At 43.6% G+C, this 72,089-nt stretch overlaps 1 protein-coding gene and 1 long non-coding RNA gene across 2 annotated transcripts; one reads left to right on the forward strand and one right to left on the reverse strand.

Moving 5' to 3' along the window:
* Nucleotides 1-38,279: 38,279 nt before the first annotated feature.
* On the reverse strand, nucleotides 38,280-43,057 carry LOC112922264 (uncharacterized). The gene is made up of 3 exons (XR_003235410.2): nucleotides 42,740-43,057; nucleotides 39,709-39,813; nucleotides 38,280-38,471 (listed from the first exon to the last, which is right to left on the reverse strand). It is a non-coding gene; the product is annotated as an uncharacterized lncRNA (long non-coding RNA).
* A 5,501-nt stretch (nucleotides 43,058-48,558) lies between these two features.
* On the forward strand, nucleotides 48,559-52,878 carry ATXN7L3B (ataxin 7 like 3B). Its single transcript, XM_072742665.1, has one exon. It carries the CDS (start codon nucleotides 48,786-48,788, stop codon nucleotides 49,077-49,079), a length of 294 nt encoding a protein of 97 aa, XP_072598766.1. The 5' UTR covers nucleotides 48,559-48,785; the 3' UTR covers nucleotides 49,080-52,878.
* The last annotated feature ends 19,211 nt before the right edge of the window (nucleotides 52,879-72,089 follow it).

Raw genomic sequence — 72,089 nt, forward strand, 5'->3', positions numbered from 1 at the left:
TGACTCATTTTTTCAACACTTAGTGACTTCAGTTTTAATTTTTGCCAATATAGTGAGAGTAAATTGTACCTTATTGTACTCTTAGCTTTCATTTTCCTGATTACCATGGAATCTCAACACCTTTAAAAGTTTATATGATATTTGATCTTTCTCTTTTGTAAAATGCCCATTCATTCATTTTGCCCCCTTTTTTTAATCAGATTTGTCTTGATCTTTATATTTATTTAATTATATACACACTATATCCTATATTTACATACATTATTAGTTATATATCAATGTTACAAGATAAATATATATTTGTATATACTATCTGAAAGTGTTTTGAATTTTTTTTCAACTACATGTGTGGCAAATACTTTCCCTGAGAAGGTGTTTTCTGGCTTTTATCTCCACTTTCTTGATGGTACCTTTTGATTAATAAAAATTCTAAATTTGAGGTAGTAGAATGTACTAATATTTAAAGTTTATGTTATGTCTAAAAACACATTTATTAATACACTTCGGTGTATTGGTCACTTTTGCACAGTACCAATACTCAAACTCTCGTTGGTCTACAACGATAAACGTTTATTTCTTCCACACATTGTAAGCCAGCATCTGCGAGAAGATGATGTTTCCCTCTTCTATTTGTCTTCCAACTCTGGGTCCTTATGGAAAGAGAAACCCCTTATGGCACAAGTCAGTTTTGTGGCAGAGAGAAAACAGCAGGAAAGCTGGTGAAAACCTGTACTGGGATTTAAGGCTGGGATGAGGTGGTGTGTGTGCCCCATGCCATTGGCCAAAGCAATTTTCATAGACAAACACAATGTCAGTGGGCTGGAGATGTACATTCACTGCACATGAGGTTCACCAAGTCACAGGTCATTGGTGGAGATATATCATCACCAGAAAGCAGAAAAATGCATATTTGGAAAGAATAACACAAACTACATATTTTAGTTTTATCATATTTAAAATCAAAATTACAGACATAAACACACTCAACTATTTTTATAGGAAATGAATGGCATCAAATACACCAAGCAATTAATAGTTTTATATGGAAATTATTGATAATTTTTCTACTTTTAGTGTTCTATATATTACAGTTTCTTATAATGCATATATATTTTTATAAACTGATAAATATAAGTGCTATTTAAACGGTGTCACCATTTAATAGATCTTGAGATTTTTTATCAGAAATAAAGCATTGAATTTTACATTTCATTGACCATCAAGAATTACTTTCACTGAAGGTAAATATTGACTCTCCCTTTGGATCAATAAATCATGATCCATTCCTCAAGAGAAGTCAATATCTACTTTATTGTTTCTCTAAGACTCCAAATGAAAACTTTGATGAATGTCTTTAAATTTTCTCTCAAGTTTCTGATGGAAGGTTCTTTAGCAAAAACCATAGCTACTGAGAAGTTGTACAATTAATCATGAGATAGATCCTCATATCTTGAAAGAAATGAACCAATAAGTGGTAAGGAGATGAACTGCTCTGTTTTCTTCAGTCACATATTAATATATAAAAAAATAAGTTAATACAAAAGAATAAAACTACCTCTTCCAAAAGTTTTTGTTGCACTAGAGTCTTCAATATTCTAATGGTTTCTTGAAATCTAATGGCTAGAACTTACTCCAATTTTACATTTATTTTTCTCTTATTTGATTAACGTAACTACCAGGAGTTTGTCTGTGGTGATAAGGCATTGGATAAAAATAAATGTTTTTCACTATCTCTTTTGATTCCAGAAGTGTTGAATTCGAGTGGGAAAGGAACACTTGCACACACACACACACACACATGCAGAAAATTTGGGGTGGGTAGACCCATTCTTTCTAGAAATGGTGTTATACGGTAATAATTCACAGATATTACTAAAATATTTTCAAACAAATAGAAATTCAAGCCTATGATGATCATTTTGATATTTATGCTTTCAGTACTGGTTATATTTGTTGAACTATCATATTATATTTGTTAAAAATATATATTTGCTAAAGTTGCTTATGAGAGAAATTACTAAAAACATCTTAATTTAAATTCCCTTTAAAGTTATTGACTACTACATTATTAGGTCACTGTGAAAAAATGTTTCTCAAAAATAATTCCTTTAGGGATGCCTGGGTGGCTCAGTGGTTGAGCATCTGCCTTCAGCTCAGGGCATGACCCTGAGGTCCCGGGATCAAGTCCTACGTCAGGCTCCCTGCATGGAGCCTCCTTCTCCCTCTGCCTGTGTCTCTGCCTCTCTCTGTGTGTCTCTCATGAATAAATAAATAAAATCCTTAAAAAAAGCCTCCTTTAAAAAATAATAATTCCTTTAAACACAATAATTATTTCCATTTTGTAGCATTTTAAAATTAACTCTATTGCTTACGTGTTTTAAAGTTGTTCCTTTACACAGGTTTTAAAATGCCTTCTTTAGATCATCTTCACCTCTATTTCTTTCTTTTGCCCAAAAAGAGAAAAATCACTTCTGTTGCAATGACCCATGGTTGACTTTAGCTAGTTGGTTGACTTTAGGTAGTCAGTAGCTCAGAAGGCCACTGAACGGAGGAGTTAAAGGCGGATTCACATGAGGACACACACTACGGAGGGCCAGCAAGAGAGCCAGGCGGTGGGTACCTCTGGTAGCTCAGAGTAACCCTGTAACACAAAACATATGCCCGGTCAGACCTTGACTTTAGACTTTGCTACTTGCAAGGCTTCTCTGAGTCCCCTCCTGCTGATGCTTTTGGATTTAGCTTAAACATAATCTCTGTCGGAATCCCTTGGCTGACAAATTCCCTTCCTCAGTATAATATCAGCTGCCTTTCTTCTTAGGGTGTTTTGTTTTGTTTTGTAAGATTTAATTTTGAAGTCATCTCTATACCCTATGGGGGGCTCAAATTTACAACCCCCACATCAAGAGTTGCATGCTCTACCAACTGGCCCAGCCATGTGCTCCTCTCCTGGGAGCTTCTATTGCTTCACTGAACCCCTGCCACTTTTATTTAACAAATGTTTCCTAGACATAATAATTTACACCTCACTAGTTGTTAACTTTTCTTCTAGTCTATCAAAAATAAAAGTCTCGGGATCCCTGGGTGGCGCAGCGGTTTGGCGCCTGCCTTTGGCCCAGGGCACGATCCTGGAGACCCGGGATTGAGTCCCACGTCGGGCTCCCGGAGCTTGGAGCCTGCTTCTCCCTATGCCTGTGTTGTGTCTCTGCTTCTCTCTCTCTCTCTCTCTCTCTCTATCATAAATAAATAGACATTTATTAAAAAAATAAATAAAAGTCTCCTGAAGAACACAATGTTTATCTTTTTTCTTTTCTTTTTTTTTTAGAAAACAAAACATTTGTATTTGGTCCATTGGAGCCTGAGTGTGGAAACCCCCGTGAAGAACCATCCTACAGGGACGGGGACTGCAAGTGATAAAATAGTCTCTGTCGGAAGAGCTGGCCGTATATACAGGGTTAAAAATATTCACAGCTCAGAATAAAAGGAAGAGCTATAAAGGAGGCCCCAGGGAGGGCCGTGCTGCCCCAAGTGTCTCCCGGTGTAGGAGGGCCCGGGGCTCCCCATCTGAACTATTTAAGACTTTGCCATTGACACAATAAGCTATCGGCGAATGATCGTTGAATGTTGGCTGAATAAGTGAAGTCGCATGTCAAGGTTAAGAAGTAGTATTGCTGAGGTGGTTAGTAACACAAGCAATCTGGGCTACTAGGGTTTGAGTCCCAACTCTGCTAGTTACTAGTCATTTAATCTTGAGCTAGTTGTTTAATCTTCCTGTGCTTTAATTTCATTATCTATACAATAAAATTTACATTACTAAGGTGTTACAAAAATCACGTGAGTTAGCATGTAATCATTTAAGTCACTGCAAGGAACATAATAAGCCTTACATTCTCACATATATGAGTTCACCAACTAGTTATGTTACACTTTTTACAATCCAGGGATCCCTGGGTGGCGCAGCGGTTTGGCGCCTGCCTTTGGCCCAGGGCACGATCCTGGAGACCTGGGATCGAGTCCCACATCGGGCTCCTGGTGCATGAAGCCTGCTTTTCCCTCTGCCTGTGTCTCTGCCTCTCTCTCTCTCTCTCTGTGACTATCATAAGTAAATAAAAATTAAAAAAAAAAACTTTTTACAATCCAAAGGGTAAGGTAACATGCAAATATTCCAACCTAATCCAAATATGGGACACAGAAATACCACATTGGCGTGTAGATTCAACGTCTTTACCGTTTTTCCAGATGGTTTCCTGCTTAGCTCACACTTACCAAATTATGGTAATTACTCAGTTGAAAATATACAAGTCCTTAACCAGGTCATTTGGAAAATATTTATAGAATATAAATATTCTATAAATTATTTAGATAATAGATTATTGTATTCTATAAATTATTTAGATAATAGATTATTTTATTCTATAAATTATTTAGGTAATAGATTATTTAGATAATCTCTAAATGCTCCAATCACCACTGTACACCTTGAGAATGGAAAGATGAATAAGAAAGATAAATTTCATGCTTTGATGGAGCTTATATGCTGGTAGAAAGAGATAGCTAATAGAAATAAAATACGTAAATGGTTATGAAATACCGGATAGTGGAAAGTGCTATGAAAAGAATTCATGTAACGTAATGAGATAGAGATCTTCTGGTGGCTGTGGTAGTTTGAGATGTTAGGGAAGGAAAATCTGATAACTTAAACTGACACTCAACACACCAGAATGGTAAGAAAGAGCCCGTTTTGAGAAAATTAAATAGAAGTATATTTTACCAGAGTGAAGGGGCACCTGGGTGGTTCAGTAGGTGAGCGTCTGCCTTTGGCCCAGGGTGTGACCCCAGGGTCCCAGGATCAAGTCCCACGTCGGGCTCCCTGCATGGAGCCTGCTTCTCCCTCTCCGTGTGTCTCTGCCTCTCTCTCTGTGTCTCTCATAAATAAATAGTCTTTTTAAAAATAAAACAGAGAAAATAATTTTTGCAAATACCTGGAGATAGGAACAAGCTTGCCAGCATCAAGAAACCAACATAATTCCAGTAATTTTGGAACAAAATATATAAAGAAGAAAGTGATTTGAGTAGAGGTTTGAATGCTTAACAGGAGGCAGTACGTGTATAGATTTTGTCTACAAAGATTTTGACAATCATTCTAAGTGAAGCAAACAAGAACTTTTTTTTTTTAATTTTTATTTATTTATGATAGTCACAGAGAGAGAGAGAGAGAGGCAGAGACATAGGCAGAGGGAGAAGCAGGCTCCATGCACCGGGAGCCTGATGTGGGATTCGATCCCGGGTCTCCAGGATCGCGCCCTGGGCCAAAGGCAAGCGCCAAACCACTGCGCCACCCAGGGATCCCCAAACAAGAACTTTTAAGTAGGGACTAGAGCGTTTGAGCTTTCAGATCATTACTGAGATCATACTGTGGACCATGCAAGAAGAAGAAGAAAAACAAGAAAATTAATAAACTATAACCATGATCTTGCCAAGAAGTCATGATGACTTGGATCCAAGTGATAATAGTGGGAATGCTAAGAAGTTCATGGGCATATACTGAAAATGGGTCTACACGACTTGCCTATGGGTTAAATATAAGAGTAAAAGACTAACATTTTAGCAGATTAGCCTAGTGATTTTTGGCATAAGCTATGGGGTGGACTGTGATGTCCCTAGTGAAATGGAGGGCGGAGGCAGAAGCAGGTTCAAGAATGACAGACAGGTCAGAGTTTCCTTGTAGTCTCGCTACATTCGAGATACTTAGTCCACATCCAAGTGAAGATGATGTTAGGCGAGGCGGACGATGAGGCCGGTGCTCTGGTAACTTAGGGCTTAAGATACAAATTTGAGAATCAGGTTCAGACTTGATATTCAGATATGGGGGTCATCAGCATATTAATTCAGAACCTATACTGTCGATCCTTTATTCGGCTATGAATGATGCAATTAACACTTAAGGTACTTCATGTCTTCATTCTAATCTCTCATAAAACACGGGCCCATTGGTGTCAATTAGAGTTGACGTAATACCAAACATCGCTCTTCTTTTATAATTCAGGACTTCATATCAAAGCAAGCACACTTCAATTTCAGATATTTTTTCACCATGACATTTTATCAATAGTCATCTGGCAACTAAGCTTTTCCAGATATGAGAAGGAAGTAGATAATTCTAAGGTTACTTGTGACAGATACTGTATTGAATTGATTAATGAGCTCATTCTGCTTTTCAGCTCACTGTGAGCTTCAATTCATCATCATGAGTTGCCATTAGGATTACTAAAAATTCTACAGAAGAATGTTTACTTGTAAGCTCAACGATCAACTTTAGTCTCGCAGGTGTATAATTTGAAACATGATGTCACTCTACTGGGAAAATATCCAATTCGGTTTTAACGTATTCTCAAAATTAGATAGTAAGATAGCTAACTCTCATTTTCTCATTAGGGTTCCAAATAAATATGCGCCTCCTCCAAATCCAGAAATAAGAAAACAGTCTATGTCAATATAATTCAAGTCGCTAATTTGCAATAAAAATGAGACTGGCATTTTAACTAATCACATTTTACTCCATATAGTATTCATTTAGAGATTATTACCATGATCTGCGGATTCTTGAGGAAGAAATATCGAAGTACTATGTTGGGAGAGGATTGGAAGGGAGGAGGTATTTTCAAGTAGGAATTTTTTTAAATGGTGGGGGGAGAGTTAGGGATTTTGCAGTGGCCCAAAATAAGTAGCGAGGATTTTAGATGAGGATTTATTTCCGAGCGAAGTCTCTGGAGGAACGGTTGAGTACTCCAAGAGGGTGCAGAGGACAGCCAGTGAGAGCCGATTAAGAATTATGGTTCAGGGAGAAAAAAGAGAAAACAGAAAGAGATCAAAGAGATCTCCTCTGGGACTCTCTATGGTTTGCACTACGAATTATTTTTACATAAAAAAAAATAGTTGGGAGATAAAAATGTGTTTGGGAGATTTACATAAAGTTCATGACTTTGCCTCATCTTTTTGACTCACTTGTCCCCACCCACTTAAGGAGCCGTCATGGGATCTGTGTACATCAGGAGGGGCAAAATGATCCGTGTATCAGAAGGCATGTAGCTTAACTGCTGCCTCATATTTGACTTTTATTTATTTTATTTTTATTTTTAAAAATTTCTTTAAAGCGGATACCCTTAAAAAAATATTTTATTTATTTATTCATGAGAGACACACACAGAGAGAGAGAGGCAGAGACACAGGCAGAGGGAGCACTGGGTGTCACATGTAACTGGTGAATCCCTGAGCTCTACCTCTGAAACCAATAATACACTATATGTGAACTAACTGAATGTCAATAAAATTAAAATTTTTTAAAATCCAATGGAGGTATAACTAAGAGAATGACTGCTTCAAAGATTCTTTCTGCACCGTTGGCTCTCTTTTCCCGTTTTCTTGATGAGATATTAAGCAGTTCCCACAGTGGCTTTTTTTTTTTTTTTTTTTTTCGGTTTCCCACCTCTCCTTGACTCCACCTTGACCACATCCGTGTAAAAGAAAAGTCCGCCCTGGGCACTTTCTGTATCAAAAGATCCAATGCAGAGTAAATCAAACTTAATTTCCACATCCGATTTAATTGAAAGCTTCCTTGATCCATCTTTCCACCCCAACTCAGGTCTGTCCCAGGCCTACAGATTTCATATTTAAGAGCATTGAAACTGTCAAGTAAGTAATCCATGGATAAGTGATTAACTATAAAACCATCCAGTTCAGTTAATAGCAGAGGAAAGTTTCTCAATATGCACTGAGTTTTACTAAAAGCCAATATACATCCCTTTTAGTCCATACTCCATTTTGGCAAATGTATATAATTTATGTATACAGAGTATTTTTGACTTTGAACTTTTATTTTTAATAATCAAAATACTCAGACAATGACACAGGGATACAGCAGGATGCCTGTGTCTCCCCACCACCACCACCACCATCTATTTAATCCCGATCCATACACACTTTCACAAAGGTAAAGACTATAAGCAATCCTTTCACATCATTACATTAAGAAGTATGTAGACCAAAAAAAAGTTTTTTTAAAAAAGTATGTAGACCATTATATATATATATATATATATATATATATATATATATATATACAGCTCATATAAATGGCATTTATACAAATACAGTAATATAATAAACACTGTTCTACACCTTTTTTTTTTTCTCTTACATTTTTTTCCCACATCAATGTATTCGGATCACTTTAATTCTTTTTAAAAGCCGTATAGTATTTCTTTACATCATAAGTATTTATTAAATAGGTTTTTTTATTTATTCTCATTTTTCTAGGTAGATTTTTTTTTAGCAGCTTTACGTTTACAGGAAAAAATAAAAAATAAACAGGAGACACAAAGAGCTTCCAGGTACCGCATTCCCTCTCTCGTGTTTCCCCTATTAAGGACATCCTGCACTATCATGCTATACCTGTTCCGAGTGATGGGCCAGGCCGGATACTTGCCATTAACTGAAGGCCGCAGGTTAAATCAGCGTTCAATGCTAGGGGACCGCACACCCACAGGTTCTAAGCAAACATACGAGACACCTATCGACACACCTTACACAATAGTGCAATTGCACTAAGAATCCCTCATCCTCTCCTCATCGTTCCTGCCTCTCCCACCTTGACCCCTTGACCCCCAGCCCACCACTGATCATTTCACGGCTCCAACAGTTCTGACTTCTCCAGAATGTCACGTAATTCGAATCATACGGTGTACAACCTTTGCCTTATCTCGCTTAGGGACGTCCACCCCAAGTTCTTCCATGATTCTGCACAGTTGACAGCCCATTTCTTTTCATCATAGAGTAACCGGCCGTTGTCTGGATGGGCCTCTGCTCATCTACCCTCTCACCTACCGACGGATGCCCCCAAGTTCTAGCAATTACAAAGAAAGCTGCCAGCTACATTTGTGTCCAGGTTCTCGTGTAGATATAAACACTCGACTCATTTGGGCAAGTGCCAAGGAAGGTGACTGCTGGATCCTTTGGGAAGACCACGTCTGGTTGTGAATGAGGCCAGCAGCCTTCCAATGTGTGTGTGCCATTCTGCGTTCCCACTGCAGTGAATGAGCGCTCCGGGTATTCTACATCCTTGCACATGCTGGGTGGTGTCAGAGCCCCGGATTCTGGTCATTCTCTTAGGTGTGCGTTGGCATCTCACTGTCCTTTCAATGTGCATTTCCCTGATGACGTATGATGTCGAGCATCTTTCCATAGGTTTATTTGCCATCTGTGTATCTTCTTTGGCAAAATATCTCGTTCAAATATCACATATTTTTAATGATTAATAATTTGATAATAATATAATAATTATTTAATAATTTAATAATAATTTAATGATTTTAATTATAGCATAATTTTAATCATTTGTTTTCTCATTGAGCTTTGAGAGTTCTTTGTATTTTGGATACTAGTCCCCTATCTGATTTCCACTTTGCAGAGATTTTCTCCACATCTGTGGTTTCTCTTTTTCAATTTCCTAACGGTGTCTTTCACAGCGCAGAAGACTTTTAAACTTTAACAAAGTCCAATCATTGTGGCATGAATATGCCCTCTCTAAAATTCCTAAGTTAAAGTCTTAGTCCTCAGGACCTCAAAATGTGGCCATATTAGGACATAGGGTCATGACAGATGTAATTACATTAAAATAAGCTTGTGAGAGTGAGCCCTAATCCAATATGTCCATTTTCCTTATAGGAAAAGAAAAGTTGTATACACATGTGCAAAGGGAAGAAACTGTGAAGATCCAGGTAGAAGAAGGCTGTCTACAAACCAAGGGAAGAGGCCTGAAACAGACCCTTCCCTCACAGCCCTTAGAGGGAACCAAATCGATCAACATCTTGATCTCAGATGTCTAACCTCCAGAACTATGAGTAAATTACATTTCTATTGTTTAAATTACCCAGCCTGTGGCGCCTTCTTATAGCACCCCTAGCAAATGAATACATCAATTCATCCTTTTTTATGTTCCTCTTTCATGGATCATATATTTGATGTTATTGCCAAATGTCAGGTCAGCTAGATTTTTCCTTGGTTTACTTTCTTCCTATCAGAAAATGCTATAATCTCTCTCTCTCTCTCTCTCTCTCTTTTTTTTTTTTTTTTTTTTTTTTGCTTATTTTTTCTTTTTTCAGTTGGGAATATATACTTTTACAAGAATATCTTTATGTACTTAAATTCTCAGCATTTCCCTGATGATGAATGCTGTCAAGTATCTTTCCTTGTGTCTCTTGGTCATCTGGATGTCTTCTTTGGAGAAATGTCTGTTCACATCTTCTGTCCATTTTTTTGTTGTTGTTGGATTTTTGTCTCCTGGATGTTGAGCTGTATCCATATCTGTAACAGATACAGTTTTCCAGAGTGGCTGTACAGGTTTCATTCCCAACAACAGTGCAGAAGGGTTCCTTTGTCTGCACATCCTCTCCGACACATTTTGTTTCTTGTGTTGTTGATTTTAGCCATTCTGATATGTTCACTGTATCTCATAGTAGTTTTGATTTGTATTTCCCTGATGGTGACTGATGTTGAGCATTTTTTCCCGTTAGCCATGTATATGTTGGCCATCTATATGTCCTCTTTGGAGAAATGTCTGTTCATGAGTTCTGCTCATTTTTTAATTGGATTATTTGTTTGGGGGGTATTAAGTTGTATTTTTTTTTTTATTTATCTTGGATACTAACCCTTTATTGGTTGTGTCATTTGCCAATATCTTCTCCCATTCCATAAGCTGCCTTTTACTTTTGTTGATTCTTTCCTTTGCTGTGCAGAAGCTTTTTATTTTGACGTAGTCACAAGAGTTGATTTTTGCTTTTATTTCCCTTGCCTCAGAAGACAGGCGTAGAAAATGTTGCTATGGCTATTGCCAGGCTCTCTTCAAGGGTTTTTATGGTGTCAGATCTCACATTTAGGTCTCAAATCCATTTTGAATTTGTTTTTGTGCATAGTGAAAGAAAATGGTCCAGTTGCCTTCCTTTTGCATGTGGCTGTCCAGTTTTCCCAACACCATTTGTTGAACAGACTATTTTTTTTCCCATTGCATATTCATTCCTCCTTTGTCACATTAATTGACCTATGATTATGGGTTGATTTCTAGGTTTTCTGTTCTATTCCATTACTCTATGTGACAATTTTTATGCCAGTATCATACTGTTTTAATTACTACCACTTTGTAATATAATTTAAAATATGGAATTTTGATATTTCCAGTTTTATTTGTTTATTATTCAGCCATAAAAAAAGAATGAAATCTTGCCATTTACAACAACATGAATAGAGCCAGAGTGGAATAATGCTGAGTGAAATCAATCAGTAAGAGAAAGACAAATACCATATGATCTCACTCATATGTGGAATTTAAGAAACAAATCAAATAAGTAAAGGAAAAAAGAGTGAGAGAGAAACCAAGAAACAGACTCTTAAGTACAGAGACTAAACTGAATGTTACCAGAGGGAAGGTGGGAGAGGGTCTGGAGGAAGCAGGGGATGGGATTAAAGAGTACACTTATCATAATGAAAAAGAAAGATAAAATGAAAACGAAATAAAATGAAAAATGAAATAAAAAAGAATCATCCCATAAAAAGGAAAAAAAGAATAAAAATCTTAGCAATGAAATTGCCATGTCAAAGGATATATAATTTTTGCCAAATATTTGCCAAATATTCTATCAAAAGATTGTAGTAATTTCACATCCTAGCAATAGTTGAACTGCTGTTTTTATCTCACTCAAGTTAGCACTAAGTATTTTTCAAATTTAATAGTCATTGTCAATCTCAGATAAAATTATGTCTCCTTGGGGTTCTTTTTTTATTTCTTATGTATGAATGAATTTAAGAATTAAAAAAAATACTTACGGGTAATTAAAATTTCTTTTTATGAAGTGTCTGTTTAATTCTTCTATTTTTATTGCACTTTTGGAATTGTTTTATTTTCTTCCCTCATTCACACTTTACTAAGACTTGAAAGAAAAATTTAATTATGACTAACTATAATTATCTTTTGAAAATAGCCTACATGCTTTTAAAAGAAAATGCATTCTCTAAATTTTGATTAAAGTGCTCCATATATGTAAATCAGACCAAGAATAAAATTTCTATTGTTCTAATACTATTTAGCTTTACTTATGAATTTGACATTTTGGAGAAATTTACTAAAATCTCCACCATGGTGGTAGATGTGTAAATGTACTTTTTTTCTTTCTTTAGGGAGGGTAGCTGTAATTTGGCAGTGTTTGCTAGAAGTTGTCTTTATTTGGTCCTTTAGTTTCTTCAAGTTTATACTTCCATTGACAGTTATTTTCTTTCAGAAATTTGAAGACTTCACTTTGCATAGCAAATGCTTTGTCATGGCTTTTGAATTTGCCAGACACGCCGTTTTGTGAATTCTCACCACAGACTCATGTGCAGGTGCTTTTGAACTTACACACTCTCAGGTTTGGTTTTTGGATTTTTTATGGGTTTTGCTTTTATCTGTGTGGCAAAGGCTGTTAGTTTTACCTCCCAAATTCCCAACAGTTGCATTGTTGTTTCTTTGTAAAAGGCTGCCATATATGAAATTGCAGCTGTTTGATTATTTTTGATCTACAGAAAAGGGCAATTTGATATGGTTCAACCTGTTCTCTATCATTTCTCTTTGCCAATTCATAAATAAAATCCTTTACATGAATCATATTCATTGCCAGTCTAAGAGGTATTTTTTATTTCTCTTTCTAGAAATAGAGTTTCCTTTTCCTGATAATTTGTCTATTTTCAGTTATAAAAATTGTATCTTTAAATGATGCCTCTCCACATTCTATTGTTGCCTCTAGGTCTCCAGTTAGATGAGAGCTAGAACATTTTCCTCTGTTTTCTCTGTATTTTAACCCTCCGTTTATATTTTTAACACTTCATTTTATTGTGTTGCAGCCCCATGCACACTGGCTTATTTTCTGTCTAAATCCTCATTTTCTAGATAATACTTTTTCACCTGCCAGACTGTTCTTGAGATTTGTCCATGTTGTAACATGAGTCATTATTTTGCTCTTTGTTATTGCTGAGTAATACTCCATTGTGTGGGCATACATTTTTTTTGGTATCCACCTCCCCTGTTGATGGACATGTGGACTATCTACAAACTAGAGTCATGTTTTATGGACATTCACATTCAAATTTGTGTCAGTAAACATTTTTGTTTCTTGTGAGTAGACTTCCAGGAATTAAATTGTTGAGCTGGATGAGATTTACATTTAGCATTTTAAATTAAAGTGAAAACATAGTTTAAAAAATAACTGCATAATTTCACATTTCCACCAGTAATGTCAGAAATCTCCAGTTTTTCATATTGTCAGAGATCTTTGGGAGAAACATCCAGTGTGCTACCATACATGTAATGTCAATCTTGGGAAGAGAGGAAGGGAGAAGGGGCTATAAAATTTATTATAAGAACAATGGCTAAAAACTCCCAAATTCAGTGAAACATCAATCTACAAATCCAAGAAGCTCAGAATGCCCTAATTATCATAAAAGCAAAGAGGTTATAATCAAATTGTTTAAAGTCAAAGGCATAGAAAAATGTAAAATGGCAAGAAAAAAATTACTCATCATATACACGGGAACAATGATAAGTAACTTCTCAGAAACAATGGAACTCAGAAAGTAGCAGGATGAAATATGTAAAGTACTGAAAAAAAGACAACTGTGAACCAAAATTTCTACTTGTAACAAAACCATTCTTTAAAAGTAAAGAATGTTTGTTTTAAAATCATCATGATATGAAAGTATTTGTACATATATATTTAATCTAACCATGTATTTTACTAATTCTCAGATGCCCATTTAATGTCCCTACGTCTCAGAAATCAATAAATATATTTTAATCAATGGCTTATTAATATTAATGGTAGTCAGAGCCATTGTGACATATCATTTTAGCCACTTGACAAAGAGCAAAGTCATTTGCTACTCCTAATGGCATGATCGGATAACCACAATTCCATAATGATTTATTATGGACAATATGGAGAGAAATAGTCATAATAATGATAATACAGACAATATGCTTATATTAAAAAAATCTGAGAAAATATTTAAAAATATTGGTTAAGTATTAATCATCTTAAGAAAAAATACAGTAAATATATTAATTTTCCATAAAAAATATCATCTGTTAATAGAAATAGAAATGAAAAAGTAGCCATTGAAAAGTTTTAAAAATAAAATTCTTATTTATAAATTTATTAAGACCTGCATAGCTAGAGCTTATATGGGGTGAAAACTGTAAAATTTCTCTGAAAGATATAAAAATTGATTTTTAATAGAGAGATATGGCTTTTTCCCGAGAAGAAAACTCAATCTTGTAGAAATAAATGTTCCTCCAAAACTAAACAATAAAACCAAACCAATGTATCTAATGTACTGACAGTAGTTTTTTGTTTCCTTGGAAGAATGTATTTTCAAATTCTGTGGGAATTATTAATTAAGCAAAGATACAAAAATCCTCAAAATGAGGGCCACACTACTCTAATTAAATCGTGTGGGTCTAGACAGAAATATGCAGCAAGAATATACTAGCAAGATCTTTAAAAGTTCCTTATGGTATCATCCCGCCTGAATAAAAAACAATGGCCAAATATGTACAAGGAGAAGAAATTATGACTATTGCCTGACCCAAAGGATACAAGTCTTAGGTTCTGTTCTATTTCGATGTAATGAGAGAGACTTCGAAAATAAGAAACTGTTCCATGTGCAATAGCCTTGGGGAACAGACAACTCAGGGAAACAGAGCCCCGCGCCTTGAGATCGCCTTGAGCTCAAGTAATGGACTCGGGTCAAGGCTGCAGTTCCAGGGCTGCGGGGAGATGCATGTGTAGACGGTGGAACCCTGACTGCTGCGGAGCCCGACCGTAGAGACACGTCGACCAGGTCTCTGCTGTCAGGCTCCTGCAGGAAGAAGTGATCTCATTACAGGACGAACATGGGATTCTGATGGTCAGGGTCTTCCCTTGCACCCGTTATTACCCTCCTGCGGTACGTCAGACTTCACGGTCTACTTAAGTATATGCTCTAGAGTATATTTTAATTGTTCTCAGAGCCAGAGGACCACTTCGACTACTAGCGAAAAATTCCTTGGACCATCCGTCATGCATGTTAAATGAACAAAGTGGAGATCTCAGAAATTAACAGAAGTTTTCATGGATATGCTGTATACACAGAGGCATATTTAAAATCTTTAGGGTGAAAAATATAAATAAATAAAATAAAATCTTTAGGGTGGTGATTATTCGATGACTGATGTTAAGATAATGCATTAAAGCTGGATTCCAAATAAATAAATAAATAAATAAAATTTAAAAATAGAATAAAATAAAGCTGGATTCCCAGTCCACTGCTCATTTCAAATTAATTTCACATTCATAAAAATGACGATGATAATATGAGAACACCACAAAAATATGTCAGACATATTTATATCAATGGATAGTAAACGCTCCAAAAACAAAACCAGAAACAATGTAGCTGAATGCCAATATATTTGAGAATCTGAATGGAAAAAGACTGATTAGCACAGTAAATAAAAGAAGTAAAACTAAAAGAAATAAAAGTAAAATGCTAATAACTAAGTAGTAAAAGAGTCGCAACACACATATAAATATCAAAGAAAATATTAAAATCCTCATATAGAGAGTTTTCACAAATGTATTAGAAATTTAACTTAGAACTGACAAAAATAGGCAAAGGATAAGATAGGAAACTTCTAAATTAAATCAATTAGATAACAGATATGAAAAGAAATTATTTTTGCTAACAGTCGAAAAGCAAGTAAAATGCGTTCGTAGAATGCAATGATTTCAATTAGTATCATCTTAACGGTAGGTATTCTGCTAGCTTGTCTAAAAATATAAACTGCACAGACTTTCTGAATCGGGGACCCCACCTAGGAGAATACTTCTAGGAGAATCATACTAATGTAAAAAGACGTGTGTCATACAGCACAGTCTCTTATCATAAAAACCTAGAAAATATCTAATGCCCATGAACAAAGAATTCATTAAAGAAATGAGACTGTGAAGATGCAATGGAACCATCTAAAATACTGTCCATGCAGGAATTTACGATCCTACTCGGAAAAACAAGATCAAAACATTTTTCTTAAAGGAATTAATGAAAACCTGTCTTTCGGGTTGTTATCTGATAACATTGAGATAAAGAGACGGCGAAGAGGAAGCTCCCTTTGGAGAAGTTTGCCTTCGCTTCCAACAAGAGCAATGGTAACTTGAAAGTCCAGCATCAAAGATATTCAAGCCAGACACACCCACATGCACACTTGCACACACATTCCCTCTCTGTCTGCCCCGCAGTTCCTATTTGCATGAATTTCTGCAAAGATTCTGAATTCCTAGCTTTTGACTAGCCCAGGTTGTCTGTGGCCTGTATGTCAGTTCGGTTGTCCCTGGCCCAGCCGCTCTGAAAAGGCCCTGATTTGCAGCAGATGCCACCCTCGCCCAGGCCTTCGAGACAGGCCCGGGTGCCTGGACGCCCATGAGGGCCCGCAGGCCTGCGGCCTCTGCCGCCTCCTGTAGCTCCTGCACTGCCGACGCTCTTCCACTGCACCCTCACGTCAGGCCGGAGGCAAAATAGAGACTCTCTGCAGTTTCCACAAGATTAAATTGCAACAAGCATCTTGTGAATGTAGTGAGTGACTTGACTCAAGTCATCAAGATTATGCGAAGGAGCCCCTTTCTCGGGGTTGGTACCGTGAGGTATCTCTGACTCGCCCCTTCCTTAAGGAGTTATAAACCTTCTTCTGGTGCAGGGTAGTTTGGCCTCCTTGCTGACATCCGGAAGCAAATTATTATCCCAGATAGAGTCACCTACGACTAAAAACACTCCCTCCCTGAAATGAGTGTTTGCACAGGAGCCACTCATCTTCTGGATGCGGCGTGCCCGCCACTCTGTTGCTGCAAGAGGCTGCAGCTCGGGAAGCCCTGACCGGTGGCTGCCTGAGCTCGCCACGGCCGCAGGGCCTGTGCATCACTGCTGGGCACCAGGAACACTGCCTTTCTCTCTCTGGTCTCCTTCCTGCAGATGGGAAAGAAAATACCGCCTTCCCCAGACTTCCAAGCACCGACAGGCAAGCACCTGGCCCAGTTTGCGCCCTGAGATGAAAATCTTTTTTTTTTTAATGAATTTATTTTTATTGGTGTTCAATTTGCCAACATACAGAATAACACCCAGTGCTCATCCCGTCAAGTGCCCCCTCAGTGCCCGTCACCCATTCACCCCCACCCCCCACCCACCTCCCCTTCCACCACCCCCAGTTCGTTTCCCAGAGTTCGTAGTCTTCATGTTCTGTCTCCCTTTCTGATATTTCCCACTCATTTTTTCTCCTTTCCCCTTTATACCCTTTCATTATTTTTTATATTCCCCAAATGAATGAGACCATATAATGTTTGTCCTTTTCCGATTGACTTACTTCACTCAGCATAATACCTTCCAGTTCCATCCACGTCGAAGCACATGGTGGGTATTTGTCATTTCTAATGGCTGAGTAATAGTCCATTGTATACATAAACCACATCTTCTTTATCCATTCATCTTTCAATGGACACCGAGGCTCCTTCCACAGTGTGGCTATTGTGGACATTGCTGCTATAAACATCAGGGTGCAGGTGTCCGGCGTTTCATTGCATCTGTGTCTTTGGGGTAAATCCCCAGCAGTGCAATTGCTGGGTCGTAGGGCAGATGTATAAAGAACTTATTAAACTCAACAGCAAAGAAACAAACAATCCAATCATGAAATGGGCAAAAGACATGAAGAGAAATCTCACAGAGGAAGACATGGACATGGCCAACATGCACATGGGAAAATGCTCCGCATCACTGGCCATCAGGGAAATACAAATCAAAACCACAATGAGATACCCCCTCACACCAGTGAGAATGGGGAAAATTAACAAGGCAGGAAACCACAAATGCTGGAGAGGATGCGGAGAAAGGGGAATCCTCCTTCACTGTTAGTGGGAATGTGACCTGGTGCAGCCACTCTGGAGGACTGTGTGGAGATTCCTCAAAGAGTTAAAAATAGATCTGAGATGAAAATCTAAACAGGCAAGTGGAGCCTTTGCCTCGAAGTCTTGTTAATGGGACGGAGGGCACGTTAGCCATGAGCTCTCTCCCTCTTCCTCCTGCCTGAAAGGCACACACAGCACCTGGAGGTCAGCATCACCTGTGATGGTGCCACGACAGCCTCGCAAAGGCTGGCCGGCCAGGACCACAGGCCTCCTGAATCCCCCCGCCAGTGCTGCACCACCCGGATCCCGGAGCGCCCTGGCTCCCCTCTCCAAGTGAAGGCAACAAATACCCGCCGCAGTAAGTCCACAGGAGCCTCACTTGCACCGTAGGCTTCCATAAAGATGCAATTATCAGGATAAATGGGTCAATATTTATAAAGCAATTCTTAGTTGCTTTTACTTCATAGTTAACCTGGATACTCCATTTATGTGTATTATTTTATTCATTTTCCTCATATTCCTAACGAGCACTGGTGGCCTTATTTCTACCAGTTTGCTTAGTTACCTGTGTCATTGGTGATTGTCAGCCTGTAAAAGTATTGATAAACATATTAGTGACGCAAAATCACATGTGACAATTACATAATGGTCCATTCTCATTTTCATTTCAGAATGTGATGAACTGCGCTGACCTACAGGACCTCATAAAACCGTTCCCAGCAGTTACCATATTGTGTGTTAGTTATTCCTTGAAGCAGGATTGTAACAGAAGCAAGAATAAATCAAAGTCTACTTCGTTATAAGATTCTGATGACATTTTACATCTAACTTCTCAAAAATTCTGGGAGTACGAGTTATAACAAGAAGAGGCCAAAATCACAATGGGAAGTCAGGCCTCCTTTTCACCTCTGGTTAAAAAAAAAAAGTCATCATCAAAACACATATATGCACAACACAAACTATGATGAATTAGTTCAGATGTGCAATGTGTCAACGCTAGGATTTGTATCTCCTTTCAGTGGATTATATTATAATGGTTCATTTCTTAAAATTGACATTAGGAAATCATCTTTAGAAAAGAAAGTCAACACAAAGCTCATTTTTCTGAACTGTATTTATCAGAGGAAAAAAGCCAATATATCCTTGGAATTCATCACACAGTAAACACTGAAATTAAGGCGAGGAAGTGCATCATCAGGTCATGAAGCTGCTCTCCTTTAGTGTAACTAGCACCACCCTTAACCGGATAACGCTTTAACCTCCCAAAAATTTAATGTTAGGAACTATTTCTAGTTTTGTCTTTTTGTTTTTGGTTTTTGTTTTTTGTTTTTAGTTTTTAATCTGAAATGCATTCTGGTTGTTCCTAAGTAGCTGAATCCTTAGGTTTCTTCCCTCTTATACTAAAATTTCCCTAAGTATATACGTGGTGAGATACAGAGACGGAAGTTTTCACAACAGATACTAAATTAGTTTTGCTTTCCCAATCTCATTTTTTTTCTCTGTTTAAGGCAGGTAATACCCATAAAAGTCTATTCCTGCAGTGTATTCCAGGCCCCTAAGAAGAATCAACATGACTCTCAGATGGTATAGTGTGTACATAAACTGAGAACAGGAAATAGTGGTCTCTGTCCATGGAATATTGAGTCCCGAGAAGTGATTGGTTTACAGAATAATATTTTGATTTATTTTCCTATGTAGTTTTCTTTCTCAGTAATACCTTTACTGTGTGTTCCTTTTGCATTTAAATGAAACTTTGAGGTTATGCTCCCTTACCCAAGGGAAGGGAATACCCAAAAATGTATTTTCTTGGTGTCAATTTATTGGTCATAAAGTCCAAAATAGTCTTGAAAACAGACTCAGCTTCCCAGACTTTTGTTCATTAAGGGGTGACTATTTCCGCCCCAGCCCAGGATTAGGTACTTGCAAAATATAATTACTATTTGGGATTCCAAAAGTTTGGCTTAGAAAGCAAAAGCAAACTTCAGCATTAAGTTTATATGGTAAATAAGAGCTTCCCAAAACCTTAGCAAACAACACAATTATATTCCAAAAATGGGTCATAAATATGCCAGGAAATATTATTGGCTGTAAAAGTTTTAGAATGATAAACGACTAGTTACACACATTTACTTTTCAACCCATTCAAAAATTTCCAGCATTGAAATAATAGTTTCAAAAGTCTATTTAATGTGGCAATTCAGTTTCCAACTACCAAAAAATAATAATAATAATAATAACTGGTATCTCACTTGCCTTCCAACTGTAAATAACCATAAAATTGGACAAAATATATAAGGCTATTCTTTTAATGCACTGAACAATAGGTAAAGCACTGTGACTCTTAAGAGAGGGGAGCTGTACAGGGAGTATTTTGTTTACTTGTCTCAGGGAAATGGAGCCCAAGTTAAGTAGTAGCATTGTTGAGCTGGGGAAGCAGTGACCGGAGTGCACACTGCTGAAGTGGATGGGATTTTCAGGAAAAATCCTGAAAAAGGATTTTCCAGGCTCCTGAAAAGAAAGAAGTTGCACAGAAGCTCCAAGAGTCTCTATGAGGTCTTTGGGAGGGGAGGGGATGTGCTGTGCATGGTCACAAAAAGACCTACTAAAATTGGCAGAAGGCAGATGGCGCTGGCCTAAGATTGAGTGGAGAACAGAGGCCCCACGATGATGAAAAATATTGCTGTCTTGGTCCATCCAGAGAAGAGAGGTATTCCTGAGGATTTCAGATGTTTAGTTGAGAGCCCAGGAGGACATACCTTTGGAATAAAGACATCACCCTCTAATGAAGGACAGATCAAAACAGCCTTACCTTGACAAAGACTAAAACCAGCACTAACAGGATCAATAAGAATCCACGAGTAATTTAACAGCTCTGCGCAAATAAAACCAGCAGCATATTAATAAAGAAAATATAATCCAGACATGCAAATTAGCAAAAATGTGACCCATAGTTTTATTTTTTTAATTTTTTTTTTGTTTTTTTTAATCAGTCTATAGAAACAGAACCCAAGACTGCCATATTATAATTAGCACACAAGAATACTAAAACAGCTATCTGAAATATGCTAAAGGACTTAAAAATGTGATTATAATGAGTGAAGTGATAACAGAATCAGGGAGGGAGGGGCAAGATGGCGGAAGAGCAGGGTCCCCAAATCACCTGTCCCCACCAAATTACCTAGATAACCTTCAAATCATCCTGAAACTCTACGAATTCGGCCTGAGATTTAAAGAGAGACCATCTGGAACGCTACAGTGAGAAGAGATCGCGCTTCTATCAAGGTAGGAAGACGGGGACAAAGAAATAAAGACACAAAAGGCCTCCGAGGGGGAGGGGCCCCGCGAGGAGCCGGGCTGAGGCCGGGGCGAGTGTCCCCAGGACAGGAGAGCCACGTCCCGGAGGATCAGGAGCTGCACCAACCTTCCCGGGAGGAAAGGGGCCCGCAGGGAGTTAGAGCAGGACCCAGGAGGGCGGGGATGCCCTCGGGCTCCCTGGGACACTAGTGAATAGGCACCTGCGCCCCGGGAGAGTGCGCCGAGCTCCCTAAGGGCTGCAGCGTGCAGGGCGGGACCCGGAGCAGCTCGGAGGGGCTCGGGCGGCGGCTCCGCGGAGGGGGCTGCGGGGCGGGAGCGCGAATCCAACAGCGCAGGCCCCGGAGCACAGGGCGCCGGGACACAGCCCAGGATCCCGCCTCCCCCGGGACAGGCAGAGGCCGGGAGGGCCCAGGACAGCAAGGACGCTCCTGCCCCGAGCTGAGCAGATCAGCGGCCCCGCCCCGGAGCCTCCAGGCCCTGCAGACGGAGAGCCCCGGAGTTACTGCGGGAGCTGACTCCAGGGTCCCAGAGCTGCCCCCACCACTGTGGCTTCCTCCCGGGGCCTCACGGGGTGAACAACCCCCACTGAGCCCTGCACCAGGCAGGGGCAGAGCAGCTCCCCCAGGTGCTAACACCTGAGAATCAGCACAGCAGGCCCCTCCCTCAGAAGACCAGCGACACAGACCAGTTCCAGGGGAAGTCAAGGGACTTAAAGTACACAGAATCGGAAGATACTCCCCCGTGGTTTTTCTTTTCTTTTTTCTTTTTGATTTCTGTTTGCTTCCCCCACCCTTTTTTTTTTTCCTTTCTTTCTTTTTCTTTCTCTTTTTCTTCTCTCTTTTTCTTTTTTTTCTTCCTTTTTCCTTTTTCTCTTTTTCTTTATCTCTCTCTTTTTCTCCTTTTCCCAATACAACTTGTTTTTGGCCACTCTGCACTGAGCAAAATGACTAGAAGGAAAACCTCACTTCAAAAGAAAGAAACAGTCCTCTCTCCCACAGAGTTACAAAATCTGGATTACAATTCAATGTCAGAAAGCCAATTCAGAAGCACTATTATACAGCTACTGGTGGCTCTAGAAAAAAGCATAAAGGACTCAAGAGACTCCATGACTACAGAATTTAGATCCAATCAGGCATAAATTAAAAATCAATTAAATGAGATGCAATCCAAAGGAGAAGTCCTAACGACGAGGGTTAACGAGGTGGAAGAACGAGTGAGTGACATAGAAGACAAGTTGATGGCAAAGAGGGAAACTGAGGAAAAAAGAGACAGACAGTTAAGAGACCATGAAGACAGATTAAGGGAAATAAACGACAGCCTGAGGAAGAAAAACCTACGTTTCATTGGGGTTCCCGAGGGCACCAAAAGGGACAGAGGGCCAGAATATGTATTGGAACAAATCCTAGCTGAAAACTTTCCTAATCTGGGAAGGGAAACAGGCATTCAGATCGAGGAAATAGAGAGATCCCCCCCTAAAATCAATAAAAACCGTTCAACACCTTGACATCTAATAGTGAAGCTTGCAAATTCCAAAGATAAAGAGAATATCCTTAAAGCAGCAAGAGACAAGAAATCCCTGACCTTTACGGGGAAGAGTAATAGGATAACAGCAGACCTCTCCACAGAGACATGGCAGGCCAGAAAGGGCTGGCAGGATATATTCAGGGTCCTAAATGAGAAGAACATGCAACCAAGAATACTTTATCCAGCAAGGCTCTCATTCAAAATGGAAGGAGAGATAAAGAGCTTCCAAGACAGGCAGGAACTGAAAGAATATGTGACCTCCAAACCAGCTCTGCAAGAAATTTTAAGGGGGACTCTTAAAATTCCCCTTTAGGAAGAAGTTCAGTGGAACAATCCACAAAAACAAGGACTGAATAGATATCATGATGACCCTAAACTCATATCTTTCAATAGTAACTCTGAACGTGAGCGGGCTTAATGACCCCATCAAAAGGCGCAGGGTTTCAGACTGGATAAAAAAGCAGGACCCATCTATTTGCTGTCTACAAGAGACTCATTTTAGACAGAAGGACACTTAAGCCTGAAAATAAAAGGTTGGAGAACCATTTACCATTCAAATGGCCCTCAAAAGAAAGCAGGGGTAGCCATCCTTATATCAGATAAACTAAAATTTACCCCGAAGACTATAGTGAGAGATGAAGAGGGACACTATATCATACTCAAAGGATCTATCCAACAAGAGGACTTAACAATCCTCAATATATATGCCCCGAATGTGGGAGCTGCCAAATATTTAAGTCAATTAATAACCAAAGTGAAGAAATACTTTGATAATAATACACTTATACTTGGTGACTTCAATGTAGGTCTTTCTACCCTCGATAGATCTTCTAAGGACAACATCCCCAAAGAAACGAGAGCTTTAAATGATACACTGGACCAGATGGATTTCACAGATATCTACAGAACTTTACATCCAAACTCAACTGAATACACATTCTTCTCAAGTGCACATGGAACTTTCTCCAGAATAGACCACATACTGGGTCACAAATCGGGTCTGAACCAATACCAAAAGATTGGGATCGTCCCCTGCATATTCTCAGACCACAATGCCTTGAAATTAGAACTAAATCACAGCAAGAAGTTTGGAAGGACCTCAAACACGTGGAGGTTAAGGACCATCCTGCTAAAATATGAAAGGGTCAACCAGGAAATTAAGGAAGAATTAAAAAGATTCATGGAAACTAATGAGAATGAAGATACAACCGTTCAAAATCTTTGGGATGCAGCAAAAGCAGTCCTGAGGGGGAAATACATCACAATACAAGCATCCATTCAAAAACTGGAAAGAACTCAAATACAAAAGCTAACCTTACACATAAAGGAGCTAGAGAAAAAACAGCAAATAGATCCTACACCCAGCAGAAGAAGAGAGTTAATTAAGATTCGAGCAGAACTCAGCGAAATTGAGACCAGAAGAGATGTGAAGAGATGGAACAGATCAACAAAACCAGGAGTTGGTTCTTTGAAAGAATTAATAAGATACATAAACCAAGAGCCGGCCTTATTAAAAAGAAGAGAGAGAAGACTCAAATTAATAAAATCATGAATGAGAAAGGAGAGATCACTACCAATACCAAGGAAATACAAACGATTTTAAAAACATATTATGAACAGCTCTACGCCAATAAATTAGGCAATCTAGAAGAAATGGACGCATTCCTGGAAAGCCACAAACTACCACAACTGGAACAGGAAGAAATAGAAAACCTGAACAGGCCAATAACCAGGGAGGAAATTGAAGCAGTCATCCAAAACCTCCCAAGACACAAAAGTCCAGGGCCAGATGGCTTCCCAGGGGAATTCTATCAAATGTTTAAAGAAGAAACCATACCTATTCTACTAAAGCTGTTTGGAAAGATAGTAAGAGATGGAGTACTTCCAAATTCGTTCTATGAGGCCAGCATCACCTAATTCCAAAACCAGACAAAGACCCCACCAAAAAGGAGAATTACAGACCAATATCCCTGATGAACATGGATGCAAAAATTCTCAACAAGATACTAGCCAATAGGATCCAACAGTACATTAAGAAAATTATTCACCATGACCAAGTAGGATTTATCCCCGGGACACAAGGCTGGTTCAACACTCGTAAAATGATCAGTGTGATTCATCATATCAGCAAGAGAAAAACCAAGAACCATATGATCCTCTCATTAGATGCAGAGAAAGCATTTGACAAAATACAGCATCCATTCCTGATCAAAACACTTCAGAGTGTTGGGATAGAGGGAACTTTCCTTGACATCTTAAAAGCCATCTACGAAAAGCCCACAGCAAATTTCATTCTCAATGGGGAAGCACTGGGAGCCTTTCCCCTAAGATCAGGAACAAGACAGGGATGTCCACTCTCACCACTGCTATTCAACATAGTACTGGAAGTCCTAGCCTCAGCAATGAGACAACAAAAAGAAATAAAAGGCATTCAAATTGGCAAAGAAGAAGTCAAACTCTCCCTCTTCACTGATGACATGATACTCTACCTAGAAAACCCAAAAGCCTCCACCCCAAGATTGCTAGAACTCATACAGCTATTTGGTAGCGTGGCAGGATACAAAATCAATGCCCAGAAATCAATGGCATTTCTATACACTAACAATGAGACTGAAGAAAGAGAAATTAAGGAGTCAATCCCATTTACAATTGCACCCAAAAGCATAAGATACCTAGGGATAAACCTAACCAAAGAGGTAAAGGATCTATACCCTAAAAACTATAGAACACTTCTGAAAGAAATGGAGGAAGACACAAAGAGATGGAAAAATAGTCCATGCTCATGGATTGGCAGAATTAATATTGTGAAAATATCAATGTTACCCAGGGCAATTTACACGTTTAATGCAATCCCTATCAAAATACCATGGACTTTCTTCAGAGAGTTAGAACAAATTATTTTAAGATTTGTGTGGAATCAGAAAAGACCCCGAATAGCCAGGGGAATTTTAATAAAGAAAACCATAGCTGGGGGCATCACAATGCCAGATTTCAGGTTGTACTACAAAGCTGTGGTCATCAAGACAGTGTGGTACTGGCACAAAAACAGACACATAGATCAATGGAACAGAATAGAGAACCCAGAAGTGGACCCTGAACTTTATGGTCAACTAATATTCGATAAAGGAGGAAAGACTATCCACTGGAAGAAAGACAGTCTCTTCAATAAATGGTGCTGGGAATATTGGACATCCACATGCAGAAGAATGAAACTAGACCACTCTCTTTCACCATACACAAAGATAAACTCAAAATGGATGAAAGGTCTAAATGTGAGACAAGAGTCCATCAAAATCCTAGAGGAGAACACAGGCAACACCCTTTTTGAACTTGGCCACAGTAACTTCTTGCAAGATTCATCCACGAATGCAAAAGAAACAAAAGCAAAAATGAACTATTGGGACTTCATCAAGATAAGAAGCTTTTGCACAGCAAAGAATACAGTCAACAAAACTAAAAGACAACCTACAGAATGGGAGACGATATTTGCAAATGACATATAATATAAAGGGCTAGTTTCCAAGATCTATAAAGAATTTCTTAAACTCAACACCAAAGAAACAAACAATCCAATCATGAAATGGGCAAAAGACATGAACAGAAATCTCACAGAGGAAGACATAGACATGGCCAACATGCACATGAGAAAATGCTCCGCATCACTTGCCATCAGGGAAATACAAATCAAAACCACAATGAGATACCACCTCACACCAGTGAGAATGGGGAAAATTAACAAGGCAGGAAATAACAAATGTTGGAGAGGATGCGGAGAAAAGGGAACCCTCTTGCACTGTTGGTGGGAATGTGAACTGGTGCAGCCACTCTGGAAAACTGTGTGGAGGTTCCTCAAAGAGTTAAAAATAGACCTGCCCTACAACCCAGCAATTGCACTGTTGGGTATTTACCCCAAAGATTCAGATGCAATGAAACGCCGGGACACCTGCACCCCGATGTTTATAGCAGCAATGTCCACAATAGCCAAACTGTGGAAGGAGCCTCGGTCTCCATCGAAAGATGAATGGGTAAAGAAGATGTGGTTTATGTATACAATGGAATATTCCTCAGCCATTAGAAACGACAAATACCCACCATTTGCTTCAACGTGGATGGAACTGGAGGGTATTATGCTGAGTGAAGTAAGTCAATCGGAAAAGGACAAACATTGTATGTTCTCATTCATTTGGGGAATATAAATAATAGTGAAAGGGAATATAAGGGAAGGGAGAAGAAATGTGTGGGAAATATCAGAAAGGGAGACAGAACATAGAGACTCCTAACTCTGGGAAACTAACTAGGCGTGATGGAAGAGTAGGAGTGCAGGGGGTGGGGGTGAATGGGTGATGGGCACTGAGGGGGGCACTTGATGGGATGAGCACTGGGTGTTATTCTGTATGTTGGTAAACTGAACACCAATAAAAAATAAATTTATTATTTAAAAAATAATAAAAAAATAAAGGGTAAAAAAAGATAACAGAATCACAATAAAGAAAAACAATATAAAAAAGAACCGATAGAAATTCTAGTATTGAGAAATGGAATACAATCTTTGTTCTTAAAAATAATTATATTTGCTATGGTATAAAAAACATCAAATACTAAGAAATACACTTGACAAAAGAGGTACAACATTCCTTTACTATAAACTATAAAGGACAACTAATAAACAGAGACATAATATGTTCATGAATTGGAAGACCTGATATTGTTAAGAAGTCAGATGTAACAAAACTGACTTATCAATTCGATGAAATCCCAATCATAATCCTATCAGGTATTCTCAGAGAAATGGACAAATTGATCTTAAAATTTATGACAGGGCAATGGACACAGAGTGACCAATGCAATGTTGAAAAAAAAAAGAATAAAGTAGAAGGATTTACATTTTCTGATTTATAAAATTGCTGCAAACTTACCATAATTAAGCCCATGTGATATTCTATAAAAAAAATAAAGAAAGAGATCAATAGCACACAGTGGAATCCAGAAAGGGAAGGAACTCAAAACTCCTAATGATTCAGAAGTCCCAAGTCCAGCATGGCACCAAAGACAAAGAAAAGTCATGGATAAGTGAGTTGTTTCAAGTGGAGCATATAGAAGAAACTCAAAATAGAAGGCCACACTTTAAGGAAGGCCGTGTATGCCCCAGAAAGAGTGAAGAAGGGCTTGAGCGTATCCGTGGAATGGAAGAAGCCAAGACATCTTGACAGGGTCTGCATCAGTAACAAAGCGTAGTATTTACGAGCCTGACCCTGCAAATCAAAAGCAGAGGCATGGACCAGTGAAAACTAGCAGGTAGTTGTTGCCAGGGGTATGGGAACAAATGGGGAAGAGTTGAAGAGGTGAAGTACAAAGGATCTTTTGGAACCATGATCCTATTCTGTATGGTTCTCTAGTGGGATATAAGCAACTGTCCACTTGTCAAAACCCATAGAACTTTACAGTGCAACGGGTGAGTTGTATTGCATAAAAACTGAAAAGAAAAAGATGAAGTAGAGGGTGAGGGATGGAGAATGAACTGCACACTGGGACAAAAGGATAACTATATGAAGGGACACCTGGGTGGCTCGGCACCATAAGTGTCTGCCTTCAGCTCAGGTCATGATCTCCGGGTCCTGGGATCAAGTTCTGCGTCGGGCTCCCTGCTCAGTGCGGAGTCTTCTTCTTCCTCTCCCTCTGCCCCTCCCTCCCACTCATACTCTCTCTCTTTCTTTCTCAAATAAATAAATAAAATCCTTTAAGAAAAGCATAACCGGATTAAAAATGTATGACATAACCTGACTATAGGGGATGGATAAAAAGAGATGCTGACCTGAATACCTTTGCAAATAACTAGACCGTGAGACTAAAGATAGCAGAAAATGTACGTGACCTTTAGTCTAGTTGGTGCAGTTTTTTTCCCAGGATGGCAGAGGCTAACAATTCTCTAACCACTAGACAGGCAGATTGAAAATGAATAAATAGGGATCCCTGGGTGGCTCAGTGTGATCCTGGAGTCCCGGGATTGAGTCCCACGTCTGGCTCCTTGCATGGAGCCTGCTTCTCCCTCTGCCTGTGTCTCTGCCTCTCTCTCTCTCTCTGGGTCTCTCATGAATAAATAAATAAAATATTTTTTAAAAAATGAATGAACAAGCAATATGATAGTGGATAGTGGGATCCAGGTTTCTCGTTGTTGGAGTGGGAACTTATAGATAAGCAAGGGGAGAGGTTAGAGCGAACCAAGTAGTCCTGGACTAGAGTTAGAAATATCAGTTTAAATTCATATTTAGCTTAATCTAGGTACTGATGGGTTATACGTGGGTTACTATAAGGCACATATTAGCAGTGAGCACACCTAGAACCCCGATCTCAATTTTTAATACCATTGCCCAATAAAAGGAACCAAAGCTCCTTGAAGAAATAGCCGAGTCTAATAGAACTGTAGCGAGGAATATGCAAAATGAGCCAGGAGCATTGTATCGTGCCAGAAATGAAATGCTTAAAAATCCAAAATAATGGGTTAATTCACAGGGACCCTGAAAGCTCTCTTAACAGCCAAAGATGGAACAATGTGAGCAACTAATGAAATGCTTAAAAATCCAAAATAATGGGTTAATTCACAGGGACCCTGAAAGCTCCCTTAACAGCCAAAGATGGAACAATGTGAGCAACTAAATAAATACAGTATTATATTATAACCTAAAGCATAAAATAAATATCCGTGAGTCAATCACTGAAATAAGTGATTGAATAAATACACAAGTAGAAGAGGAGAGACACATCTATCAGGAATCCAAATAATTTATGTGGATTATCCCTTCTCAAAGAGAATGGCTTACTTACAAAGAGTAATGATGCAGAAGTGTTTGCATGCACGGGTCTGAGCGTGTTTACAGTGGAGACACTTGGCAAACACTGCCTTAGGTGAGCAACGTGAACATGACCGGGGGTAAAGCACGTTCATAGGATGTACCCTTCACATGATGTGCTGTAGCTCCTCTGCAGAACTCAGAAACCTTGTTTACCCATAAAAAAAACCCCATGAGACAAATCCTGATTGAGGGACATTCTACAAAACAACTGACCCCCACTCCTCAGAGACACTGAAAGCAAGGAGTCTGAAAAACTGTCAAAACACAGAAAGGCCTAAGGAGAGATGATGATTGGATGCAAAGTGGTATCCTAGATAAGATCCTGTATCAGAAAAAGGATATTAGGGCAAAACTAATGACATCTGAAAAAAGCATAGAGAGTAGCTGCTAATAGCGGATCAATATTGGTTCCTTAGGCATGACAAAGGTCATATACTAATGGAAGATGTTAATAATATAGGGAGACTGGGTTTGGGATACGTGGCAGCTCTCAGCACTATCACTGCAACCTTTCTGTAAATCTAAAACTATGCAAAAGTGGAAAAAATGAAAACATTAAACAAAAATGAGTACGCAGCAGGAGCAGTGGCTGCCCATGCCGTAGACAGATAGGTCACACCACGGCTGAAATCAATGAAAACAGAGAATGGAACAAAAAGCAAATGTCCCTTCCCTTAGGGTCACCTCCACAAACCCATCCTGGAATTAGATGGCCTTTAGAGAAGAAAGAAAGAAGAATAAGAGAAAATCATATCGATTATAAAAGTCACTACTTTAAATCAGGAGAATATAATTTACTTTGCTTGGCAAGATTATGATTTCCACGACTGAAGCAATGGGGAATCCAAAGCTGTTTCATCCGCTCATGAGAGATAAAATAAGGTTCGTTTTGGATTTTGTGGACAGCCATCAATTTGCAAGTATATGCTTTCTACCCAGATACCGAAGGAAAAATTGATAAAGCGTGCAAAATGGAAAATGGAAGGTGACACAGAATCAGAATGCGGAGCGTTAACCCAGTTTAGCGATTCAGTAAGACTCTCTCCTACTCACTGGGAGGAAGAATGTGGGTTAGCGACAGACGCACTGTAGAGACAGTAACAGGGATATATGAGAGGAGGGTATTTTGGTAGAAGGAACGGACAAAGGAGAGACACTAACTCAAAAGTGAGTCTGGTTTGTTCAGATAACTGCAACCAGGACAGTGTGACGTGAAGGGAGCAAGCAAGAGGAAGGAGGACGAGACTACCTTAGAGCAATGATGGGGGCTAGGGACCGCAGGGTTCGGAGGGACAGAGTAGGGATGTTAGCTTTTACCCCTCGACGAAAAGCTACTGGAAAGCTTCCTCCGGAGGAGTGATGTGATCTACATTCCAACAGAATCATTTATCCCAGAAATAATTTATCTCGGAGCCATTAAGGAGATGGATGAAGAAAATCTCAAGAAATGACCATGGCGGGTTTCTGGAAAGAAGAGCGCATGGGATATAGGCAGTGGATATATTAAACTATATGCATCCTAAAAAAAAATAATAAAAAAATAATAAAAAATAAAAAAAAAACTACATGCATCCTGAGATGTATAATATGTAATTTCCATTCAAGGAGGCACATTTCTAGGAAATACGGGGAACAACTACTTCTATGGATATCACATTGCCCCCCCCCATCAGTTTTCCACCCTTCTTTGACTCTACTAACCCTTTTCACTATGCAAACATTTGCGTATCATCATGGCAAATCATGCTATTAAAAATTAGATTCTTCTCTGGAGGCTGTTAGTTGCACCACCATATATAGGGATTAAACTAAAGGAAGTTGGCAAAAATATTAAGCATATATTAGGGATTGAGATTGTACCCACATGTGATAATCACTGAAAATAAATAAAATCCTCTAATACAGCCAGGGGACAGAAATGCATAGTAAATGGGTATTTGGGCAGCTCAGGAATATAGGATTACACATTCTGAGCTATAAGGTTGACATCGGGTTCTAGTTCCTCTTTATCTTAAAAAATCCATTCCCAACTGAACTGATAAAGTCTTCAGGCAAGACGGTCCAGGACAGAGCATCTCTGCAGGCTGCTGAAGGAGCCTCTGAAATTCAAATTCGAGACATAGCTATGAGTGAACAGATCTATTAAAAAAAAATACAATGAAATGATGAAATGTATTTTAATAAAAACGTTTATGTAGCAAGTTAAGACCTATAAAATTTTGTTTTATATGCTGCATTTAATATCTATCACAATACCATGAGTACAATATAGCTGTATCAGATTTTAGATGATGTTATTGCCGCTCCGTGAAGAGCGTTGCCTAAAATTGTCCCCTTACAAGATGAGGCTCCAAGTATCATTTATGCCCTAAAATTAAATGTATTTCCATCAGCCTATGTGGCCTTGCCAGCTATATTCAGAGATAATAAATTTAATAAGTTTAGTTCAGTATTTTAAGTTGTCACCATAAAAACAAGTCCCAACCTCAATATTTTACTAAAGTATTTCCCTGAAGTTCCTGAGATAGCCAAGAATTATTTCTTCAGTATTTTCTCCAAAAAAAAAGAAAAAAAGAAAAAGAAAAAGAAAGAAAGAAAGAAAGAAAGAAAGAAAGAAAGAAAGAAAGAAAGAAAGAAAGAAAGAGAAACCAATACTTTTCAGTGTATGTTGTTCCTTGCTTCAGTCTTAAGGCTGAACAAGGGTAATTGATATAGGAAGCAATGATCAGGATATAGAGAGCTAGATGAACCTTCACCTGAAATTTTATACAGTTAAACCATCAAGGGTTTCAAAGGGTTGATATGTATGTTTCCAGGTGGATCAATTTTTAACTCACAGAGAAAATGATTTTTTTTTTTTTTAAATAGTGAGTCAAGTCATGACAGGCTAAGGTAATGATGCCTAAGACCAGAGTCCCCTTTTCACAAATTATTTTCATTTAAAAAAATTCTCGGAGAGTGCTTGCTTTGGCAGCCCATATACTGAAATATTCTCAAGGAGAGCAGTTTGCAAAATGTGTAAAACACTAAAATTTGCAGCGGGAATTGAAATTCATAAGTGCTTGGAGATTCAGGCGGGCCCCCTGGTGGCTCCATCGGTTAGGCGTCTGCCTTCAGCTCAGGCTGTGATGCAGGGTCCTGGGATCGAGCCTGCGTCAGGCTCCCTGCTCAGTGAGGGGTCTGCTTCACCCTCTGCCTTTTCCCTCTGCCTGTGCTCTCTCTCTCAAATAAATAAATAAAAATCTTAAAAAAAAAAAAAACCCTGAAAATCCATAATTGTAACAAATCTTCCTTCTGAGAGAAGAAATGTGAGCTTACAGAGCTGTTAGCATTTTCAAGAAGTAGCCAACGCACTATACAGTCTGACATGTGCTTTTGTGACAGAGTGCTTTATTCCTAAAAAATATTTTAACATCTCATTTTCTTCATTTCTCATAAACACAAAATTGAATGGTAATAATTTTTTGGATCTAGACCTGCTTTAAAAAAAAAAAAAGATGTGCATTTTAATACACCTTAACATCAGTATTAGTTCGGTGTTCCCCATATATATTCAACTTTTTTTAAATAATAAATTTATTTTTTATTGGTGTTCAATTTACCAACATACAGAATAACACCCAGTGCTCATCCCATCAAGTGCTCCCCTCAGTGCCCGTCACCCATTCACCCCCACCCCCCGCCCTCTTCCCCTTCCACCACCCCTAGTTCGTTTCCCAAAGTTAGGAGTCTCTATGTTCTGTCTCCCTTTCTTATATTTCTTACCCATTTCTTCTCCCTTCCCTTCGATTCCCTTTCACTATTATTTATATTCCCCAAATGAATAAGAACATACACTGTTTGTCCTTCTCTGATTGACTTATTTCACTCAGCATAATACCCTCCAGTTCCATTCACGTTGAAGCAAATGGTGGGTATTTGTCGTTTCTAATGGCTGAGGAATATTCCATTGTATACATAAACCACATCTTCTTTACCCATTCATCTTTCAATGGACACCGAGGCTCCTTCCACAGTTTGGCTATCGTGGACATTGCTGCTATAAACATCGGGGTGCAGGTGTCCCGGTGTTTCACTGCATCTGCATCTTTGGGGTAAATCCCCAACAGTGCAATTGCTGGGTCATAGGGCAGGTCTATTTTTAACTCTTTGAGGAACCTCCACACAGTTTTCCAGAGTGGCTGCACCAGTTCACATTCCCACCAACAGTGTAAGAGGGTTCCCTTTTCTCTGCATCCTCTCCAACTTTTTCAGATATATTCTTTTGAAGCAATTTTGAAACAGAGGTTAATGTCTAATCTCTTAACTAAATCTACACTATTCAAAAATGAAGAAAATAAGGCAAATAGATATAATTGATACACCTAAAAGATCAAAGCAATATAGAGGCAATAATGTCAATGACACTTATTCATACTCCACACATCCTGCCTGCCCGATTCATATGTTAGAGTATAAAAATAAGAGAAGGAAGTTGAAAAAATGAATTCCAGGTAGTTTGAATTATGCATTTTATTCATGCGTTCAGCGCTTATATTTTAAGTACGAGGTATGTTCCAGGTATTGCTCTAGGTGCTGAAGATATAGCAGCTACTAAGACAAAATGTCTGACTTAGGTACTAATTCTAATGACGGAGATAAGAGATAATTATATAAACAGGTAGATAGTATAGTTGCAGGGGCACTTGGGTGTCTCGGTTGGTTGTGCATCTGCCTTTGGCTCAGGTTATGATCTCAGGGCCTGGGGATTGAGCCCTGAGTTGGGTTCCCTGCTCAGCGGGTAGGCTGCTTCTCCCTCCCCGTCTGCCCCTCACCCCCTCATGCTCTCTCTCTCTCTCTTAAATAAATAAAATCTTTTAAAAAAATTAAAAAGTAGTATAGCTGCTGATAGAAATGGGATATATAAGGAAAATAAGTAAGATAAGGTGAGAGCAAGTGAGGGTACAAAAACTGGTGAGAAGGCTATTCTAAATTATCTCATTGGATCTCTCTGATGAGATAGTTGAGAATACACTTGAAATATTGAGAAAGAGAGAACCATGTAAAGTTGTGGGTGAAAAGTATTTCACACTAAATAAGTAGTTTAAACAATCTGAAATGCATGAATAAATAAATAAGATCTTTAAAAAAAAACAAAAACAAAAAAACAATCTGAGATGATGAAGAGCTTGTCAAGGAAGAGCAAAAAGACCTCTATGGATGGGGCATATTGGGTAAAGTCAGAGGAGATGGGATTGGAAGGGGAACCAATGATCAGATTATATGGGACATCGTAGGCATAAAGAACTGGAATTTTTCACTAAATATTAAGGAAAAATATCAGAGTTTTAAGTGTAAGTGTGTGTCCACATTGGGTCTAATGACTATAGAGAGGAAAGGATGTAAGCAGAGATACCAGTTAGGGGGTTGATGACGGGGGACAGGACGGTGGCATGGTCATGATGGTGGCATGGGCGTGACGGCGGTAGTGGTTCAGGAAGCGAGGAGTGATATGATTCGGGATGTATTTGTATGTTCACGTCTCAGGGATGCCAACAGATGGATACGGAAGTAACGAATAAAAAGAAATCAAGATCGAGTTCTAGATTTTTAGATTGGCTGTCTGGCTGAACAGTAGTGAATAAGCGAGGATAAGAAAAATGGAAAAGCTGTTTTATGAAGAGAGTGGGGGAGAGATGAAAATTGTTTTTTTTTTTTTTAAGACATGTAAGAATGTTTGAGGTGTCCGATAGATAACCAAAAGGGGGTGTCACGCAGGCCAGCAGATGCTCAAGTCTGGAACTCAGTGTAGGGGAGAAATCAGATCCTGAGTCTTTTAAACACCTGCATAAGAGTTGAATATATTTTAAAATGCATAAGTATGAGGTATTTAGAGAGGAAAAAAATACAATCACTATTTGGGACGCTCCTGAGTTAAAAAGAAAAAAGTTTTATTAAATTCCAGAACGGCGTGTTGACCTGTTCACTAAATATGGGAGAACTGTTTCATTCAAATATCTCTGGGACACATTCTATTTCTTCCAATGATGATGGATGTTTTTCGATTAATAATAATATATTTACATTATTCTACTGTTGTGCTTCCCTATATTTCCTCAAGTAGCATTTTATCACAAATTTTAAAAGATGCTTTGTGTTATTATTTTAAGACAGAAGTTCATTTCTCCACTCAGAGTCAACACAAAAAATAATCTGATTTCTCTGATACATATATTTTTAATGAAATGATGTTAATATGAATTCAGGAAACATGTCTGTAGAGGAAAAGCTAGTAGGTTTTTTCCCAAACATGCCACCTTCTTCCAGTAGATAGAAAAGGTGTTAGAAAGATTACTAAGGGAAAGAAATTTAAGTAAGTGGGATTTTTGACCTGTGGACATAAGTGTCCCATCTAGACATTCTTCTCAATAGGATAGAATCAAACTCCATCGGTAAAAAATCATGGTTCCGATACCCGTATCGAGGAACCATCACACAGAATGATTTAGACAATTTGAACAAAACATTTGTTGAAACATTTTTTTCTCAAAAAAAATTCCCACTAGCTTTAATTTGCCATGTCACCTTACCATGTATGTGAGGATATTGCTTTGTGTAAACTCCAAGAATTTAGGATATGTGCCATTCTATTCCTTAAGCCAATGTATATAGTATTTTTTTTTTGGTCTCATATGAAGACTATTGTTTATTGGGTAACTGTTGGCAGACACTCAATCTTTATTTAGAAAGCTGTTTTTATTCACATCACATCTTAAAGGCTGTGGAATAAAAGGCATAAAAATACCAATGACAGATAAAACAGAGAAAACGACTCTGAGCAAACTCTTCTAGAATAGTGTGGTGCATATAAATTATGAAAACACTAAAACTTGATCAAAAAAGAAGGTCTTTAACTTTCATTTAAATGCATGAACAGATGTGGCAGGCCTAATGTCAATGGATAAATGGCCCCAAAATGTGGAATATAAGAGCACAATCTCTGAATGTTTTTGAGCTCATGCCAGGCATGGCTGGATTTCCCCAACAGTAGAGGAGTCCAAGACCCAGGGAGCACGGGGGATGGTCTTCTGTCAAGGTCCATAGCACCTCGACCACCAAAGGCCATCGCTGGCTCTACGAAAAGCATGGTTATGACTTGAAAACGGGGTTGACCCCTCTCAGTCACCTGTGCCTGCGAGGACAAGTTGAGCCTCGGCTCAAAAACAAACACCTTGAGAGGCGATTTGGAACCACAGCTCTAATTCTTACACACTTTATTCTTATTGATAAAACTCCATAAAAATCTATGACTCTGTTGCCTTAACAGCTACTGTGGTTTGATCCAGTTGTGCGTGTGTGTGCATGCAGGCATGTTGACACCGAATTTCTGGTAAAATGTTGAAGTCGGGTCCATCTGCCGGATATTGTAGGTACATAACAAGCTTGAACTTTATGGAGACCCCGTGTCACAGTGGCTTGTGATCTCACAAGTGTGCGAGGGCGCTCGGGACGGTCTCCAAACAACTGGAAGGTTGTATGTAAAAGGCAGTTTGAAGCCTTACAAACTTCAAGAACAGACAATAGTTAGACTTTGTAGGTCTACATATTGATTGTGTGTTTAAAGTCATTGATTATACAATCTTGAACACGGATAACAGCTGAAAATCATATAGAGCTTTACAGCTTACAAGGTACTTTTATTTAAGTAATATCATCGGGGCGGCCCCAGGTGGCCCAGTGGTCTAGCTCCACCTGGGCCTGGGGCGTGACCCCGGGGTCCCGGGATCAAGGTCCACGTGGGCTCCCTGCATGGAGCCTGCTTCTCCCTCGGCCTCTCTGTGTGTCTCTCATGAGTAAATAAATAAAATCAAAATAAGTAAATAAATAAATAAATAAATAAATAAATAAATAATCTCATTTCATTTTATCTGTCATTCTTGGAGGTTTTTACTGTGACCCAAACAAAGCCTACCAGTTTGACTTCTGTGTATTTACTGTACTTGTTTGCTCTCCTTCCTCTGTATTTCTTGTTGCATTCTTTATGAATTTACAATCTCTCACCTGGACTACAAATAATCTGTGAGTTACCTTCTTGCCCGTCACATTCCATTTCATCCTCCACACTGAGACCAGAAGGACTTTCTAATATAAAATCTCTGAAAAAAAAACCCTTTGCTGGAAAAAAAAAAAATTTAAAAATTAAAAAAAAAAAAACCCTTTGCTGGGGCACCTGGGGGGCTCAGTGGTTGAGCATCTGCCTTTAGCCCGGGGTCCCGGGATCAAGTCCCACGTCAGGCTCCCTGCATGGAGCCTGCTTCTCCCTCTGCCTGTGTCTCTGCCTCTCTCTCTCTGTGTCTCTCATGAATAAATAAATAAATAAAATCTTAAAACAAAGAGAGCCCTCTGGTGATGACACATTTTTTTCCAGCCTCTCCTCCATCCCACCCCCGGCTTCTACACACCGTTTCCCCCACTCAGGCTATAAGGAATCACTTACCAGATCATGATGCAACATGTTATTCCGTACCTCTGTCTTCTTCATCATGCTTTTCCCTCCCCCAAAACGCTCCTCACTGCACCTGTACGTACTGACAAGCAATGCCCCTCTTCCAAGTCCTAAGTAAAGGGTCAAATTCCCACAAAAGTTGCCCCTCTCTGCACGCCGACCCCGTGACCACTCTATCTGGGGTATGCCCACTGTGCTCACAGCTCTCGTGTTCAGTTTGTCTCTCCCCCTCCTCTAAGCAGGTCCTTGAAAGACGGACTGGCCTCCTTTATCACTGTGCCTCAAGTTCTAAACAGAAAAGAAAAAAAAAAAAACTTCAATATGTACTGAATATAAAAATAAGAAAATCAGGATCATTTGAGTTCCAAGACTAGTATTTCTTCTACATCATATATATATAAATATGTTTACTGATTACGTATGCAATGCCTAAAGTTTTTTTAAAGCAATTGACGTTTTATTTTACTTCCGTAATTTCTTACAAGGATAGAACTACTTTAATGTCCATTCTACGGACCATATAACTGACTCTGAGGTGTTAATTGTCTGGGGTCATACAAATAAGTGGCCCATGGTCTTACTTACTCCAGAGACTCTGGATTTAACTGCCGTGTATGTTTTTATAATAAAAGTAAATGTGGGGAAAGTTATACTTGAGTCACAGCAGAACGGAGATGTAAGGATTTACCTTTTTGAGACCTTAATTCAAGGAGTTATTGGTGTCAAATCGGAAACCAACAGGATCTCTCCCTCCTTTCCCCATTGCTTTTCTTCTATATAATTGCTCCCCACTCCCCAAAATCTACGATATACAAGGAGATTTGTGTAGAATTATAATGGACTCTGTGCAAGGAAAAGTACATCTAAAAAAAAAAAAATGAGTAAATCTTTGTCAGCTTGAACACTGCCTAATTTAAGCCTGAAATTCTTAAGCCGACTTGTCTCCCCTGCAACCCCAATGGTAAAAAGTCCTGTGCCAAAGATAGACTTTATTTCAAGTGTCAGAAGAGAAGTTTTTTTTTTTAAAAAAGTTGATCTTTCTCTGAGCTCATCTTGATATTGAAGGGTGATTTTTTTTTTAATTCCATGTGGTAACCTGTTTTTGCATATAAGATTCATGCGAGCAAATATTTTGGGGCTAAAAAAAGCAAAGCTGCCTTGCTATTTTCTTTAAACTCCCAAGGAAAAATTAATAGGAACCAGACGTAGGCATACGGAAGTATATCTGCAGAAACACTTTTCTGAATCAAAACTAAGGGGAAAAGGCAGGCAAACAAAGTAAAAACTACAAATCAAATTAACTCCAGGAGCCTGACGCCTGGTCTACAGGGTGCCAGGAGCATTTATGTTTGACCAGAAAGGATTTCACGGCCTCGAACTATTTCAAGGGCACACGCCACTTGCATGTTTTGGGAGACAGCTTTTTAAATAAAGGCCAACAAATTCATTTATATATGAATACTTGAGATTTTGTGTGGGATTCAGACACACAAAAAGAGTTAACATAAAATAACACTGAATTTACCTTGTCAAAGTTTACTGCTTTTTTTATTATTCCTTGTCATTTAAATCTAACTCTCAATGTATCAAGAAAATTGTCACCATTATTTGCCATCTGGGTCCAGTGGATCTGTTAAAAAAAAAAAAAACAACAATTTTGTCACTTAATAATTCACTGAAGTAAGAATAAAGAGTAGAAAACAACTGCCAGAAATTTTGAAATACATTTAAATGTTACAAACGTTACTTTTTGTGACAAGTAAATTTGGGCACATGCGCATCATAAAAGGTGAAAAATATGTCACACCTCCTTTTAGCAAAATAGAAATAGTCCAGGTTTTGCGTCAAAGCCTTGCCCAATGCGGTTTTCCCTGTTTTATGACTGGCTAGATGAACTTCCCATAGTCCCCTTTGTTCTTGGAAATACAGTGCTCACTACAGATTCTAGAAAATCCATCCAGGTCCTGCATCTGAAGACTCTTCATCTCACTGTCCAAGATTCCACTGACACGATCCACTTCCTATCCGCGATCCAGTTCACTATCATCAGGGTACTGCTATCCGTCCCTTTGAATTTATCACCTGATTCATCTGATAATCGTAAAACATCTCTCTCTGCCAATTTTCTCCTCTATGCCATTAAGAGCAGAAAATGAAAAATTCTGGGTTCTTAAACGTCTCCAATAAAAGCTAAACGCAAAGGACAGTGATGGTATCTCCAGGCTTCCCTTACATCTTCTTAAAGATGAGGCAATATTTTGGGAAGCAGATTAGTAGACGTGAACCATAATAGTTCTTTCACTATTGTCCTAGTCTTTTTGTTTTTTGTCTTTGTTTGTTTGTCCTAGTCTTTTAAGAGAACCATAAACATTAGGTAGACGTTTTCTCAAAGGGCTATTATAAATATTTTAGGCTTCGGAGTTACATGGTCTCCACTGCAACTACTCACTTCTGCCGTGGAAGCAAAAGCAGCCGAGCACAATACATAAGTGAAATGCACCTGTGTTCCAAAACAAGGGTTTTTGCAAAAAGACAATGACCTTGAGTTTGCCTCTAGTTTACATGCCTCTTTGTGCCTAGATAATTTCATCATTCTTGTTTCTTCATATTTATGCCTTTAAAAATAATCGAAATTATCGATAAAACAGTCCTTCTAATGATGAAATAGAAAAATGTTTCAAGATAAAGAAAAAATAAGGTCACTAAGATCCTATGATGTAGCTTAGATTTAGGCATATATCCAGTGAATCCATAAGATACAATGAACTTTATTCTATTTTAAAATAATTAAATTTTCACTTTGTTCTTTGAGGAGTCCTCAGAAAAAATACCTAAGTTAAGAAATACCAATTTTACTAGTAGTTGGTATTACTCGAAAATAAAATTTGATCCTAAAATTTGGTGCAGTAAATCCTGATGATATATTAAGGATCTTTTATGTATGTGTCATTGTGCTAAATGCCAGTGATGGTACATTTACTCATGTTTGTATTTTTCTACAGAATGCAACATCTAGGTACCAGGCACAAGTAAGAACGATGCAAGTCAGGAAGTGTGAAAAATGTTTAAGGGCTATGTTAAGGATGTATTCACAGTTGACTAAAATTTAATAGCAGTGGGGGCTGGCTTTAAAAATATAAATAAATAAATAAATAAATAAATAAATAAATAAATAAATAAATAAAATTATAATGTGTGGCAAAAATAGATGTCGATGTTCATAAAGACTGAAAATTGGTAAAGTTAGGGTGAGATCATGTAAAAATGATGTTTTAGGAAATATTTAAAAAGTGAGGCTAGCAGGCAACGTATAATACTCTCTGAGAATGGGGACAAATCAAGGTTCAAAATTTCTTTGATAAATAAAAATTTAAGAGCAGTTCCAGATAAATGAAGGAAAAGGAGAGGTAAGAGAAGACGAGGTTAAGTGCAAAAAGGAAAACTAGAGTTACTTTAATAAAAAAAAATTATAATTAATCTGCAAAAGATTCTGAGACTCCCTCACATTACTGCCTAAATTTGCTCTCACTTTTACATTTACTGAGATTTTCACAAGAAAATTAATCTCTCACTTGGTGGCAATTGCCAGATGCCCATCTGTGGAACACAAGGAGTAAAAGCATCCCACCCACCAATTTAACAGCTTGACTTAAGAAAATATGAGACAGCTCTTGATGGGAGAAGACAAACAAAAACAAACCTAATGGACATTAGTCAAATTAGGAAAAAAAAAAAAAAGTATGTTCAATTGAACTTCTTTATAACTTGAACGCAAAGAACTATGGGAAAAAGAAAGCAAGAAAGATGGAAAGAAACTCCATCTGCTAATCTGAAAAAATTTTTTTTTAATTAATTTTTTTTAATTTTTGCTTTTAAAGCTAGAACTTCAAAAAAATTCTTAAAAACTAACATTTAAAGATTTAAAAAATTAAGGAGTACATCGTGTGAAAATACAGAGCTTCATTTCATTAGTAATATTATCACATTTCAGCACCTTTTCGGGCAAGCAGAGTGCTTACACCCTATTACATGCCTTCGCCATTGGTTAAAGCTACACTGGCAGTAAGATTTTGATGTGACACATAAAAATGCCAACTCTAAAAGTGTTTTTACAAAGTGCATTATGGGAGGTAGCCATTATTGACGGTTTTGCAAAACAAAAGTACATTTTGGAGACAGTGTGTAACAGAAAATCAGGAGTCAGAAGCTTTGATGCCCTAACTCTGTCACCGATGAGTTGGACAATTCACTTAACATCTCTGGCCTTTGTGTTTTTATCAGACCTGAAGATATTATTTTTGATTCCTCCTTTAAGACTGGTTAAGTGTAAAAAAAAAAAAAAAAAAAGCCCTGGGTTTTTCGAGTCCTATGTTCAGCTGCCCAGGTTTATTCGGATGTGTACCCGCAACCCAAAGGCCTGTTTTCCTCGTCAGGACAGGTCCAAGCCAAGGAACCAATACTACTGCCATTAAATATATTTAAAGACTAACATAATAGAAGTTCCAGAAGGCATCTGTGTCCAAAGGAAACTCGAGTTGTCAGCACCGTAAACTTACTTTAGTAGATGAGCTTTCTTCGGAATCATCTGCATTTTCAAGCAGCACTGCTACAGCATCCGGCCTGATCTACTAAGATAAATTTTTACCGTAATTAAGGCTTTAATTAGAGAAATTGCATGTCTTTAAAAAGATTTTTATCACGTTGAAATTGAATGTCCTCGAATTTACGCACGTCATTATTTTCAAATCTTTCTGCGAGGTAATTGTTCTGGATTAAAAGAGACTAGATAAGGAGACATGACAAGGAAATGCAACATGTAATCCTTGATTGGCTCCAGAAAAAAAAAAAAATGCTAGAAAGGACATTATTAGGACATTTGGCAATATTTTAATATGGATTGTATATTAGACAATAGTATTAGCCAATTCCTAAACTACTGAAAACCCTAAATTTGATTATTGTATCAAGCGATGTAAGAGAATATCTGCTCTTATGGCTACATACATGGAAATATTTATAGGTTACAGGGTATGATGTTTGCAATCCATTACCCAATAAATGAGGAAAAACAATAGTTCAGATTACTTTGTGATACGGAAATTCCAGCGGGGGAAGTAGAGAGAGGGAGGGATGGAGGAAGGGAGAGGGAGGGTAAACGTGGTAAAATGTTAACTAAACTTGAGGAAGAGATCTATAGAAGTTATTTGTTATATTCTTGCAATCCTCCCATAAATTTGAAATTTCTTTAAAATAAGGGTTTTTAAAAGTCTGTTAATTCTTGCACATCCTAATCAGGAATTATTTTCTGTGTTCAAGTTTACATTTTTCTGGGCCCTTCCTTATGTCCATATATAAGGCAAACATGCCCTTCTCTGCACCACCCTGCACATCCTCCCAGACAGGGAGGGTCCAGCAACATTATTATATATAAAATATATATATATACATATATATGTGTATATATATATATATATATATATATATATATATATATATATATATAAAGAAATAGCTTATAACCCACAGGGCAGTGTAATCTTAAAAGTATTAAGATGTTTTCTAAAACATATTTCTGTATTATAAATATATAGAAATAACTTCAGAAAGCCTCTGGAGCCCTTCTGTAGATCAAACTGGCTCAGAACAATTGATATATAGAAAGATCCACTGTTTTAAAAAGGCTGTATTATGTTAAGCACCAAAATCTGCATTAGTATCCTACACTACTTACTAACTGTAGTTAGCTCGGGATTACAGTGTCTGTCCCTCTAGAAGATCATAAGCCAGAGTTGTCATAAATGCCAAAATTCACTGAGTCACCTTGATTCCACAGTTTAGCAGGGAAGATTAAAATTGTAAATTTATTTTAGACATTGCAATTTGAGCATGACATCCTTATCTAATATCAAACTGTGGCATCTCCGAATCTCATGCAAGGCATGATAATTAGTTTTTAAATGCAAATCCTGAAATACGGATTTTGGTAGAGAATGAATTTGAAACTTCAAGCAAACATTTCTCCTAGCAAACTGCTGGCAAGAAGGCATAGTACTACATAGCTTATTGCTGACATAAATCATGGTCCAGGGGAAGTAAGAAGACCCTACCGCCATATGTTGCCTCCTTCTCTGATTTACTATTCACTTATTTTTTAAATACCTGGGTAAGTAAAGAAAAACAAGTAAAATGCTAATTTTTATAAATAAAAGTGGATTTCGTAGGCATCAAAATCATTAGAGAAATTAAAATTTTCAACTAAAATGAACATCTACAAGTAACATCTCAGATATTAGGCAAGATAATTACAATATCCAGCTGGCATTCAGTAGATGAATAATATTCCTAACCCTCAAGGTGCTTCAACAAGATGCCCTAGGCAGTGGAGCAGATTCGTTTATAATAACAAAACCCTCGGTCACCCAGTTGAGGATCTAACATTTGAACTTTGCAGGCCAATATATATGAACTTACTTGACCCTTAACTTGAAGAAACCTATTTTCTCAGATTCTTCAATTCATGGAAATTTAGTTTTAAAAGAAACATTCAGAAAACATGAATCTAGCTGTTTTTGCAAATGTGAATTCACCTTCTCGCCCAAAGTCACCTGATAAATTAGTGGCAGAAATGGGACAGCAGCTGAACTCTTTTGGCTCCCAGGCCTACCCCTGATGCACTCTGCTATCTCGCTTTCCTACTTTATGGGAACACAAAAAAAATGTGTGACTGTTAAAAAAAAAAAAACCTTGTTTTGTGGATTTTCAGTCCTTGGTAAAAACCATGAGATAATATGTAAAATGTGTTCCTCTTTGAAAGAACCGGTCTCTCAGTACGTATGTTACAAGTAAATAGGAAGAAAATTATCAACTAATCAAAGACAAAATGTGTACCTTAATTAGTACAACATATATATTCTAAACCTAAATGATGTATGTATTCTTTGAAGATCACTTATTTTTGAAGAATTAATTCCTGTTATTTTCTTTGCATTGAAAAAATAGAAAGTATCTATTTTATTTTATTTCATTTTTATAGCAAAGCCTTAAGAATCTTCGATGCTGTGAATTGCAACAGGACTTCTAACTTCTGGTTCCTTCTAACTTCTTTTTGTGGCATGGCCCTGATTGAACAAGGCTTTGAGTACATTTCAGTAAGTAAGGCAATCTAGTTAAATGGGACAAGTAGACGAAAGGTAACAAGGGGATGACGAACATCAAAGTTAACTTTCGACAGTGTGATAGTGTCTCCATTCTAAGAGTAAATATAATAAAATACGGGCAGGAAAACCCAGCTACGGTCCTGATAATTTGAATTTCAATTAATGTGATGATCTGCTTGTATATATTTTGCAGTATATTTTATTGATGACCCTTCCCCATTAAGTAGAGGATTTCGGTTCTAACTCGCACAACATAAGGAGGATTTATGGGGCAGAGAAACAATCTCTTACTCTCTTCTGATAAAAATCAAATACGCAAAGGTTCTCATGATAATTTCCCCAGCGCAAATTACACGGGAGCCAATCACCATGAAGAACACTGTCCACCATCAGGCCCTTTTCATTCCTTGCTACTCAAAGTGGTCTGTGAACCAGCAGCTTCCAAGTGCCTTAGAAATGCAGAAACCCGGACCCTGCTTGAGACCTACGGAACCACAGTCTGCAGTTTTAAAAGGATCTCTGAATGTTTTATATGCACATCAAGGTTTGAGAAGCATTGTCTTAAACTAGATTTTCAGACACTGTGATTAAGGATGAGTGGAAGCAATTCTATTTACATCTTTATTTCCCCCCCTAACTAAATGTATCACAATAGTAGGTATGCGATACAGTATTATACACTGTTGGATATTTTGTGAAGACTTTTCTATTTACTGTCATGTTTAAATCTCACAAGGAATCTCTGTGATGAGAAATGTCACTGCAATAAGAAAACAGATTTACAAAAGCTAAGTACGTAGGGCAAGTTCCCACAGATAGTAACTGATAAGAGGCAGTCTGATATCATTACATTTTATGGCTTAGCATATGGCTATAGGCAGATTCTTTTTTTTTTAAGATTTTATTTATTTTTTAATGTGAGACACAGAGAGAGAGAGAGGCAGAAACACAGGCAGAGGGAGAAGCAGGCTCCATTCAAGGAGCCCAAAGAGGGACTCGATCCTGGGATTTCAGGATCACAGGCGCCCAACCACTGAGCCACCCAGGGATCCCCATAGGCAGATTCTAATTTATGTCAGAATATGATATCAATTTTTGAATGGAGAACATATAATTGATACAAAGGCCGCAGGGAAAAAAATTCTGCCTATAGACAAAAAAAATTTATCATGCATGTATCCTCAATAATGTAGGCTTTCAGAATCCTTTAGATCTGCCGATTTGTGATTTTTAGGATGATAAAAAACACAATCAGAAAATCTGGATGGGCACAACTACTGGCTAACTACTCAGAAACCAAGTAAGTTAAAAAAAGAAAAAAAAAAAAGAAAAAAAAGAAACCAAGTAAGTCTAACTGGTACTTACCCCTCTCCTCATAAAACTACGAAGGGAGCTAATGAGAATGAATCATAGTTTACAAGTGATTGATAATCATAAACATTAGAAAATACTTAATTTGTATCTGCCAGAAAGATATAGGCCCATTTTTCCCCCTGTATCCTGGAAAAGAAATCATAGAATCAGATATATATATATATATTTTTACATTTTCCTTTTAGTCACAGCTATTTTTTTTTTTTTGGTAAATTATGAAACACAAGATGCTACCATATTTCAGCGGTTCTTGGCAGGAACCAAAAAACTAGCAACAAGTGAAGGAAATGCTATAGTGTCTTGATCATAATGTAGTGTAGCCCGGAACTAACGTGATCAGAAGGGCTGGCATTCACTGAATGCTCGCCCCATAAGGTTCGGCCTGGCAAGGATGGTTTGTGCATCATCACTTCATCCTCAGCGTGCAAGGGAGACTCGCTGTACTTGGAGGCAGACGGACAGAGCTGCGGCGGGGCGGATGCAGGGCAGACAGGACCCTGGCAGGTCTCACGTTCACGCCACAGGATTTCAGGAGGAGATCTGACATTTCCTCCCTCTTTTACAGACGCTGCAGGTATACATTTTCTCTTCGCAGGAGTTTTGAGGTGTATCCGGTGATGCACTTGTGATCCCATGGACGTGATGCTCCTTATCTTGAGGTTCACGGATCAGTGTATGTGGATCATGTCTTCAACAAGAGTGCCCAGTTCTTCCTTAAAAACAAAAACTAGGGGCGCGGGGGGACTCAATAGGGTGCCTAGGTTACCGAAGATTCATGCATGATAAATGTTTTTTTTTATATATATAGGCAGAATTTTTTTCCTTGCAGCCTTTTGTATCCTTTATATGTTCTCCATTCAAAAACTGATAATCATATTTTGACATAAATTAAAATCTGCCTATAGCCATATATATGCTAAGCCATAAAATATGATGATACCAGACTGCCTCTCATCAGTTACTACCTGTGCGAACTTGCCCTATGTACTTAGCTTTTGTAAATCTTGAGCACCTGCCTGTGGCCCAGGGCGTGACCCCGGGGTCCTGGGATAGAGTCCCACATTGGGCTCCCTGCACGGGCTCCCTGTGCCTCTGCCTCTCTGCCTGTCTCTCATGAATAAATACATAAAAATCTAAAAAAAAAAAAAGAGGGGTGTCCAGGGGCTCAGCGGAGGAGCACCTGCCTGCGGCCCAGGGCGTGACCCCGGGTCCCGGGTTAGAGTCCCACTTCCGATCCCCGCGAGGGGTCTGCTCCTCCCTCCGCCTGTGCTTCTGCCTGTCTCTCATGAATAAATACATAAAATCTTTTTAAAAAGAGGGGCGTCCGGGGCTCAGCAGTGGAGCACCTGCCTGCAGCCCAGGGCGTGACCCCGGGTCCCAGGTTAGAGTCACGCTTCCGGTCTCTGCGTGGGGGGTCTGCTCCTCCCTTCACCTGTGCCTCTGCCTCTCTCTCATGAATAAATACATAAAATCTTAAAAAAAAAAATAGGGGCGCCCGGGGGTGCTCAACGGAGGAGCACCTGCCTGCGGCCCAGGGCGCGACCCCGGGTCCCGGGTTAGAGTCCCGCTTCCGGTCCCCGCCGGGAGCCCGCTCCCCCCTCCGCCTGCGCCCCTGCGTCTCCCTGCGTCTCGGGAATCGCTGCGGAAGACCTCGGCGACCCAGCAGCCGACCGAGGGCAGTGGAAGGCGCCGGGGGTCCGGCTCCCCAGCAGCAGCAGCCGCGCGCTCGGCCGGGGGTCCCTCACGTCCCCGGAAGCCCGCGGCCCGCCCCGGCCGCTCCGCGCCTTCCCAGCAGCCCGCGCGAGCCTGCGCTGGGCCAGTGCGCAGGAGCGGAAGTCGGGGGGCGGGGCTGCGGCGCTGGCGGCGGAAGAGGCCGGAGGCGCTGGCGTCGGCGGCGGCGGCGGCGGCGAGTCCGGGCGGCGGGTCTGAGCGGCGCGAGCTCACGGTCCCAGCCCCCGGGAGGCGCCGCGACGCAGCGAAGGCTCGGGCTGCGCGGCCCCCGCGCCCCGCGGACGCCCCGGCCCCGCCGCCCGAGGAGCCCGGCGGCCGCTGCCGGCGCGGGCGCGGTAAGATGGAGGACGTGTCGCTGGCCGAGCTGGACACCAAGCAGCTGGAGGCGCTAGCCCAGGAGATCTACGTGGACCTCATCGAGGACTCGTGCCTGGGCTTCTGCTTCGAGGTGCACCGGGCCGTCAAGTGCGGCTACTTCTACCTGGAGTTCGCGGACGCGGGCGGCGTGAAGGACTTCGGGCTGCCGCCGGTGGAGGACACGGGCGCCCGCCGCCTGCCGCTTTGCGCCCTCCCCGCCGAGCCGGGCAGCGGCCCCGAGCAGCCGCTGCAGCGCGCGCCCCCGGACTTCCAGTAGCCGCGGCGCGGGGGCCACGGCAGCCGACACGGCCCCGCGGGCGGGACGCAAGGGCCCGAATCGCCGGGCGGGGAGGGGGCCCCCGGGGGACGCGGACAGACGCGGCAGGTGACACGGCCCCGTTCGCGCAGAGCATCTCAGCCTCTCGAGGCCGCACGTGCAGGACGCAAGGGCCCGGATCGCCGGGCGGAGGTGATCCCCGGGGGCCCCGCGGGAGACGGGGACAGACGCACAGACACAACAGGTGACACGGCCCTGTGCGCGCTGAGCATCCCAGCCTCTCGAGGCCGCACGTGCAGGACGCAAGGGCCCGGATCCCCGTGCGGGGGGGACCCCCGGGGGCCCCGCGGGAGACGGGGACATGGACATACGCAGCAGGTGACACGGCCTGGAGGGGAGCGCAGACGCGGCAGGTGACACAGCCCCGCGCTGAGCATCCCAACCTCTGGAGGCCCCGCGTGCAAGACCCAAGGGTCGGGATCGCCGTGCGGGGGTGACCCCCGGAGGCCCCGCAGGAGACGGGGACACGCACAGACGCAGCGGGTGACACGGCCCCGTGCGCTGAGCATCCCAGCCTCTCGAGGCCCCGCGTGCAGGACGCAAGGACCAGGATCACCGGGCGGAGGTGACCCCCAGAGCAGCCCCGCGAGAGACGGGGACACGCACAGACACAGCAGGTGACACGGCCCGGAGGGGAGCGCAGACACGGCAGGTGACAGGGCCCCGCGCGCTGAGAGTCCCAGCCTCTGGAGGCCCCGCGTGCAAGACGCAAGGACCGGGATCGCCCCGCGGGAGACGGTGGGCAGCCCAGTGCAGAGCGCAGACGGGGACAGATGCGCAGACGCAGCAGGTGACACGGCCCGGTGCGTGCTGAGCGTCCCAGCCTCTGGAGGCGCCGCGTGCAGGACGCAAGGACTGGGATCGCTGTGCAGGGTTGACTCCTAGAGCGGCCCCGGAGGCCCTGCGGGAGACGGCAGGCGACCCGGTGGAGAGCGCAGATGGGGACAGACGCACAGAAACGGCAGGTGACAAGGCCCGGCGCGCGCTGAGCGTCCCAGCCTCTGAAGGCCCCGCGTGTAGGACGCAAGGGTTGGGATCACTCTGCAGGGGTGACCCCCGGATTCGCCCCGGAGGCCCGGGCGGGAGGAGCCGCGCTGCACCGGGCTGCCCGCTTGGGGCCCCAGGCTCCCCGGAGGACTACGAAGACGACGCGCGGCTGGGGCGCAGCCAGTGCTCGGGGGGGGGGGGGGGGGGGGGGGGGGGCCCGCACCGCCCGGGGGAGGAGCCCGGCCGGGACTTCCTGCGGCGCTTCCTCCCGGACACCGGATGTCAGCGGGCGCGAGGTCCGGGCGTTGCCAGCCCCAACGCGGGGCAAGCCAAGGAGAAGGACCGCCGCCCGGTCCCGGAGGGGAAGCCCCGGCTGCAGGCGGGAGAGGACGTCCACGCCAGCCGCGCGGCCCGGGAGCCCCGCACCCGCAGCGCCGCGGACGCCGTGGGGATCGGGGCCGAGCGCTTGCTCCCCGTCCGGTGGGCAGCCTGGTGGCCCGGCAGGCCGAGGCTCTGGCCCCGGTGCCTTGGGGAGGTAGCGGGGCCTCTGCAGCGGTGCACGACCCCCGCCCCGCAGGTTCGCGCAGGGATATGCGCTGCTCTGCGAGGCCCCCCTGTGCTCATTGAGCCCCTGGCCGACCCACCCGCCCGTCCGGGTGTCTGGCCCGGGCAGCCCGCCGGGTCTCCACCGGCCTCCTGCGCCCCCGGGGGCGGCCCGCAGTGACCAGCGCCGCAGAGACTGAAGCAGACCGATTGGACAGCGGGGCCCAGGGCGGCCTCTGCCAGCGACCCTCCAGGTTGACGGTGTAGTCCCCGGGGCCGGGGGGCAGGGAGGGGTCACCTGGCCTCCCACTGCAGCATCCCTGGGGCGGGGGGGCAGGGAGGGGTCACCTGGCCTCCCACTGCAGCATCCCCGGGGCCGCCCCATCCGGGCCGGGCAGCCTAAGCAGTGTGACCTCGAGCATCTGTCTAGACTCTCACCGCCACCCCTGCCCCTCGGGAGGGGCGGCCCCTTCCATTCAGTCCCTTTTGGACATTCCTGACAAGAGCTGCCTTCTTGTGGGAAGTCGGGGTCGGGACAGGCCAGGATGGGAAACGTGAGCCACGCCTCAAAGCCACCCTCCACTTTGCTCCCTGCTGAGGACTTAGGAAGTGTAGAGGGGCGAGAACCCCAAAGTGAGCGGGAACGGTGCTGCTTTATTTGAAATGTTTTCTTACCTCATTCTGTGCCCCAGCACGGGGCCCAGCCTCATCCGTCCGGCCCGGCCCCGTGTCCCCACTGTCCCCTGCTCCCCTACCCGACCAGTGCAGCTGGACCCCAGGTGCTGCCGGCTCCCCTGCTTCCACACCGGCCAGCTGCTTCATCTCTCCATGCTCCCGCTCCAACCTGCCCAGGTGCCCTCTCCTCGGCTTCTTTCAAGTTTTTCCTTTTTTTTTTTTTTTTTTTTTTCTCTCCCCTTCCTTGTTCTGGGAGATCCAGAGAAGAACCTTTCAGGTGGTTTTTCCTCTGTGGGGATGAAGATGGGAGAGTGGGTAACGATTTGTGCAGGAAAAGCAGGGCCCCGCCTAGGCATCTGCCTGCAGGACTGCCTTGGATACCTCCCTGCGGGTCTCCCTTCGGGGGACCCTGCACCTCCCCTCTTGCACTGGGATGCCGCCTCGGGGCCTAAGTGGGAGAGCAGGGACACCGAGCGCCACGCAGGGGTGGAGCGGGGCCTGGTCTGGTTTGCCAGCCCTTGCTGTGCAGGTACCGTTCCTCATCCCGCGAGGACCTGCTTGGACTGTGCGGCCGATGGGTTTCACGCAGAGCCCTCGAGGGAACCGTAGCGATAGGGCCGCGAGACTGTCGGTCATTGCGTGCCCCCTACCCCCCCAGAGTTGTTCTGGTCGGGGTTGAGGTGTTCTTACCAGTTGGTCTTCAAGAATTTTGCTGACTTTTTGGGAACTTAAAGCTCGGCAAGAGTTAAAACCATTTGGGGTTATCTGCCCTTGGCTTTGTTGCCGTCTCCTCGCAGGGGGCTGCAGAGGGGCAGGAGGGAAACCGGCTGCGGGTAAGGTGAGGGGGGAGCTCTGACGGAGACCCCTTGTACCCTTGCCCCTTGCCGGTCAGCCTCCTGGTTAGGGAGGGAGAGGTGGAAAGCAATTCTCAGTAACCGTTGCTTCGCTTTCCCTCCTTCCTGGTCATGGTTTTCGTTCTCTGCCCTCCAGTTATTGGGGCAACGGCCTGGCCAGGTCCAACTGGAGCCCTGCGGGGACACACGGACCCTTCTTTTTCTGGGGTGGGAGTGCTCCCTCCCGTAGTTGACGTGGTTAGGAACTCTCCCTTTCCCTTCCTGCCTTCCCTCGAACAGCAGAATTCCTGCCCTTCCTTCCTCAATTAAGTATATTGATCACCCTGTAATTCTATTACGTATCCGAGTGTGTGTGTGTGTGTGTGTGTGTGTGTGTGTGTGTATGGGGGGGAAGGGGGTTCTTTACAGACGTCTGTGGTTCGTGGCTTTTTCTTCTGTACATTAGTTCCCGCCACCGCATGTGCAGGGGCCAGTGCCTGGCGTTGTCGCATGCTGGGGTCATCGGGGAAGTGTAGTGAGGCTCACCTCTGTCCTTTGTTTTGGAGATTATTATTTTTGCATAAGTGGTCCATCCTATACAGATCGCTAACTGTGTATTCCCCTTGCCCCTGTGGCTGCTGGTGTAAATAAACTGCATCTCCCCATTGGTAAACAGTACTAATAAAATTTTAAAAAAATGACTTTACTTTGACCCGGTATGTTCATCTTTCAAGATCGTACATGTTCTCCAGGAACTGTCATAGTAAAAATGTTGAATTGCTGTTGAACTCCAGTCACTGTCTCCTGAATGGAAGTTTTTATCAAAGTAGAGGAATTTTGCCCAACTTTATTTCTCCATCTAGTCCTGCAAATTGAGCTTTCTGCAACCTCCGGTGAGAGAGAAACTAGGTGGTAAAATAAATATGATCCGAGCCGGTCACTAAGCCCAATGTGAAAGCTACTTCTATTTAAGTGGAACTCAAGATACCTTAATATATACATTTTGCCAGCTTTTCAGGCTAAGACCCTTGCTCCCAAAAGACAAATGGTTAAAAAAAATAAGACACAATTCATAGAAAATGAGGCAACCTTTCTAAAGGCGATTTTTCCTTAATACTTTTCATTTTTCCTTCACCCCAATTCTTTAGATCTCTTAGTTTGTCTTAGAGTAATTCTGAGAATTTTTATTCCTCCCAATTCCCAACCCACAGCTGAAGCATTTCCCTTAGAAATTGTACATATTGCTTAGTACTGTTCAAAATCATTTATTTGCTACATGTTCTACTTTAATAATTAAAGTAGTCTCCAATTGGAAGTAATATTTCGATGAATAAAAATTATCATATAAGTGAGACCAGCAGGAAAACCACCTCAGCACAATACCCCACAACATTACAGACCTGCACAGACCTGCCTTGGGTCCCCTAACGTTTAAGTGCAGCTGTAGCAAATACTTCTGGATGGTACTTTTTTTTTTTTTTTTTTTGTATGTTTAGATTTTAATTAATGTATTTGGTGCTGATCTGGTTTTCCGAGATGAGGTACTGGCAAGGTCTTCTCAGTGCTTCACTAGGCACATAGGACTTTGAGACTTTAAGACTCTTTCATGTTTTCTAATTAATGATCTTTATATTTAAAAGCAAAAAAAAAAAAAAAATGCATGCCTCTTAACCCCTAGACACTGTCCTAACTATAGCGCGTAGCACGAGGTCAGGAACCTGATTAATTATTTAGTGATGCCTTACATGGGGATCTACCCGAGGTACTTTAACAGGTTTCTATACTTTTTCAAAAGGTATTTTATGAAATGAAGAGAATATATTAAAGTGCTAATGCTAAAAGCCTGACATTTATACTTTATTGAATACCTTTTCACATTAGTCTTCAAAACAGTTACTCTAGCTAGTGAGTGGCTGGTTCTCCGATGAGCTACAGGCAACTTGTAAGTCAGACGAGAAGTTTCACTCCACCCCAGAGACTGCGAGCCATTTAATTCTCATTCATGTTCCAGAAGATGCACGTGATGCTTTGGATGATAATGTTTGTTACAAGCGATGCACTTGTTCAAAAAGGTCCTGCAGATAAACTTGCAAATTCTTGGGTGGGTTTTTTTTTTTCCCAAATTTTTTTAGTCATATGTTGCATGAGCCTCATTGAACATATGTGAACTGAAAAGGGAATATTAAATTGATTTTAGAGATAAGGAAATATGTTCAATATTGTGATTTACTCAAAAAAACCACAGAAGCAATAGAAGCAGAAGTAGAATTCTGATGCTAGGCCAGGACTTTCTGTTGAAGCCATAGAAATTTTAAATTAATAAAGGACTAAAAGACAAAATAACAAGAATGAAAAATTGAGATGCTAAAGGCAATGAATTTGAAAACATTGAAAAAATGGAAGACATTTACAAATATAACTGCAAGGAATTTTTGGCTTTTTAATAAATGAATACATCTGGAACTTAAAATGGATCCCATCTCTACCCAGATATACACACAAAACACTAGGCACTTGGAATTTTATAGACAATACAGCAAAAAATAAATGATTATAAGCTAAGTGTATTATGAAGATAGATTAAAAAAAAAAAAAAACTTAGCAAACCCCAACTCCTTTTGACTAAATCCAGATCCCGTGTATTATCATTGGTGGATTATAAGCCAAGATAATGTTCTGGAATGGATCACCCATAAATAAACTTTAAAACCATATGAGGATTATCATGTGGATTTAAGACTTAGTATGGGAAGATAAAACATCAAACTTTTACAGAGAAATATAGGAGCACGTGTTTATAATTGTAGGCAACGGAAAATTTCTTAAACCAGTAAAAGCACCAGAATGAAAGATTGCCATATTGGACAATTATCACAAATGTAAGACTTTCTGTGCATTGTTATACTACAAAAACAAAAAAACAAAAACGGTGAATGCTACGGCATGCTGGAGAAGTGCTGCAGGTCCTATTACTGGAGAAGACTATTAACTAATTTAGTATACAATTGACAAATGGACAGAGTAAAAAAAAAAAAAAAAAAAAAACCTCATTTGAAGAAATTCAAATGGCAAACTGAAATCGAAATACCAACTTATACCACTCCAATGGTCAAAATTGAAAAAGTATACCCAAAAAAGTCAAAGTAGACTCCTCCCTCCGGGGGCGCAGGGCCTGCGTATGGGGGGCACCTGCTGCTGCAGACCCTGAGGCGTAGAGGGAGTCGCAGCAAGGACCCTGCGAGCACCCCCTCCTCCGCAGGTCCCGCGCAGCTTCCAGGATAGAGACACGCAGGAGCGTGACCCCAGGTGCGAGCAGAGATAGAGAACGAGGCTGCCGCCCAGGGAGCAGGGGGGGGAGCGCACCCTCGCGGACCCCGCATCACCTTGAGCTGAGCCCATCACACCCACATCAGGGCGACACACCTGGGGCCCCGGCGGCCCAGCCGAGGAGCACCTGCCTGCGGCCCAGGGCATGACCCCGGGGCCCGGGTTCGAGTCCCGCGCTGGGTCCTCGCAGGGCTCCTGCTTCTGCCTCCGCCTGGGCCCCTGCCTCTCTCGCTGTGGCTCACGGATAAATGCATGAAATCTAAATAATGATAATAACGGTTCTCCGTAGTGGGAGGCAGCGGTTGTCACCCCGGAGGGCGTCTCTTCTTTTGAAGCTCTGCAAACGCAGAAGCTCTGCAAACGCACTCGCGTGTCCTTAGCAGAACGGACCTGGGAGTAGAGGAAGCACTGAGTCCCCGGGGCGCGATGGCAGCACGGACGCCGAGGAGGAGAGGGGAGGGGGAGGGGGAGGGGGGTAGAGGCGGGGGCGGTATGGACCTGGGGGTGGGAGCTCTGCAAACCGAAAACAACATTTGCCCCCAAGTCAGAGATGCCCGCGCAGCAGCCTCGGGAGTACCCCGGGCAGGGGAGAAGGGCCGGGGAGCACAGTTGGGGCGCACCGTCACCCCCACACGCTTGCCTCGGGGCCGGGACACGTGGGCTGTGGGCTCCTGCCTAGCTGCACCTGCGCAGTGGCCGCCGGTTGTGGGGGGTTGTGCGGGCGGACGGGGGACGGAGGGCCTGCAACCCCAGAGGCCGCGGTGGAGGTGCAGAGGGGCCCGCCCTGAGCAGTGGACGGGAGGGAAGGAGTGCAGGGGCGCGCAGGAGAGGGGGGTGGAGGGCCTGCAATCCCGGAGGCCACGGTGGAGGCGCAGAGGGGCCCGCCCTGAGCAGTGGACGGCTCCCCCCACTGCCCCGTGGCCCCGCGGTCGCCCCGCCGCATGTACCCGCCTCCCCCCACAGCACTGAGATTCGCGGGGATACCTCGCAGCCCTGAACGTGACAAGGGCCCACCCGCAGTGACGACCACGCAGCAGGACGAGCCCACGCAAGGCCACGATGCGTCTGGAAATCGGGCAGGTCCGTTCTCTCTGACTTGGACTTAGTCCAACAGGAGCCGAAGCGGCTTATTCTCGGGTGTCCGAGGTCTAGGCTCACGGCCTACTAAGTAGACACTGGTTTTCCCATTTTTTTTTAACTTCCCTGTCCATTTATTCCCTGAAAATAAGACTTTCTAATATTCCCATAAGAAAGATGTTTTTTAAGCTATTCTTTTTTTAAAATATTTTTTATTTATTTATTCATATGACAGAGAGAGAGAGAGGCAGAGACACAGGCAAAGGGAGAAGCAGGCTCCATGCAGGGAGCCCGACGCGGGACTTGATCCCGGGACTCCAGGATCACGCCTTGGGCCAAAGGCGGGCGCCAAACCGCTGAGCCACCCAGGGGTCCCCAAGAAAGATGGTTTTAGGACCCCGGATGACCTGAACGCTTCCCCTTTCCGAGGCCCTTCCCCTTCCCAGCCGCACAGCCAGAGAAGCCCCGGGCCGCCCCCCTGAACCTGCCAGCAGGTGGCCGGGCGTTCCCGGGGCGTGGGGGGGCGGGGAGCACAGAAGGCCAGCGGCCCCGGGGCGGCCACCTGGGAGCTGGGGCCTGGGGCGCACAGGTGCGGCCATCAGGAGCACCAAGCCCGGGGGGAGGAAGGGGAGCCGTGGGCCGGAGGTGGGACACACAGAACTAGTGGCTCAGAGGTTTAAACAAGACCTGGGGGGATCCAGGGGGAGGGGGTTGTCAGCGGCGGGGCACCTGCCCCTGGCTCAGGTCATGATCTTAGAGACCGGGATCCCTGCATGGAGCCTGCTTCTCCTTCTGCCTGTGTCTCTGCCCCTCTCTCTCTTTCTGTGTCTCTCAGGAATAAATAAATAAAATTTAAAATAAATAAATAAATAAGTAAATAAGACCCGGGGGATGCCCGGGGCTTTAGCAGTGGAGCACCTGTCCCTGGCTCAGGTCATGATCTTAGAGACCTGGAATCAAGTCCTCCCTTGGGCTCCCTGCATGGAGCCTGCTTCTCCCTCTGCCTGTGTCTCTGCCTCTCTCTGTGTGTCTCTCATGAATAAATAAAATTTAAAATAAATAAATAAATAAATAAATAAATAAATAAATAAATAAATAAATAAATAAAGCCTGGGGGCTCAGTGGTTGAGCACCTGCCCCTGGCTCAGGTCATTATCTTAGAGACCCAGGATCAAGTCCCACCTCAGGCTCCCTGCATGGAGCCTGCTTCTCCCTCTGCCTGTGTCTCTGCCTCTTTCTCTCTGTCTGTCATGAATAAATAAATAAAAATCTTAAAAAAAAAAGTGCCTCTGTTGTGTCTGCTTGGTATTGGATTTAGCGAAGACCCAACAATTGATTCAGACTTTGTGTAATAGTTTCTTGGGGGGAAAAAAACCAAACCCATTAAGCTCAATCTTTTTTTTTTTTTTTCTTTTTACATTAGGCTCAATCTTAACTTGGCAATGTATTCCGCGACCCCAATCACTTGAGGTCTTTCCTTCGTAAGTTAATAAGCGTGGGGGAGCCGCCCTGGGGGAGCCGCCCTGGGAGAGCCACCCTACTGGCTCCAGGCCCCCGGGGAGGCCTGCAAGTCCCCAGCTGCAGGGTCCACCTGGTGCCCGGGGGCAGCAGGTGCAGCCTCAGGTGCAGCCTCAGGTGCTGTATCCCTGTACCCCAACCTAGGCCGGCGGTTAGCCCGCGTGAGTGCGTGTTCCTGTGCACCTGGGCAAGCCGGACCATGGCTCCGAGCTCCCACTGGCCGAGTCCCAGTGCCACTTGCTGCAGCACCTTTCCTACTGCCCGGCCTGCACCATCTGACCTCGGGCCGGAGGTCCGAGGTCCCCGTTCCCGGGGGTGTCCCTGGGGGTGGGGGTGGGCACTACTGGTCCCCAGGCTTGGTGCTCCTGATGGCCGCACCTGTGCGCCCCAGGCCCCAGCCCCCAGGTGGCCGCCCCGGGGCGCTGGCCTTCTGCGCTCCGCCCCCCCACCCCCCCCACCCCCCGGGAACGCCCGGCCACCTGCTGGCAGGTTCAGGGGGGCGGCCCGGGGCTTCCCTGGCTGTGCGGCTGGGAAGGGGAAGGGCCTCGGAAAGGGGAAGCGTTCAGGTCATCTGGGGGCCTAAAAACATCTTTCTTGGGGATGTTTTTTCTCGGGGTCGCCCCAGGGGCAGGTGCCTGCTTCTCCCTGCGCCTCTGCTCCCCTTCCCTCCCTCTTCCCTCCCTCTCAAACACAGAAATAAAATATCAATAGAACAAATAAATAACAATTAAGAAAAAAAATACCTCTCTGTTTTTCCGTGGGCTTCACGTAGGTGATGCTGCGGGTTATTGCCCAAAGCCTGAGACTCCTGAGCGGACAAGGAGGTCGCGTCGCTAACACCTGAGCCGCGGCCCTAAACCAAGACTCTCCCAAGAAACCTGGAGCCTCTGGCGCCTCTAGGAATAACCCTTGGGGCTTGTGAAGATGCCAGGTCCCGAAAATACTTTCACACACTCGCAGGATAAAGGAGAATAGGGATGTTTTTCAATGTGAACCTAACCACTGTCGCTACTATCCCCCTCCTGGTCCTCTGGGCCCGGGAGGCCTGTTCCCCAGCAGTAACCACCATAACCACTGCAGACCAGCCCCTGCTGTCCCTGGGGTGGGGGTGGGGTTGAGCCCACCTGGTCCCCCGGCTCAACTGGATCCCCCTCCTGGTCCTCTGGGCCCCGGAGGCCTGGTCCCCAGCAATAACCACCATAACCACTGCGGACCAGCCCCTGCTGTCCCTGGGGGTGGGGGTGGGCACTACTGGTCCCCAGGCTCACCTGGTCCCCCTCCTGGTCCTCTGGGCCGGGAGGCCTGGTCCCCCAGCAATAACCACCATAAGTACTGCTGACCAGTCCCTGCTGTCCCTGGGGGTGGCAGTGGGCCCTCCTGGTCTCTCGGCCCACCAGGATCCCCTTCCTGGTCCTCTGGGCCCTGGAGGCCTGGTCCCCAGCAGTAACCACCATAAGCCCCTGCTCTCCCTGGGGGTGGGGGTGGGGGTGGGGGTGGGTGGGCCCACCTGGATCCCCCTCCTAGTCCTCTGGGCCCGGTAGGCCTGGTCCCCAGTAGTAACCACCATGAGCACCGCGGACCAGCCCCTGCTATCCCTGGGGGTGGCGGTGGGCTCTCCTGGTCCCCAGGCTCACCGGGATCCCCCTCCTGGGGGAGCAGAGGAAGCACCCGCCTCGGGAACAGCTCCATTGGACTCCTCACGGCCCCTTCGGTCTTCTACGAGGAGGCACCTGTCCTGGGACCTGAGCAGAGGGTCGTGCGCTGCCCACCCCGGGCCTGGGTCCTCGTAGGCCTCCAGAGGTGTTGCTAGGATGCCCGTAAGTGAACAAATGGATGACGTTGTGTTAGGTCATCACGGGAGTGAAATGGATTCGTTTGGTTCTCAGCAAGGGATGAAGTCAATTCTCTCAGGATCTGGCGCCGGGTGGCTCCGTCGGGGAGCGTGTGGGCCTTTATCTCAGGGCGGTTGCCAGGGTCCTGCCATCATGCCTACATCCCCCGGCAGAGTGTGTCTCCCTTTCCCCCGCTGCTCCCCTTGCCTCTCTTTGACTAATAAATAATTTTTTTATATATTAAAAAAACAATTCTCTTACCATGATTTCCATTATGAAATCAGTCTTCTTTCTAGATAGTTATATATTCCAGGTTTTCATTCATATTTTTTTAATGTAACATCTCAGTCTTTTTAATATTTTTTATTTTAGAGAGAGAGAGAGAGCATCATGCAATCATCACCTGAGGATCAAACCAAGAGTTAGCCGCTCAGCCAAACGCACCACCCAAGATCTCATGCCTTTAAGCAAGTCTGATATTTCTAAGAATCAAGAATTTTAAAAATTACCTTTTAGAAAGGTATCAAGCTATTACTTGTCCCTTTTTTTTTGCCTCATACATTGTTCATCCAAACGGTGAAATGGGAAGGTTTGATGTTTGGCTGCAAAATGCATATAAGATGGATTAATATTCATTTCATCACGTCCATTTCCTAGGAAGCACCTTGACAATTAAAGTTTGATTAATTTACTTTCTTTCGGAGCAGCATGAATGAGGTCATCACAACTCACGTAAAAAGCTAAGATGCTCTGGTTTGAGGGTGGACTATTATGTGATGATTTAGTCACAAATTCTACACCTTAGTTTTGCACAGAAAAGCAGTCCTATGAGCAGGTAGCTTAGCATAGCAAAACTAAAGTTTATGACAAAACATAAAACACCACAACAAGAGCATCCAACAAATCTTAGAGAACTGCGGTTAAATTTAGCATCTAGAACAGAGAAAACCCTTCGCTTTGAGACGTTTCTCCATTTGTCTGCGTTGCTCACATATTCCATCATTTATTTTTTCCCGTTGTGTTTGCTAAAATTAAATTCATCCACTCTGGCATATCTGTTCTCGCTGTGACGGACACTGAATAAAATTTTAAATCTCAATTAGCATCTTTCAGTGACCAAACGATGGTGGCCAGATCTCAGGTCTATTCACAGCAGCAGATGATTTCATGTGCTGGATACGCGTCCTGTTTGAGCAGAATTTTTTAAACAATAACTTCTCAAAAGAGTCCACACACCGGAAACGTCAGTTTTAGATTTACGAACAAAGACAATTCATTGGTTAGGAAAATAACAACTGGATTAAAAACCACTTAAGCTATAATTTAGATGCCAACCACTTTCCCCCAGCAGTTTTGCTCTTTGTTTCTACGTCTGCGGGTTTGCTACGGGTCAACCAATTACTCAACAGTTGGGCTAGGGAATCGGAGAAATGGCTTCTGAGTGTCATTGAATGAAAAGAACCTTGGGTCTAAAAAATAATAAGAATAATTCAAGAGCAACCTTGCAGAAGGACCAAATCAACGTATTAGATGACTGTAAAACCGATTGTGATTTATTTTGAACTAATTTGTGATGGAGTTCAAGCCTCAAACTAGAAAACAAGAGCGGATGGCAATGCCAGTTGTGCCGCAGAAGAGCCCTGTGATCGTCAGTAAATCGTCTGGAAACTCGGATCTTCTCACATTTAAAAGAGGAGCAATGGTTTCTACCATTGTTTCTACATTGTTTCTATTCATCTGGTTTCTACCAGATCACCATTGTGATCTGTCAGGACCACTCAGGGTCGGGGGGTGGCATGACTGATCTGAGGCAAAGAGGAGCAAAACACGGCGACGAGTTTATATCAAGACACCTACTGAGCACCTACTGTAGACACCTACCAAGTTTACATTAAATAAACTTAGGTGTTTTAAGATAAACCTGTCGGTGTGTTTTACTCCTATTGTCTGATCGAGGCCCGTGAATATGGCTACTGGGCACCCAAGGTCGGTGAGACCTTCAGGGGACACCTCGTGCAAGAGTCCTGGGTCCTCCTCTGTTGAAAGTCTTGTTATCTGTCATTGAATTCTGATTCTACCCACAGGATACACCCCGATTGTGTATTCCACGAGGAAAAAGAAGCCCCTCCTCCGCACTGTGTTATTTCTTTGTTCATTTGGTAATTTAAACATGATGGGTCCAAGTATTGCAGTAATTTACAGAAAGATGCTCCAGCAAAACTAAAATCCTTCAGGGTAGTCGGTGGCACATTTCACTCTTAAAATGTTTTTTGTTAAGTGTACGTAAATGTACAGATATAATCGTAAAATGATCGTTACTGTGTGACATGCGAAGGAGCACAGCTGACGTAAAAGAGAGCTTCCCCAAGCACCACACCTTTACCTTAAAAGCTTTCCTTATTCTAATGGCCTAGACCACTGTTACAGGACGGCCAATGCTGATTCAAAATAATACAAAATTTCAGCAAAATATAACTATTTGATTTCTTCTATCATGATTTTTGTCCGTGTATGTGTGTATATATATAAATATTTACATATAAAAATATATTTATTTTTATAAATATATTTTTATATGCAAATATATATTTTTATTTTTAGAAATATTTTTATAAATATTATTTTATATACAAATATATATTTTTATAAATATTATTTTTATATACCAATATATATATTTTTAACATGGAAAAAACACAGTTACACAATTTATATAGCTTCCCCTTCTGTGTTTTCTGTCTTTCTTCTCTATGGACTTGGTCTGTGAAATAATTGCCTTTATCAGGAGTTCATTCCATTGCCATCTAACAATATGAGAAGTTAGTGGCCTCTCACGACCAAAAAAACGTAAATGTACATACAAACCGTGCTTTGGAGAACTAAAATATAATGTCTCCTACATACACAGTCCAGTCAATCCACTTAAACATTGCATAACATTTACTGTAATTCTTTGTGATTGTAAATATTGTGATCATGATACATTCCTAAGGTAGATCTCAAAAATAAGTTTTGTTTTCCAAGCCTTGCCCTTTTCTGAGGGAGATCGGGAAACTCAATTTAACCTTCTAGGCTGAGGTTTAAATCAAGGAAAACTGTGGGGATATAAATATCATAGAGTAAGAGCATCTGATTCAAGATGATGATATTTTTGTTCCATCTTGATTTTTGCTACGGCATTGTTCGGTTATTTTGCAAATAATTTCCTGTCCCGTCACTTTTTGTTTAATGACAGAAGTCATCCTTTCTGAGCTTCCAGTCTTAATAGTTTGTTTTTTTTTTAACAGTTGTCAAGATTGTTTTGGGGCTGCTCCAAGATACTTGGTTATAAATATAATACGAAGTAAAGAATTTGATAGCATGTCGTTTTATACAAAACTCCTGGCCTACCCAACACAATTAGAATTGGCGACTCTTGTTCAATGTACCTCTGATGCTCCAAGTATCTCTGCCCAAATAAGGAGCAATTTTAACATCTCAGCTTGAGTCACCAACATCAGTGTTTCCAAAAATAAGTCATGGTGTGGGTCTCCTTGGGTGGGCAGCCTCCCAACCTCTAGTTATATCTCTCGTAGACTATAGGATAACTGTCTTGTCCCTTAGGACTTCTCTCACAGGTCCTCGCAGGAATTTGTGTATGCTAAGCCATTAGATGTGTACTTTCCAAATTTGGGGAAAACCATCTGGCTCTTTTTGCCAGATGTGATTTACAGACGAGCGGACGAAAACTGTATTTGTAACAGAGATTGTATTTAAGTTGAATGGTTCTAAATTAGCACAGCTTTAAGATGCATGAGCATTCCGCCAATACCATCACGGGTAAGCCCAGGCGGTCCAAGCACTGCTCTCTGGGTAGGATTTCAGATCTTACATTATTTGGCTCAGTCTACCTGAACCAAATTCCTCCGGTGAGTCACCTCTATAAATTCAGGAGGAGCACCGGGTTATTGTCTACAGATACAAAAGAAGAAAAGAGATTCTCATTTAATCGTTTTCTCAAAGGCTCATTCAGAAACCATGCTGAGTCTTTAGGGAGACGGGCAACAGTTTAACGATCTTCAGATTATAGAAATCTGGGTTTTAATCCTAGCTTCATGACCAATCATCTCGCCATTGTACGTGATAGGTAAATTCTATGAGCCTCGATTTCTTTTTTTCCACCCGGACAACAGGATTTTTAAAACCACTTTTGATGTTGGTTGTTCAGATTAAAAACCACATGCACAAACACGTGCACACAGACCTAATTAGTGTATAAGGACTCCATCAAAGCCACATGTCTGTCCTCTGCAGCAGCAACACTATCGACCCACTGATTTCCTCACTTTATCTGCCCCATAAACTGCCAGAGTCATCTGCCTGTGGCAGAGATCCTTGTTTGAGTGTGAGGAACCCTTGATTACATCTGGAAACAATACAGCACAGCTGTCGAGATTATTCTAGGGGATATATCACAAGGAAATGGTATTGTCATAAGCCAAACCGTGTCTCTTCAAAATTCATGTATTCTCTTCTGACCCCCGCCCCGTACCTCATAATGTGACTGTATTTGGAGACAGGGTCCCTAAAGAGGTAGCTAAAGTAGGAGGAGACCATATGGGTGGGCCCCAAGCCAATATGACTGGTGTCCCTATAAGAGGAGATGAGGACACAGACTCAACAGACAGGAGGACACGGGAAGGAGACGGCCCTCTGCTGCCGAGGAAAGAAGCTTCTGAAGAAATCAAACCTGCTGACATCCTGGGCCTGGATCTGTTGTTCAAGCCACTCGGTCTTCGGTATTTTGTGACGCCGATCCCCGCAGACTATACGCTGCAGCCACGGGATTTGATTTCAGGGTGACAAGTGCTCACCTGAAGGGATGCAGGTGGAACTGCCAGCGTACAGCCTGGTGCTCCTAATAATGACTAGTCCCGCGGACTCTCATGGAATTATGACCGATGCCCGCTGATTGCACTGAAAAGTAAAATCGAAAAATCGAAAAAAATCTTGGCCACATTTTGTGCCATTGTCCAACGGTTTTAACATGAGTAAAACCGTGGGTGAAGGAATCACAGGGTGAAGGAACACGAGACATGCCTAGAGCAGCGGTGAGGTTGAGAAGCATCAAAATAGGAGGCAAAATGGATGTCAGGCATTTTATTTGTGGATTTCCAGTGAATCTGTTAGTTCTCATATCCCAGAGAGCACAATTACATATAATTACAGTTTATACTGAAGACAGATTATTATCTAACATAAAACTTGAGTTAGTCCAAGCGCATGTCTGTAGAGAGGGTAATGAGGGGCGCTGAAGTTATTACAGTGTATCTGTAGCCAATTTGACAATTATTTGAGTTTGATTTAGCTATCAATCCAGAATATATTTAGAAATAAATGATCCTAATAACTTTTACATAGATGAACAGCCGATGAAATGAAGTTGTCAAATATTGGCATTATTCCCCATTCATTCGTGAAAGGCTAGAAATGGCCTTTGTAACGAGCGTATGTTTGTCTGGAAAAACACAAGGTCTCTGAAGCCAAGTGAACAGCATGAGGCTACTGGGTACAATAAAATACGAACAAAGAAGCGAGGCTAATCATGAACAAATTCGTGAATTAAGAAGTTTTCTCATTTTAAATGCTCAGGTCGTCCCCCTGCCCAATGCCGTTTCGGTGGGATTTGACGTCCGTTCACCAATACCCAGGGCCCAGATATTGCTCAGTTTTCATTCATGCTGGTTTTTTTTTTTTAAGATTTTGTTTATTTATTCATGAGAGACACAGAGAGAGAGAGAGGCAGAGTCACAGGCAGAGGGAGAAGCAGGCTCCATGCAGGGAGCCCGATGAGGGACTCGATCCCAGGACCCCAGGGTCACACCCCGGGCCGAAGGTGGCACTAAACCGCTGAGCCCCCCCAGGTGTCCCTGTTCATGCTGGTTTTCATGCATTCGTGCGACGCGTGGCTACGGAGCCCTCTCTTTGTGTCAGTCCCTCTCGGTTCTGAGGTCTAGGGGTGTGGGAACAGCACAGACAGGGTCTCTGCGAATGGAGCTAAACGGGACCCCAGGCAGAGACCAGAACATGCCAGACTCTCTTCTCTCTCGGGGCATTTATGTTCCTCGAAATCTGCCCTTGGGCCCCTCCCTCCCCACATCCTCCCATCGCGTGTCTCATTTTCCAGGCCTGTCCCCACGTTGTTTTGAGCAGGCTCCCATGAGCAAGCACCAGGGCCTGGGAGCCACGGCAGGTGTCTCGGGAGGAAGGGGTGTTTCACGGCCAGGCCTTAGGGGACTCTGAGTAATGAGTAAAACTCATCTCCGCGAAAGCAGCTGCTCCCTGCTCCCCATTCCTGCTGGTTATTAGGGCTCGTTACTCTTCCCAGCGCCCTTCCACTCTGGCAGGTGTTACTGGACCTTCAGAGCCGGGGTGACTCGGAAGCTGTGTGATCCTGGGCGGTCTTTAACCTCCCTGCACTTCAGTTTTCCACGTCTGTCGGGTTTGGAAGGACCGTCGTGATGGTTGGTGAGCTGGGGAGGGAGAGGACTCCCATCTCTGGCCACTTCCGACGGCAAGTGTGCCTGCCCTTCTCTGGTGCTCTGCCTGGATGTCCCTTGGCGGCCCCTGCTGCTTCCAGCACACACTCTCCTGCCGCCCGCGTTGCTCCTATTTATTCCTCAAAAACAAGAGATGGCCTTGGTTTAGGCACCTCTGGGCACGTTCGGTCGGACTTTGGTGAGAACTGGGGCGGGCACTGGTTTCACCTCCTACTCCCGGCCTCGGGGCAGCCGGGACTGCAGCAGCAGCAGCAGCACAATGCGGCCTGTGTCACCCGGACCCGAGGCCCTGGGGCCCCAACGGGCTCCTCTGCAGGCGGCCACCTCTGGGGCTGGAACGCATCCCCAGAGACCCAGATGTGGCCTCCATGCCCCGGCTCCTGTCGCGGGAGAAGGCCGTGGGGACAGTGGGGATGCTCCCCAAACGGACGTCTGGAAACTAAGGCAAGGGAAGATAAGTAAACCATAAATGAGATGGAAATAAAGCTAAACAGGAAGTCTTCTTTTTTCTCCCAGAAAAAGTAAGTCATTTGCACAGCTGGAGGCTAAAAACAGCTGCATTATCTAGAGCCCAGTACATGGAGAGGAGTCATTAATATTTTCCTCGTGCACACACTTCATTTTGATGCAATCTCCCCGTACAGGCAGCCGCATCATTTGCAGGATATTTAACAAAAATGATGGAAATGCTCAGCCGCAGCTGCTCGTGGCTTGGCCGCCCATATTTTTGCATAACTTCACTGCAGGCGGAGGCCCCCACATTGCTGTCCTGGCCCAGGTCACTCCCCTGCTCACATGCACGTGGGGCTGGTCACACTCAGGTTCCCTTCGGGCCCACACGGCGGCACGTCCCAGTTTCGCTGAGCGAGCGGATGCCTGGCTTCTCTGCCCATCCTGCCCGGTCCGGAGCATCCCAGCGGGGAGGGGACAGCGGCCAGGGTGCCCTGGGTGGGCCCGGTGACCCCGGCTGGCACCCAGGAGGAGTCTCCATGGGCGCCCCATGCAACGATGCGCACGAGTCACGGCTACCTAATGGGACCCTGTGCAGGTTGGGGACACGGACTGAGAGGTCACTTATTCTCCGAGGAAGAAATTACCAGCACATATTCATGGAAAATACTCTGGGGCGCCCCGGGGAGGGGAGAGAAGGGGGGCTCAGGGGTGGAGCACCTGCGCCGACCAGGGCGTGACCCCGGGTCCCGGATCCAGTCCAGTGGGGGTCCATGCAGGGGGCCTGCTTCTCCCTCGGCCTCTCTGTGTCTCTCCAGGAGAAATACATAAAATCTTAGAGAAAGAAAGGAAATGCTCAGAGTGGAACATCTTACCTTAAGGGAAGAGTAATTGGCAGAGGAAGAAGCCGGCTCCAGGCAAGGAGCCCGATGTGGGCCTGGAACCCGGGACCCCCAGGTCACGCCCTGGGCTGCAGGCAGGTCCTCAACTGCTGAGCCCCCCAGGGCTCCCCCTCCTCCCTCCTTTAAACACAGAACCTGAAGCCGAAACACAAAGTCTCAGCTTGTGAGGGCTCAGGCAGCTTTTGACCATACCACCCAGATGCCGGGCCCTCTCCTCCACCCGCAGGTAGCAGGTAGCAGGTAGCACCAGAGCTGGCTCTTGGAAAGCTGCCACGTGAGGTGGGAAAAAAAAAATTGCAAAGGAAAACCTCCTGTGACGTTAATAAATAAAGACGTATGGAATGCCTTCTTTAAACAAAGCTAAGGACTTATTTGATAAAAATATAAGGCCTTTTGGGGGTTCCGTGACTTACAATTACCATTTAAAATCTAGTAGATCAGTACAACATCACCAGGGGCACCCCCCCACCCCCGCTACAGTTGGTCCCCACCTGGACCCACCTGACCGCCGCTGTGAACCCACGGGACACGAGGACACGGCTCCACGAGCGGGAAGCGCTTCTGGCAGCAGCCCCGGAGCTCTCCGACACACCTGCACCGGGTCGTGCGGGGCTCCCCCTCTTACACCCCGAGGCCCCCCTGGCACCCCGAGGCCCCCCCCCGACGTGACACTGCAGCCGCCCCGGAGCTCTCCCGCACACCGGGCTGCGGGGGGCGGGGACACAGGTAGAGGGGTGCGCTCTGTGGACACGCGGGGGCATCACGGACACGTCCCTCCGTAGCAGGGCGCCAGGCGGGGGGCGCCTGTGCAAGCCCTCGGGTGCAGGGGGATGGGCGACTCGGGGTGCCGGGGGCCTCAGGGTACTGGGGGGCATCAGGGTGTAACGGGCGCCTGCTGGGAGGGGGCACCAGAGCCGCAGCAGCGCCGGCCAGGCCGTGGCATCCGGTGCCCGGGCTCCGGGAGGCAGCCTCCTCGTGCACACGGCACACAGATTGTGGGGCCGCCCGCGGGAGAAGAGACGGGGCCGCCCGCGGGGAGAGGGGCGCGCGTGGAGAGACGTCCCTGCTGATACGTGGCGGGAAGGAAGACAGGCCGGTGAGGGACCGTCCAGGGAAGTCCCCCCACCCAAGCCCGGCTGACAGCACCTGCGCAGGGATGACGGAGGGGGGGGTGTCACAGAGCTCAGCCTCCCCCGCTGAGCTGACCAGGATGGGGGGGGGCACAGGAGCAAATCCCAGAGGGCCCCCAGGGACCCCCTCCAGGTACGCCAGAGCCTCAGGGGCTGCGACCTCTCCTAGGAAATACGTCCCCGCAGAAAGACAGGGGGCGGGGGCTCCGAGAAGCTGCTGGCCCGTGGTAGGCAGCAGGTGAAACCCGGCGCCTGCCTGCAAGGAGTGAACCCGTCGGTGGGAGAGCCCGTCAGTGGGAGAGATGGGGGTGGGAGAGCCCGGGGGTAGGAGAGCCGGGGGGGGGTGGGGGGTGGGAGAGCCTGGGGGTGTGAGAGCCGGGGGGATAGGAGAACCCGGGGGTAGGACAGCCTGCGGATAGGAGAGCCGGGGGTAGGAGATCCCTGCCTCCCAGCCCTCCTCTCGGTCCCGCCTACAGCCCCCCCTAGGCCGCAGGTGGCTGGGAAGGAAAGCTCTGCACCCCACACAGAAGTCAGGTGTCGGGCAGCCGGGGTGGCCCAGCGTTTTAGTGCCGCCTTCGGCCCGGGTGTGACCCCAGGGGTCCCGGGATCGAGTCCCACGTCGGGCTTCCCGCAGGGAGCCTGGTTCTCCCTCTGCTTGTGTCTCTGCCTCTGTGTCTCTCATGAATAAATACATAAAATCCAAAAAAAAAAAAAAAAAAGTCAGGTGTTACTCTGGACCGAATCAGATGCTTTCTTTTCTTTCTTTCTTTTTTTTTTTTTAAAAGATACTTATTTATTCATGAGAGACACACACAGGCAGAGAGAGAAGCAGGCTCCACGCAGGGAGCCCGACGTGGGACTCGACCCTGGGTCTCCAGGATCACGCCCCGGCCGAAGGCGGCGCTAAACCTCTGAGCCACCCAGGCTGCCCGGGATCCGATGTTTCCATACGTGCCCCGAGGGCCAGGCGGGCGGCGTTCGGGGCACCTGATTGCCGCCGCGATAAAGAAAAAGTCCTGTCTACACCGGCCCGGTCATGAGTGGGTCGCGCGTGGAACGCAGAGAGAGCAGCTTGGGCTTGCACGGACAGGATACTCGCTGTGCCCTTGCACATCCACTTGTCAATTCGCGCGCTTACCCCTTGCCGGCATCCGGCTGCGTAGACAGCAGGGCAGGACGGCTGCCCCCGGGTACGGTACGGGGCCGCGGGGAGGGCCGGCCCAGCCTCAAGCAGGGAGGGGACACGACGCTGTAAGAGGCGGACCCAGGCCCCAAAGCCCGTCCGGACCCGGACCCGGAGTGAGCACCCAGGCGGACCCGGGGAGCCCCGCCGGCCTCCCTCCGCCACGCGCACGCCCACGAGGTTTCTGGGGAAGCGATTCACCGGCTCCACAGCAGCCCCGGAATCTTGAGCTGCTTTCCGACTGCCCTGGCCCAGATTTGGCCTTTTTTTTTTTTGTTTTTTTAAGTTTTATTTATTCCTGAGAGACCCAGAGAGAGAGGCCGACACACAGGCAGAGGGAGCAGCAGGCTCCCTGCGGGGATCCCGACATGGGACTCGATCCCAGGGGTCATGTCCTGAGCCAAAGGCAGACGCCCAACCTCTGACCCGCCCCCCCCCCCCCCCCAGGCGTCCCTATTATGCTCATTTTAATATATGGTTTAATATTCTAAGTAGTTTGTGGATCAATGAAAGAAAATAATGTTTATTTCAAACCTAGGAATTCCATTTGAAATCTGCTACCATTTAGCAGATCAGTTAAGAATACGTTGTTCTGGAGTAAAACTGAGTGGGTTTGTGCATCACTTTCTGTGTTTCCTTGGAACCCTTACTTTTCCATGCTCCACTTGCCCATCTTGAAATGGGTTTAACCCCCAATCCAGACCTCATAGGGTTGTTGTAAGAATTCAATTAAGAAAGGCAGTTAGCATACTCAGTGCTGAGTGTCAGCATATTTTAGACAATGAGTAAAACTTAATGATTAAGTAGAAGATAAAATACTTGTAAACAAGTTCTGAGCATGTTCTCCTTTTGGGTACACATGAGGGCTTTGCTTAAATTGTTTTCTGTTAGTCAGCACCATTATCATATTTTCAACACAATTTGACTAAAATGAGATTTTTTTAAAGTGTCCCTTGCAGCCTGCGGGCCATGCACCCCGCCCACAGCAAGGGGCCCTCATAGGGTCCCCAGAAGGAGGGGCTGGTGGCTTCCGTCCTGGGGCCTGGCCTCCACCGGGTCTGACAGGTGGAACGACCTTGTGCACACTCATGAATCAGCCAGGCTCCGTCCCCAGGACCAACCCGTCCCCGTGGAACCGCGCCCGCTGGAGAACCTGTTGACCCTCCTGGAGGTGGTGCTCATGCACCCGGGACCTGCCGGAAGCGAGCCACCTGTGGGCGAGTGGGAGCTGAGCCAGGTGCAGGTGTCTCTTCCCATCTGGCGGGAGGACCAAGACACAGTGCTGGCCTCCGGTGTGGGCACTTGGCAGGTGCGTAGATGTGCAGGTGCACAGGTGCGCAGGTGCAGGTGTGCCCACTGGGGCCCCTGAGGGAAGAAACCCAGGCAGGCCTCGCCCTGGCCCTGACGGTTGTCCTGGTGCTCTCAGACTGCTGCCCCTGCTTCCCCACACAGGCCTGATGGGGAAACTGAGACCCAGAGGGAGCAACAGAGTCCTAAACGGCTGAGGGGAAGTCACCCGCTGCCCATACCTGTCCCCATTCCTCTGCCAAGTATGGCACAGGGACCCCCACCGGAGGTCCTCCCCGGGGCCGGCCCCCATCCGGCAGCATCAAGAGATAAAGTGGAATGTCCACTGTGGACTAAAGGCAACAAAACCTTTTTTTAGGAAGAAAATAACAAGAGGCTCCCTTACAAACTCTTCAGTAATAATCACTTGAGCTGTGAATTGTGAACCCATTTCAACAGCTTGATTCCAAATATTTGCTCTAAAATGAGCTCTTGTGAATGGTCCTGTGTCAGTGGTTTCCTAGTTTTCCTTCTATTTCCACCTCCCTACCCCATCCATCCCTCCTGCCAGAATGTTCTCTCGCCATGCAGGAGTGAGCCTGTGTGGGATTTCTGCCAACATAGTGCAATGATAATCCCTCAGATTCTTCAGAAACCTGTGGAGATT

This window comes from Vulpes vulpes, chromosome 16 (assembly GCF_048418805.1).
Source record: "Vulpes vulpes isolate BD-2025 chromosome 16, VulVul3, whole genome shotgun sequence".
NCBI lineage: Eukaryota > Metazoa > Chordata > Mammalia > Carnivora > Canidae > Vulpes > Vulpes vulpes.

What these genes read in the sequence shown, in the direction of transcription:
- ATXN7L3B (XM_072742665.1), top strand. Translation starts at nt 48,786, where the DNA reads ATGGAGGACGTGTCGCTGGCCGAGCTGGACACCAAGCAGCTGGAGGCG.